We start from the raw sequence: 72,089 nt of genomic DNA, 5'->3' as shown, positions 1-72,089 counted from the left end.
AAATTAATGTCTAAACCTTTTTTTCTCATGTGCATCATTTCGATACGAGGATCAATAAGGGAGATATCATTAAAGGACCGTTTTTCTGTACAAGTCCCATCGGACTTAACTCACGAGCGGGTGCGTGTAAAGCGTATTCCTTACAACTTGAAAACTACTGAAGACATTCGAAACAAAATTTATATTTAGCATCCACCTGTCCAAAGGTAGGTTTTAAACGTAAATAACATTTCATGTTCCGGAATGGACTGGCGGTTTATAAGGAACCGAAATGGTGATTTTACTCTTCCACAATATATACAGAACAAGACCAACCTGACTGGAAATCGACCAAACCTGATGGAATTCCACCTCTAAACCTTTTTTTTCATGTGCATTTTTTCGTCAGGAGGATTAATAAGGGAGATATCATGAATGGTCACTTTTGCAGGTTAAGTCCAGCGGACATAGCCCAAAAGGTGTTTTACATGGAGCAGATTCCTTATCTATATAAATCAAATCGTAACGACTGTGTACCTCTACTCTGACTATTTTGGCGAAATTTTCGTACAGCTTTCCGTTTAAGGGGTAATAATAACAATCTCCATAATTTTTGATTTCCTGAAAGTCCTAATTTTTACCCGCCTCGCCCAAAATCCACATTGTGGCATAATCTGCCAGAAGAATAAGAAGATAATTGAAATTTGACAAAATTATACGTTTTAGCCTGTAACGAATGAAAAATCCTATATCATTAAATTTTTCATTTTTTATCCCCGAAGAATATCGAAATATGCAGGCAATTTTAATGATGGTGCAGACCTTCGGAAATTCCAATCACGTAACGGATTGCACAATCTCCGTTCAATTTGGAATGATCTACAACCTTGGTCTTATGACTTTATGCCGTATCTGTATCCCTTTTACGTTTGATTTTTCTCTATTAATCGATGTTAAGTCAATTTGGAATTTTCACATGCATTATTCATACTTTCAATTACTTATATGAAATACAGAATCATCAAACTCTTCACGAAAATTGGCCCACTCAGTAGCCATATGTGAGCCAAATGCTACGTATGTAGCTGTCACATTATTATCCGAAAAGTAATGTAATGTGAGATGATCTTACAAAACCTTTACCCTGTTCCACGTTTCTAAATGTGACCCAAGAATAGATGACATATCATTGGACCAGCCATTTAGGCCACTAAATCCGGCGTGTCTTATGGTATAATCCTTTGTCGATATGACGTACGTTTAGTAGCAGTTAATCTGTAAATGAAGGTCTTCAATATTGTAAACACGCATATACTTTCGTATGTCGATCTATATATATTCACTGATGTCGATTTAGCGATCGAGAAAGGGTCGGTCTGCTATTGTAATCAGTACTCCCCACACCGACTTTGACTGGCAGTATGAAAGGGTTCCTTCTCCAACTCCTGTGTAACTGTCATTAGTAAGGAAGGCCTACAATTGTAATGAATAGTTCCCTTCTCGATTTGACTTGCAGAAGGTAAGTGAGCATGCAGTTTTGTTTAAAACTCCCCTACCCGATTGTGTTTGGCAGTAGGCAAGGGTGCCCGCCATTATAAAGAAATGTACTCATCTAAAATGTGACTGGCATTAGGCATAGTGGCCTGCTATTTTGATGGAAACTCACCAACTTGGTGTGTCTGGCAGTACGCTGGCTGGCAGTAGGAAAAGGGGCCTGTCATTATAATGATAACTGCACAACTCAATTTCGAGTGATAGTAGGGTAATTGCCTGCCATTATAATAAAAACTGTAATCTGTCTGGAGGTAGGAAAGGGGGGCTGCCATTTTAACGAAAACTCCCCAAATCGATTCTGTCCGCATAGTAGGCAATGGGGCCTGCAATTATAATGTAAACTTCCCAACCTGATTGTGAATGCCAGTAGGCAAGTGAGCCTGCCGTTATATCACAAATCGGTAACAAACACTTTACATTGGAAACGTACGGGGACCTCCCCATGCTCTTTCTTGGATAACGCTAAGAGACATGCAATTTTAAAACTATCTTATTTACTGCATGTACACTATTTACTTCGATATTCGAATACAATGTAGAATACCGTAGCGAAGCACGGGTACATTCGCTAGTTTAACATAAACACTTCTCTAGGTGAGCAGAGGTATACTTGGGTGATGCATAACAGGGATACAGACCACTCGCAGTTGTTTAGTGTTCAATTAAGTCCTGTTTTCACGCGCAATATCATCAGCACGCCAATTTTCCTTGAAATGTTCAGATAATACCAAGGTTACTAAGGTAATCGAAGTTCGCATAATCACAATAAATTTTCAGAGGCACAACCTACACAAGAAGACAGGTCTTACAATGTTTTAAACATAGCAAAATTCTCATTTGAAATTAATTCCGGGGCTACAATTATAGGGGAAGACAAGACTTCCATATTATCACATAAATACCCAAAAAAAACACAAGAAGAAGAAGAAAGAAAATAGAAAAATTATTTGGAAAACATAAGCCTCTACGAGAAATAAGTCAGTGCAACAAACATTAGATAATTCTTTAAGTAACTTATCGCACCAATCGCTTTATCATCAGTTACTTCCAATCAGTACAGAATACAACTGCAAGAGGCATAAACAGAGTATCAAATCACTCACGATAAATTACCACATCAAGGTAATAGTAGCGAATAAATCAATACATGAATAAAGATAAAATTTTAACAGACATATCTGTGAAATCAAAACCCCCCAATCAATAGATGATAAACCTTTTTTTTAATGTTCAAATCATTTCTTGGCTTAAATTAATACTCCATTCACACAGCTTCAACTTCCATAGGCCTACTACACATATACTCATTCCAAGTAGAAGGTGAAAACAAGAAACAATAATAAATAGAAGGATACTGAATAACACGTTTAGAACAGGAAGCTAAGCAAGAGTAGAAGATATGAATGTTTAGAGCAATGGTAAAAGGTTAATTACAGTTGGAGACATATGTACAATTCAGATATAGGGTACGCGTAAGGTGGGTCATCAACAACCGAACTATCAGCAATTACCAGGCAATCAACACACAATATCAACACTTACACCGGGATAGAAAATGACCAGGAGAAACACCGGAGACAAACTAGCCTGAAATCACATAGTCCAACTACAAGCTCCCATATGCAAGTAGAGGATCGATGACTGCAATACCGACTGTACAAGGAGAATAATCCCATACTTATTCTTCTACATAACAGAACGATAAGTTGCGATACCAACGATACTAATCCAGGAAAGGCTCCATTAAAAAAAATGCGCTAGACAGGCAGGTTAATCGAAATGAAAATTAAGATCGTAGGATTAACAAGATGACTTCAGAAGAACGGGTTATGGCAGAGAATATAAGAAGTTGAACCAAGAACAAGACGACAGTCACCAAGGTACCAATTAGCTAATAATCATTCCCAAAAGAGTTGTAGATGCATAGATTAGTTCTATTTAAATCCCACTCGACACCAAGAAATCACATCAAAGGTCATGTCCAACCTTCTCTTGATGTCCATCGAAAACTCCCCCAAACTAGATTACCACAACAACAATCCAACACCACTCTAATGATTACCAGTGCCGATGTGTCAGCCACAAGGGTAAAGGACATACAAATCCTCGACAGCATCCCACAAATCACAGAGTGCCCACCCAATATCATTACAACAACCGCAATAACCACCATTATGACTTCAGAGGAACACAGTTACCTCTCAAACCATAATGCCACCCCAACATAATTCCCAAAATCAAACCCATAATTCCAAACTTCACCGATACACAAGGATCAGAAACCATACCATAAGGTCAAAAGGATGTACACTCCTTAGGTCATGAATCCTATATTACCCAAACCAAAATCTCACAATAACCCATGAAGCCGACGAATGCCAAACCTCTAACATGACTCTACAACTCTACACCAAATCAGTACAGCAAAATAGGTTTAAATTTCCCTAAAACCCTCAGCAGAAAGAAAACAGTGATGTACAGGCAGGATACTCGACTGCAATTCAAAATAAGGCCACCCGATTACAACTTGCATAGGCTCAGAAGTAACGCTTCAAGATTTAACGGACCACCTACCTTAGTAATTCACATGCCAAACCAAATTAAAGAACAGCAACAAGAGATTCATGAAATAAACGCGATGTATACTGAGAACGAAATTACTTCAAAGAAAAACGTGAAGTTCATTTACCCAAAAAAATCCATTTTTCCCCAGAAACCAAGAATTAAGATACAGTAAGAGCACAAGGCTCATGCACACAGCAACCAGTAACTCTTCTCCACCTCCGGGCGACAGGATTTCATCCAATTAACTTCACTCGGATAAAGGCAGAGTATCCAATATCCTCAACACCTTTCCTCAAGTTTTCATAACAAAACCTTTAAGACCCATAGCTCCAGAGAAACACATTTTTCTTATTATCACCGCAAGTAAGTACCCAGACAAGGAAAAATCTCGAGATTACAAGATACATCAGAAATTTTACTGTACTACGTTATGGAACACAAACACTCAACATAGGTAATTAAAATCATAGAATTTATCTAATAGACACTATATCAATACCAATATCACCAAAAAAAATTTTTTAACATGGAAGGTTCTCTTATAGACCTCCATCCTGCACACCGCTGTATCATACTACCAAGGCCACATTACCAAAACTGGGAACCACCTCAATTCTCAAATTTCAATCTCCCACCACAACAGGTTCCAATTAAATTCACACCGATCAGACTTAACAATGATAATAATATTATTTTAAACTTCCATCCATTGATCACTGAGTATTAATTTCACAGATATTCCCTACTTAAACATGATGAAACATCTAATACAGTCATTCTTACATTTGCCCACTTCAACAAGATTCATACTCACTAAGGATGAAAATTATCAAGATACACACGCCCCAATACATAACCTCCCAACCTCCATATGGACAGCACAATTTCCGCACTTCCATTACCCATTTTAATCAAACAATAACCCGATCCATTATTACCAACCACAAATAAGATTTTGAACTCAACCAACCCCCCACAATATATCAATTCGCTTTCACTTGGGATAAATGAACTCTCCGAATCCTTTCCGCCACAGGATCACTGACAAGCATAGATACAGGGCTCAAAAACTGCAATATCGTACAAGGTCCCTGAAATCTAGGAGCTAATTTTGAAGTAAATTTATTTATAGCCTTGCTGACAGGATAACATTTTACGAAGACTTGGTCGCCAACACTTAGCTTGGTGGGTTTTCGGCCTTTGTCATAGTTCTTTCGTACCTTTTCATACGACACAGCCAACCTCGTTTTGGCCTCATTCCACACCTTTCGCACATCGCGAGGAGTAGATACTTCAGGAAGCAGTTCCTCAATTCGAAGGAGATTTAATAGAGGAGAAAATGGAACAAAACTCAACATTAATTCCATAGGAGTTTTGCCATGAGACTCATGAACAGCAGTATTAAATGCATATTACAACCAATGAAGACAGGTGTCCCACTTGGTATGATTCGAGTGGTGGTAAGCTATGAGAGCAGATTTTAAATTTCTATTCATTCTCTCGGAATATGATGGATTGGGATAATATGGAGTAGTGGTCACATGGGAGATGCACAAATCAAACAAGTACTTCCTAAATAAATGACTAGTAAACCCAGCAGCATTGTCAGATACAAGAAACTTAGGAGTTCCAAAGGAGGCAAGAATAGAATTTAAACAAGAAATAGTGGACTGCGAATTGGTCGATCTAGTCGGGAAGATCCAGCAAAACCTGGTAAACCCATCAATGCACACAAATGCATGAGTATTTCCTCGACTGGAACGTGGAAAGGGTCCAACATGATCGATAAACAATCGCTCCATAGCTCTGGAAGCTTGAGTCGATGACAACAACCCCGCACGTTTGTTTAGATTAGGTTTACTAATGGCGCAACTTTTACAAGACTTAACCATGGATGTGATATCCCGATCCATGTTTTTCCAAATAAAGAACTCCCTTATTTTTGACCTAGTTTTGAAGTTTCCCAAGTGTCCACCAACAGGACTATCATGGTAATACTGAAATATGACAGGAATTAAAACCTTGGGGACAACAATCTTTATCCTTTTATCATAACGAGATTGACAACAGAGTACCCCTTTCACCAAGGAATAGGGTTTGATAATTTTACCAGAATTAATCTTTTCCAGAATTTCCTTTAACTGAGCATCATCGTTTTGATGCAGAGCAATATCTTGATACAACATTGGAAGATTAGTCAAGATAGAATTCACATTTACCGAACCAACTTGAGGTACATTCTTCGCTTCCAAGTTTTCAAAACCATCCTCCTCATCAAACATGCGACTAAGCCCATCAGCGATTACATTTTCCGTTCCACGAATGTGCCGAACATTAAATTTAAAAGCAGAAATTCTCAGCGCCCACCTAGTTAGTCTTCCAGTTCTTTTGGGTCTTTTCAGAACCCAGGAAAGAGCTTCATTGTCTGTCTCTAAATCAAAATTAACGTGCTCCACATAAACACGGAATTTCTCCAACGAAAATAGTACCGCTAAACACTCTAATTCATAGACAGAATATTTCCTTTCCAGAGGAGAGAGAGCTCTAGATGCATAAGCGATAGGACGTCTACCCATTTCCGACTCTTGCAATAAGACTCCTGCAATAGCCTTGCCTGAGGCATCAGTCTGGATAATGAACCTTTTATTAAAATCAGGAATAGCAAGTATAGGAGCATTACTGAGAGCTCTCTTCAAGGTTTCAAAGGCTCTTTGTTGAGGGTCTTCCCACACAAATTTGACATTCTTTCTACGTAAGGAATTCAAAGGGGCAGCAATTTCAGCATAATTCGGAACGAATTTTCTAAAGAAATTAGTCATACCAATGAATCTGGCAATCCCTTTCACATCTTTAGGTGGTTTAAAATCGTGAATAGCTTGAGTTCGGGCATGATCAATTGAAATACCCTGTGACGATACTATATGTCCCAAGAAGGAGATCTGAGATTTGGCAAAATTGGTCTTGGAAAGCTTGACAGTTAAACCTGCTTTCTTCAATCTTTCAACTACCTCCTGTACATGCTTGAGATTATCTTCAACATTTGCAGAATATACGACAAGATCATCAAGATAATGAATAACGTACTTAAATTTCACATCCCCAAACACAGAATCCAGTAATCGAGTTAACACAGCCGCTCCCGTCGAAAGCACAAAAGGTATAACCGTGTATTCATACCGATTGCAGTCAGTGGCAAAAGCAGTGAGAGGAATAGATTCCTCATCAAGAGGTATTTGGTTGTATGCCTGATTTAAATCAAAGGTCGAAAATTAATTAGCACCATGGAACCAAGAGAAGCAAGTATGCAAATCCGGTAGGGGCACAGACCGCATTACAATCTTACGGTTTAACTCTCTATAATCCGTCACTGGCCTGAAACCTCCAGATGACTTGGGCACCAGAAACATCGGAGACGAGTATGGAGAGATAGAAGGTCGAATAACACCATCCTGAAGCATCTTATCGATGATTTTCTTTAATTCAACCATCTTAGGTGGTGATAACCTATAGGGCGGAGATCTAACAGGAATCTTGTCCGTAATATCAATGTGGTATTTAAGCACATTAGTCAATCCCAATTTATCAGTGAAAACTTCAGGATACCTAGCACAAGGATCACGAATTTTACGAGCTTGATCGAGAGGCAGGTGATCAAGATCTAATTTATTACCTTCGCTTTCCTCAACATCCTCATCCAATGCACAAGCAGAATACCCTTGAAACACTACATCTTCATGAAATTTGAAAATTCTATTAGGACAAAAATTTGAAACTAAAGTTCCTATCTTGTAAATTCTAAATCATTCCAACCTTGCCCATAAAATCCGTCCCTAAAATTACTTGATAAGATAAATCAGAAACCACGAGACAATCTGTTTTCCAAGTAAACTCGGCAATTCTAATTTTGACAGATATACAACCTAGAATTCTTAATCTGCCTCCATTAGCAGTCACACAATTAAGTTTAGAAGTCCTAATTTCAGGTAATTTGCAACAAACCTTCATCCTCGAATACCAAGTCTCACTCATAAGTGACACAGCACTACCGGAATCATTCAATCCCAATGCAGGTTCGTTATTCACTTCAAGACAAATGGTCGAGGTTTTAGAAACAACATTACTAGAAATACCTAACATTCCCGGAAAAGAACACTCATTATTCACATGACCTTCAACCGACCAGCTCTCATTATCTGCATTGGGCATACCACACGGTCATTGAAAATTACTATTGTTTACCTTAGGGCACTGCCTTTTCATATGTGACTTAGATCCGCAAACATAACAACTACCATTTTGTCTACGACTCAATGTATCTTTTCTTCTCTCGGAAGGGCAATTATTCCTCAGGTGATCTCTAGATCCACAAGCGTAACATTTTTTGAAGGAAGAAGAAGGCACAGGATGAGCGGAGACATTGTTAGAGCGAAATGAAACACAGGGAGGGGGATACCTAGTGTGCCGGGATTCATCTCCATGTTTTACATCCTCGGCAAATGTACAAGCTTCCTCGAGTTCTGCAAAACTACTCGGGCACTTAGTCAAGGATAAAAAGGACCGATATTGAGGAGTAATGCCTTTGATTATACGAGCTACCATCTCTTCTTCCGGTACCATTATTTTAAAAACCTCGCAATAAAATTTCAAATCCAAGACATAGGCCAATAGATTTTCATGCAAGAACTGCGTCCTATAACAATGTTTTGGAACCAGACTTTGTAACGCAAGGGACGGAATAAACCTTGCCAAGATTAACTCGTGAAATTCATTTACACTTAAATTACTGCTAATAGCCTTAGAAATTTCTCTTTTAAGAACACCTTGACAGTTGGGAAATAACACTCTAAAAATCCCCAGAGCATCCATGCAATACACATTAGCCGACTCAGATAATTCTACCAGAAACCGCAGGAATCTAATGGTTTCGTCAATGGAATCTACAGAAAAGGTCATTACATTTTTGAAAAGATCCTTAATAGAATTGGGAGCTGAACATGACCTAATCAACAAATTCTCAATCGCAGGACTAAGTCCGCAGCAGTGAGATGAGGACGGATTAGTGACGGTCTGAGAAGTAATTAACTCATTAGTGGCACCAAGGTTGTTACCTTCATTAGTTTCAATCTCATCACCTAATGACAACTGACCAACCTTCTTCATATTAATCATAAAATCGAGTTCAACCGAAACATTAATTACTGAAGTCAACAACGAAGTGCATTGAGACATCAATTCACCTTCAGGTCAAGAGAAATCAAATCTTGCACCCTGTTAATAAAGTGATTGGTACGGGATTTTAATCTTCTCAATTGGTAATCTGATGGACTACACTCTTTTAACTGTTTTATAAACACTAATAATTCGTTAATAGAACTGGACATTGCATGCACTGACTTACCCACGTCGATGCTCATGTTACCTGGATTTACAGGAGAATCAAGGGAGGCCAGAAGCAAGTTAACATCGCCTTCCATAGAACCAGTGGACACCAAACCCCGAATATCGAGCTCGTACAACAGCTCACCCTCAGCATTCTTGGCAACAACACGGCACGTGCACTCATATTGATATGAAACAGAAAACGCCAAGGTTAGCACTCAACACAAGCCTGTCTTTCCCTTCACAAGTTTAATTTCCTAGTCTCAATCGACTTATTATTTCAGCCAAGGTGATATCAATGGTCTGACGAAATAGCCAACAGTCACAAAAAAACAAGAAAGAAAAATATGCTTTCACAAGATATCAGAACGTAGCTGTACAGAAAACCACGCAATCTGATACCAAACACACTCTCACAACATAAGGTAACGGTCAAGAGTGTTAGCACGACCAGGGATAAATAAGCAAATTTAAAGGAAATACTTACAAATTATCCCAACAAAAGGCCGTCGCTGATTGAGGAAGCACTGGACACAAGAGGCCAAGCGAATCAACTTAAAATAAGCTTAACTAATTGGCTGAAATAATAATTCCTTGATCAATTTAAAGAAAAACTTTAATAAGCCAAAATCATTTAAGAACATCTGACCTCCATAATAATAATTTAAATTTCCGAGCAATTAATGAAAGAAAAATCAATTCAAAATTATAATATTAAAATCAAGTTTTAAGAATGAGCTCTGAAAATCTTCCAGAACAATAAATCAATGTAGTTCAGTTCAAAATTAAAATGCTAAAACAATCCAAATCATTTAAGGTAAGTACCACCTTCCAATCTGTAATTCAAATTCTGATCCCTTAAGTAATGGGAGGTCAACTCAAAATAAGAAAACTTGAATCAAATATTTCAATATGCAGGCTGAAAACTTCTCCAATGGGTTATCTCGGTCACTCCAAATGGTATAAGAAACAGTCATAACCCACAACACTCATTACTTCAGAAATGAGCCAGAAATAATGCAATGACATGCAATAAATCCACAAGTAGCACCATAAGAAAATATCCCCAATGAACAGTAACTTCAATTAAATCAGTCACACAAGAGTGAAGAAAGGTAACCAACACGGGCAAACAATCCTTCCCAAAAATCAGATGACGGTCAAGACATAATAATTAGCCGACACTCATGTGTCAGACACAAAGAGCAACGCCCCCTTTACGTTTGCATTCTGTTACACGGTTGGTGTAACAGAGTGACAACCACCATGAACAAATCCCAACTCAAGTACCGAGTAATTCATCAGAAAAGCCTTCATCCTAAAACTTATTCTTTTCCTCTTACTTGCTCGGAAGAGCTTGAATATATTTAAATAATAACATAATTATTACGATTTAAAGGAGGAAATGAAGTTAACCACCATAAGCTTAAGCAGACACTTCGTATATAGTAGTTAGTTGGGAGCTCCGCAACGTAAATATACTTTTACTAACATGGAACCTTAAATAACAGCATTAAAGGAAACATTAATATCTTTCATACACTCGAATTGAAATCCCAAAGGTATGAGTATTACATAAAAGTATTACATAGATATGATGAAGTCCAGATTTTTTTTTAAATTCCTAAAAATTTTAAGCTCGAAAAGTCCGAAAGATCAGCTGTAGAAAATCTCACATATCGTAGCGTTTAGTAGTGTAGATGTCTCTTAACACAATAATTAGCAGCCTTCGATGGGGTAGGTTAACCATTATAGATATGCTTGAAGCTACTTACAAGGTCAGACGCAAGAAGAAATGAAATCTCTTTAAGATAACAAACCAGTTCTTCAGGCCCTTACGCCCTGATGGATAAATGGTTATCCGGGATCAAATCCCTCAATCATTTTCCTTCTCTTCACGGATAATTTATCCTCAAACCAGTACAGAAGCGTAGTTTTCAAGGCGTCTTCTTCCAATTCAGCAACAAGAATTAAAAAAAAAATCTGCTATCGATTTCATTAATGACAAGCCACGATCACCGGCCTAGTAGGGTTAACTACTCCCGGCTAGATAGCAGCACCGCTTGGTCACCTCGTACGACTGGTTCCAACTCGACCGCCAGATGGCTCACCATTACCAAATCAGAGAAAGTTCAAGGAATCTTGAGATTTGAATTCACCGTGAGGCTGACAGTAAGGGACGCATGAATAAAATGCTGAACAGATCGTACCATAGCGAGGAATAATTCTAAATCCATTACAATTTATATCACCTAACAATTTATTTTAAATATATTTTCCGGAAGATAATTTTAAATTTATTTTACTAGCATCAATAATTCAACGTTGCATTCTAGTTTTCCTATGACGTGTGAAAGAAAGTTCCACTCTATGCATACGTCATCTCACTGAACCCACTGTCACCCTCATCCAAGAAGTTCAACTCTTATTCTATTGTTATCCGCGTGACTTTCAATTTTAACCCTAGGAATGCCAACCCTATTTTTGATGTCATTGTATACCAACCGGGGTGTGCTTTGTGACCACCACTTAAAGTCAAGTCTCTGGGAATCTCTGATGTTTATTATTGGAGATATTTACCAACGTATTTTATATTCCTTACAATCAACTAAAGAGATCATTATTTCAACTTGGTAATATTATCAGCTGTCAACCCCATAAATAAACAGCTGACTGAGCTATTGTTAAAATAAAAATATTTTCAATGTTCTACTTTCAGTCTGTTGAATCATTTATATGCGTTTGGCGGATAACGGTTTTGGAACTCTGTTTCTCTGTGTATCTCTTGCATGATGGTAATCCAGCTCGTTTTCTTATGCATTCTTATACCGTACATATATTCTCAATTCCATCTTTGTTTTCACTAACTGCAATATCACTGTCGTCACCTTAGGAAGAATTAGCTATCTCGGAGAGTATTCCAGCATCCATCAGGTGCAATGCTCTTGGAGTACACATAGAACTATCCAGTTAGTAATGTCTAGTAGCAGTCAACAAAGAAACTATTTCAATTTTACTGTGAGTAGCCAACAACGTTATAAATCCGGCCAAAACTAAGTATATGGTGGGGGTGGGATTACTTCTTACTTACTGATGTTTGAATGACTGTGCCGCCTTCAGACGGTAAAAATTAGCAAACCTACTACACCATTCAGAGTCATTTTTGGTTGGTAACAATAAACACATCTTACAGCCTTTTAATATCAAGTTTAAAAAAGAACAGAGCAAGAAATAGCAGGTGGTGGGCACAAAGTACCCCCGTTAGTATTACAGGGGTTAACTATAAGAAACGACCACGAATCCAGACCTCACCGTTGCTAATGAGATGTAAATAATATACAGTAAGATAAAATAAACCCAGAAGAATAGAAAAGGTACAATTTCAACAATAGTATTGAATATATTTGTTATTTGCTTACGTACCACTAACTACTGTTCATTTACAGTTTTCGGAGATGCCGAGGTGCCGGAATTTAGTCCCTAAAGACCACTTTACTAGCCCGTAAATCAATCAGCATTGGTATGACGTATTTGAACACCTGCAAATGCCACCGGAGTGAGCCAGGATCGAACCTGCCAAGTTAGGGTCAGAAAATTCAATGGAAAATATACGCTCGAAGAACCATGTAACAAAGTCAAGAGTGTGGATTTAAATCGTTATTTGGGGTCCAAAACAGAGAGGGCATCCCACATGGTCCTGTGATTTACACTATCAAAGGCTTTCTGATGACCAACTCCTATGCTCTATTTATCATTCAAGGGCATATTATTAATGATATCTATCCTAAAGCCAGTTTGAGTTTTAGACAATTAAGGTTCTAATCTTCGTTGCATGATCTTTAGCAACACCTTACTAACATGTGACATTAGGACAAGCGTACGGTAGTTTGTGCAGTCCAATAGTTCGTCTTTTTTGGTATAGGAACGTAGATGATGGATCGTTTCCAGCCAGTGGGTATTAATGCAGTTTTCCAATCTGCTGACATAATACTCTTAAAACTTTGACCTAACCTTCTAGCATAGCTTCATTTTGATATTAGAGTGATCTCGAAACAAATGAATCAGATGTTCCCGTTACTGATTTGTGTGTATCTTGCGAAGGTATTGGGCACAATCACTTTATGATGTTTCATCAGTCATCAGCATTGACACCGGCAGAATACTTGATCTGCCCTTAGAAAGAATGTGATGGTGTAGAGGAAGAGAGGAAATGGCAAAGTGAACATAAAAATATCTGCTGTGCAAATTAATCCGGTTCCAGTTGTGGGATGGAGCAAGCTGGGATGAAACTTATTCTTCAAAGAAGTGTTGAAAAATATGGTGGCAGGTATGTGAAATATCTTGGTGTTGGTGAAACCAGTTCGTTCAAAACTGTCTAAGAATGTGAACCTTATTGCCCAGATTGTAAGATTGTCAAGTCAGAATTTGTTGGGCATATTCAGAAGAGAATGTGCGGTAGACTTTTAGAATCGAAGAAGGTACTCAGGAGTCAAACAATTAGGGATGATAAGTCTGTAGGAGGTGATAATAGGCGTACTGATAAAGAAATACTTACTTTGCAGGTATATTATGGGAGGGCTCTAAGAGAGAAGTATGGTAATGTGACGGATATGCAAAGAACAGTTTGGGCCATTTAACTTATCTTCACAAACTGTCAACTGACCAAAATCCTGTTCATAACCTATGTAATATTTCACGGTGTAAATTCAAACAAGCTGAGCAAGGTGGAACTCCTTATTCCCACAATCATAGTCTACCTGAAGCTGTCATGAATGTAGTAAAACCTACCTTTAGCGTTCTGGCCAATCCAATTCGTTACAGAACGGTTTGCGTGGCAGAACTCAGAATTGTAATGAAATATTCAACTCCCTTATATGGATGAGATGTCCCAAAACCTTATTTGTATCTTCAAATGTGATGAAAATAGCAGCATATGATGCTTGTTTAATGTTTAGCAATGGAACTGTCGGCAGGATAAAGACTTGAATAGACTAGGATTGCAGCCAGGAGCTTTCGCAGTGCCAATGCTAAAGGGCATAGATGACAGTCGAATTGCTACAGCTGACTCTACAATGATGATATTGTAAACTATTGCTCATCAAATGAGAAATTCAAATAGGAAACAGCTGGAGGAGGAATATGGATATGGTCTGCACTAATACATTAGATGAATCGTAAAACATTATAAACAATCTCAAATCCTTGATTCAAGTGTTCTCTAAATTATATTTTTGTTAGTTTAATGTACCTTTCCTCCCAACGTTTTTCGAGATACTGTGATGAAACTTGGTATATTTCTATAAAACTTTATTATAAATAACTTCATGGAAAGATAGATATCAAATATTCGTTCCACATATATCTTCAACTTATTCTTTAGATATTGTGTGCCAAATTTGGTAACTTAGAACTTGATGATTTTCTAAAGAGGGTACATTTGAAAGTTCAAATATTCCTAGCATAGGAACCATTTAAGTGATCACAAACATTAACACGCGTATGCTTAGAACACTGATAATCATGTATATCAAATTATATAATGTTATCTTTAAAACTCTCTGAGATGCAATAAATCTTTTAATGAAGTGCAATTTTGCATACGTCTCCCCTGAAATTACCAGTACATACCAGCTTTGTTTCAGATGTAAATGAAGATTTAGTGAAAACTTTTTAATAATCTGTATGTTTGTTTAAGATTTGCAAAATATGTTGAGGATTGAACAAGATGTTAAAATAAAATAAATAACTTTATCCTTTAACCTACAAATATTGGGGACCAATAATCAACCACCACCATACCTCTACGCAGACATGAAGCAGGCATATCTATGGACGAGGAGTTAAGGAAAGGCCATGTCGTTGTTAAATGAGGTATAATTGGAATCCGCCTTAGCCATTTGAAGATATATGTGGAACGAATATTTGATATCTTATTATATTTTGTTTTCAGAGCAATTCAAATTTGATGGATTAATTTTGGAAAAAATTATAGCGACTCGTTACCCCATAAAATACGAAATATACATTTTACATGTTTTTTTCATGAAGTTATTTATAATAATGTTTTATAGAAACATTCCAGGGTTCATCACAGTAGCTCGAAAAACGTAGGAGGAACTGTATATTAAACTAACAAAAATATAAGTTAGAGAACACTTGAATCAAAGATTTGAGATTGCGAAATCTGTCTGCAAACGAATTATGGTAGAAAATATCCAGGATGAGGAAATTAGGCAGAAGTACATTGATGTGATTAGTGAGAAGTTTCGAACATTAGGTAGTAAGCAGGTTCAGGATATCGAAAGAGAATGGGGCGCATACAGGGATATTGTAGTAGAAGCAGCAAGGGAATGCCTAGGAACAACTGTGTGTAAAATGGGAAAAGGTGAATAACGTGGTGGAATGATTAAGTGAGAGCAGCTTGTAAACGTAAAAAGAAGGCTTATCAGAAATGGCTCCAAACAAAGGCCGAAGCAGACAGGGATTTGTACGTTGATGACAGAAACAGAGCGAAAAAAATAGTTGTTGAATCCAAAAAGAAGTGAGAAGATTTTGGTAATAACCTGGAAAGGCTAGGTCAAGCAGCGGGGAAACCTTTCTGGAGAGTAATAAGGAATCTAGGAAAAAGGAAATGAACAGTGTTTTGAGTAATTCAGGGGAACTCATAATAGATCCCAGGGAATCACTGGAGAGGTACAGGGAATATTTTGAACAACTTCCCAATCTAAAAGGAAATCTTCCTGGTGGTGTTGTGGACAGCCAAGCTCATGGGGAAGAGGAAAATGATGTTGGGGAAATTACGCTTGAGGAAGTGGAAAGGATGGTAAATAAACTCCATTGTCTTAAAGCAGCAGGAATAGATGAAATTAGACCTGAAATGGTGAAGTATAGTGGGAAGGCAGGGATGAAATGGTAGTAAGTAGTAGGATTAGCATGGAGTGTTGGTAAGGTACCTTCAGATTGGACAATAGCAGTAATTGCACCTATCTATAAGCAAGTGAACAGGAAGTATTACAACAACTATCGAGGTATCTCATTGATTACTATACCAAGCAAAGTATTCACTGGCATCTTGGAAGGGAGGGTGTGTTTAATTGTTGAGAGGAAGTTGGATGAAAACCAGTGTGGTTTCAGACCACAGAGGAGCTGTCAGGATCCGAATTTCGGTATGCGCTTGGTCATTGAAAAATGTTACGATATGAATAGACAGTTATGTTTATGTTTCGTAGATCTAGAGAAAGCATTTCTTCTCTGGCTTGTTGAAATGCGGTTGAATTATGACCATTTATGGCGTCTGATCTTGTTACCGGTAGTGTATATTTACTGATTTACACATCATCACAAATTCTTGTAGCGAGGGAAGAGATGTTCGCCATGCTGGGGGACTATGGAATTAAAGGTAGAATATTGAAATCAATAAAAGGCACTTATGTTGTCAATTGGGCTTCAGTGGGAATTGATGGTAGAATGAGTTCTTGGTTCAGGGTACTTACAGGAGTTAGACAAGGCTGTAATCTTTCACCTTTACTGTTCGTAATTTACATGGATCATCTGCTGAAAGGTATAAATTGACAGGGAGGGATTCGGTTTATGTGGAAATGTAGTGAGCAGTCTGGCCTATGCTGACGACTTAGTCTTCGTGGCAGATTGTGCTGAAAGCCTGTAGTCTAATATCTTGGAACTTGAAAATAGGTGCTATGGGTATGGTATGAAAATTAGACTTTCGAAGACTAAATTGATGTCAGTAGGTAAGAAATTCAACAGAATTGAATGTCAGATTGGTGATGCAAGGCTAGAACAGATCGATAATTTCAAGTATTTAGGTTGTGTTTTCTTCCAGGATGGTAATGTAGTGAGAATGAATCAAGGTGTAGTGAAGCTAATGCAGTGAGCTCGCAGATGCGATCAACAGTATTCCGTAAGTAGGAAGTCAGCTCCCAGACGAAACTATCTTTACATCGGTCTGTTTTCAGACCAACTTTGCTTTACGGGAGTGAAAGCTGGGTGGACTCAGGATATCTTGTTCATATGAAAGTAGCGAGAATGTTTGCTGGTAAAAACAGGTGGGAGCAATGGCAGGATGGTACTCGGAATGAGGAAATAAAGGCTAATTTAGGAATGAACTCGATGGATGGAGCTGTACGCATAAACCGCCTTCGGTGGTGGGGTTATGTGAGGCGAACGGAGGAGGATAGGTTGCCTAGGAGAAAAATGGACTCTGTTGTGGAGGGTAAGAAAAGTAGAGGGAGACCAAGACGACGATGGTTAGACTCAGTTTCTAACGATTTAAAGACAAGAGGTATAGAACTAAATGAGGCCATAGCACTAGTTGCAAGTAGAGGATTGTGGCGACGTTTAGTAAATTCACAGAGAGTTGCAGATTGAACGCTGAAAGGAATAACAGTCTTTAATGATAATGCATGTATGTTATGAGGTGATAATTGAATAGCAGACAGTATAAAGAGGTGTGAGAATTACATACGTTTGTTGTTTTAAGGAAGAATCCGTGCACCCAAGCTGTGTTTAATACTAGCTTGGACGTGGTCATGGTCATATATTACTGATTTATTGTCGATCGACGGAGGTGACACAAGCCAGAACTGGTTTAAGACAGTCTGGGCGAGGGGAGAGGAAATTTTTCTCTGGCTTGTTGAAATGCGGGCGATTTATGGCCATTTCTGACGTCTGATCTTGTTACCGGTAGTGTATATTTACTGATTTACACATCATCACCAATTCTTGTGAAAACTCTGTTTATCAGCTCTCTCCTAAAGGCCAAGCCTCCTGGTTGCTCTACGGGTGGTGCAACAGGTACAGGCTCGTAATAGGGAACAGCCACATCCGGTTCTTCTTCTGGTAAGTCGTCATTTATTTCTAGGCTCAAATTGTGAAGCACTGCACAGGCAACAATGATATCTGGGATACTGTATTCTCCAGCTTGTTTCCCAGGTGAACCGCAGGGCAAGGAAGCTGGTTCTCCCATACCCCAAACATTCTCTCCACCGAATTTCTTGCTGTCTTTTGGGTCTTGTTGTACCTATAGAATGAAAAGCATTACGATGCAATCCAAACCTTGAGTGTAAACATTATTATCATAGAACACTACCTGTGTTCAGCAGGAGTGGCAGACTTCAATAAAGGTGTAGCAAAAATACTCTGGCAGGCATACCCTGAGTCTCCTTGCAGACAATCAGTGAATTCTCCTTTAACATAACGGGTATAGAGCCGCGAGTTCTGAAATATTCTTCTGTCACGCGCAGCAAAATCCAGAAATTAGCCTTTGGGTCAGGAAACAGCTTAAATAATAAATAAGCGAGAATGAATATTTATTGGTCATAGCTTTAAAGGTGATCGAATAACATGGTGTAGCTCAGAAGATACCTGTACGTTAAAGGAAAAGTATCCTTTTCGGTTTCCGAATGCTTCTGCATAGTCTCCGAATTTCGTGTGGCAAAGTTGGGCAAGGGTGCAGTCAGTAACACCCTCCACTCCAGGAATGAAAGAGTTGTTGGGATTGTGACCTTTGGCTATATCCTCAGAAAGTAAGTGGTTGGCTGCTTTCTCTAACCGTGTACTTGGTACTTTTATGTGGTGGCCTATGTGTAATGCAAGAATCCGTGATATTTTGGACACCACCCTCGGGACTGTAGGTTGTGACAGTGAGCACAGGTCTCGAAAAACAATCTATAAATACGGAGAAAAACATATACGTAGATTAGAAGAATATTCCTTCATTATGAAACTAAACTGTATTTCCTTCCAACAGCAGCAATAGGATTTTTTTAAAATTCATTTTAAATATTTGATCTGAATTAAATGTAAGCTACGAGAAATATATGCATGTGATACTTTCGTATCATCACATCCCATTATATTATATTAATCTGCAATATTTCATCGTATGGAACATACCTGAAAGCTTCCTGTGGCATAAAATCTCAGGCAAACAAGAAGATGCAGTGGTGGAGGAGGAGGCAAACCTCGTTGGTTTCTTTCAGTAGCGGCGACTAAGGGGGGCGAGGGGGGTCAGTCGCCTCCCCAACTTTGTAGAGAAAACATTACATTTTACTCCATTTTAACCGACTGAAACTAGGAATTATAGGAATTTAAAAAAAAGCCATTTGTACAAATTTGGAAGTCAGCTCCCAGACGAAACTATCTTTACATCGGTCTGTTTTCAGACCAACTTTGCTTTACGGGAGCGAAAGCTGGGTGGACTCAGGATATCTTATTCATAAGTTAGAAGTAACAGACATGAAAGTAGCAAGAATGATTGCTGGTACAAACAGGTGGGAACAATGGCAGGAGGGTACTCGAAATGAGGAGATAAAGGCTAATTTAGGAATGAACTCGATGGATGAAGCTGTACGCATAAACCGGCTTCGGTGGTGGGGTCATGTGAGACGAATGGAGGAGGATAGGTTACCTAGGAGAATAATGGACTCTGTTATGGAGGGTAAGAGAAGTAGAGGGAGACCAAGACGACGATGGTTAGACTCGGTTTCTAACGATTTAAAGATAAGAGGTATAGAACTAAATGAGGCCACAACACTAGTTGCAAATCGAGGATTGTGGCGACGTTTAGTAAATTCTGAGAGGCTTGCAGACTGAACGCTGAAAGGCATAACAGTCTATAATGATAATGTATGTATGTATGTATGTATGTATGTACGTATGTATGTATGTATGCATGTATCTATGTAACAAAATTAATATCGAAAATACGCATAAAATGTCGTTCGTCGCGGCTAACCGATTTGTATTGTACCACAGCAAGTAGTGGAGACTTCGCAAATGCTATGAGGAGGGGTATCAGGGGTATATTTTTTGCCAAGGTCATGGACACTGAGGTATGACTCACCTGCTTGCCGCTTGCATTAGTCACCCTTTAATATTGTGTGTTAGTTTCCTTGAGTGTACTCAAATACTAAATACTTTTTAATTTTATAATCACGCCGTACTTCTACTTAATTGCAATACATGTGTAATATTGTATCCTTGGTGAATGTTTTATTGTATAGTATTGAATCAAAATCTCAAAAAAGCTATTATTGCCGCTCTTAAGTTAGTAAACTGTCAACCTTTACCTCCCATTCGAAATTCGCTCAAAGAACATAAAAACCTACCATTTTGTAGATCGTTTGTTCAGTTTTGATGTATATAACCCCCCACCCCCTGCTATATCCCTCAACCAGGCTACTTTCTGTCTTCTGTATATGTTTTTGCCCCCCCCCCCCCGCACTTCTAATACTGGTTTCTTTTCACCAGAACTGGTTCTACCTTTGGGGGTATAACCTCCAAAACGATGCTTTTATGGTGGCGAAACCTCCTTTAGAAATCCACTTCACTGTAAAATTCAAATGGGTCCATAACATTTCGCAAGTATCACTTTGGAGCACGGATTTCTTCCAACATTTCCTCATTATCGTCTCGTCACCCGTTTTATAGGTTAAGATGCCAAGTAAGTCAAAGGTCTCCTTGATTTGACGAAGTTCAACTTATTTAATCACGTAAATGACTATGAATTCAATAAGTTCAGCTTCATGAAGTTAGTCTTTATTAAGTATATTGCTATTAAGTAGAACTTATTTGTGCCGGAATCTGGAATAAAGTCGAGATTAAATTTTGACTTGAAAACAAGTATTACTTATTGCGACAATGAATATCGGCCTACGAGTTAAATTCCAGTACTGACCATTCGCCGAGATAATCATTCTCTTCCCGTTGAGACTGGCTATCTTCAATCCCAAAGAATGATTGCATTTTTCCTACAACACTTTATAAAATGGCCTAGTTTTCCACAATAATGACATACAGCACTAGCAGAGGGCAAATCTTGTGACTGCTCTTATATTCACAATTAGGGCGCGTATTCCGCTTGGGAATGATAGACGAGGGTTGCCGTGACGAAGTTCTGGAGCAATTTATAGCAGCAACATGAGCAGAAGTTTCCATATCTCTAATAACTCGCTGCTGTTGCTTCAAGCTCTCAATTGTTCATCCTTACGTAGATCCAGAGTGTCGGTCATTTGCAGTTTTATTGAAACGTTCAGATCTCTCATTAAACTGTCTCTCAAATATTGAAACCTATAAAGATCAATAATGAACGAGACCATAGGTTCCCTCTTCTTTTGAGAAATTTTCCACTTAGATACACAATATTTGTCTTAAAACCTTGAAACTTACCAAACTCCTTCTTAACCTTGTCATATTTGCCACTATCCGTCCCATTCGAACTGAAGAACTTCAACAGATCTTCCCTCTCTTCTCCCAAACTATATAATAGCATACTCAGTTGCTCAATCCCGACAAAACTCTAAAACGTTCAAACCTTCCAATCTATCGAAACCAATCTGACGGCTCTTTAAAGATAAATGTCTGAGGGTAAGAGACATGCTAACAGCTGGCAGTTTCCGAGTAGCTCTATTCTCCATTTGTTGGAATAGGCCAGACAGGTCATCAAACACGTGAAGCCATGTAACGTTGAGCGGATCAGCCTTTTAACATAACATCAACATTACTAAGATATTTCCTGTAATCGATATCTCGATACAAAGAGGTTTCATAACGCAGCAGTGCACAGAGATTATGAACACGAAGAGACTGCAAGTGAACCTTTTAACAAGCGAAGATGTAAGACCGATGTATGATCGGCATATAATCGTATCACTGCTATTGAATTTCGTGATAAAATTGTGCAAATTATTGGAGTAATTTTCAATTTTATAGTCATCTGTGCTTGCCAAAGCTATTTCTTTTCAGCAATATTGAGCAGTATAGCGCGACGTTCCCTGAATATCACTTTTTAGCCACTCTTCAAACTTACCCTTCCCTTAATGAACACAAACTAAAAACAGAATTGCAAGTTCTATATTCAAGATCACATCTGCGAGTGGTTGCCGGTGCTAAAACGTTGTTAAGAATTCTTCATTCGTATTAACTTTCTCGGAATGCGTCAGTGCGTTGAATAAAACCGTCGCCATACACATGACAACTGTTGAAAGTGAACGTCGTTCTTCGACTCAAAATGGGGTTGACATTTTTCTGAGAAACACTATGAGAAAATGGCTCCGATGAACCTTAGGAAACATCCCAGAATGTAATAAGAAACAGAGCAGTACGCAACCGCTAAAGAGAGAAGGCTACAACTTTTATACAAACAATAAATAATCAGGCGTGGATATCATAATTATCTACATGTTAATTACATTGTAATATTCCTTATTTAGTTAGCTTAATTTAGTTCCGCTCTCGACAGCATTTTCTTCGTGCGGATGAAAGCATTCCGAATGATATAGATCTCTTTTATTCAGTGCTTACGTCAGCCAGAAAGACTAGGTTATATAGACCAAGGTCAGGAACTACTCTTTGTAGTGTGATTGCTGCCTGGGTGACTGATTACCCCGGATCGAGTAGGGGTATTTCAGTCGCCTTGACAAAGAATACTGTAATGTATTCGAAACTTCGGCAAACTGTACGTAATGTACAGAACACAACAACACGGTTCAACCCGGAAAATAAACCAGCTTAAACGTGTTCAGGCTAGACTCTTTCATTTCTATAATTATGTAGGGGATCTATTGCCTCTGAAAGTCAGATATGAACACTAAAATAAGGCAAACTCCTTGGCTCAACATATTTCTGAACTGTCTAATAAAGTGAATCAATTATTGTCTGGGTTGAGAGTGGAAAGGGTGACTATGCTGTCCCGTTAAAAGTCAGTACGGAAGAGGATCCTCAGACATTGCGGAATCAGTCGAGCAACAACAAGCTTCTGCCCCATCAGAACAAATTAGTGGGCAATCCACAAAATCTTCCGCCATTTTTTATTAGTAATGCAGCTTTGACCCTCCTCAAAACCCGGCCGCCCCTCCAATAATATTTACGGTATTTTTCAGCTTACCGCATCCTTTAGCCGTTTATTCAAAAGGTTATCTAGATTTTCAGTTAACTTAAATAATGTTGTAACAGCATTTTTAAGATTTCAAGTAGAATTTCAGGATCAAGCCTTAGTATTTTCCCTCTCACATTCACAAATATTATATTGTTGGAGTTCTATCAGATAATATTGTTAGGGCGATATCGGAAAGGAATTTCATCGAAAACTTCCATGCCCACTTGTTTGCAAACTTTATCCCTGCAAGAGCTTTGTCATCTCAAATTCAAAAATATTGCTTCAGAGTCCAGAGGCTAGATGAAAACCTAGCGGATTTTGTACGGTATGTTAAGTTTTATACTACATATTTTTGCACTGCACTATTCTGAAGGCCAACTTGTACAAACCATCGTCGAAGGGCTGTCGCCATCTTATAGATCATACTTGTGTTTCGATTTCCGTCCGCAAACGTTCCACAGTGGGTAATTTCTAGCATCCAGCCGGCCAAAAATAATATTTTCAACCCTTGTCTTTGGTGCAAATTTTCTGTGTGTCATGTTTATAAGACTCTTGGGTACAGTAATTCAGTAATGAAAAGTCGCGCTGTCTGATTATCTAATCTCACCGAAGGCCTAAAGTGGCTCTCCTCCGTTAGGGCATCATATTCTGGCGAAGCGAGCGCGCAGTTATTATTGTGTGAGGGCTCAGTAAAGACGTCAGAACTAAATATTTCTTTAGCTTGCAATGTGATTATATTAGATGAAGGTATGTATTTTTATACAGTATGTAACATTTTCTGAAAATTACTATATTGTTGTCCGAAATATGCACTTAAAAATTCAGGTATACGGTGTCCAAGCGCTATCTAATTATACAAATTTGAGCTGACTTTCAAAATGGATTGCCTTTGATTTCTGCAATGAAAGTTCTTTTGGATGAGTTATCTATACTTTCATGAATAGAAAACCGTGACTTTTTGCTGCGACCAGGCGCGACCATGAGAGTAATTATTTTTTTTCAGAAGCCATGTACTCTGTAACCCGGAGGTCGGTTTTCGAGCTGTTGAGGAACAGCAGGGAATATAAGCGGAACGATGATATTGCGAATGTTGTAATTGAACATTTAGGCTTTGAGGATTGTTTCGAGGATATATCTAAGTCAATAAGGAAATTTGTCAGTATTTTGTGTGCTAAAATTCGATCACGCAGGACAAAATATAGTAGAAAAAGGGACAAATATCTGAAGTAAAATAACAGTTGGTTCGAGCAGAGAATGAGCCTTGCAGAAGGACGTGCATCACAACAATGTCAGGATGAGCCTGCCAGTACTATAGCTCATTCCATGTTAAGAAAACAGTATTGCTCTTATGACAACAGGGTTGCCATATCGAACGGCTCCGCTAAACGCCATCACGAGAAAACGGCGGCACATAAATTTGTGATATTCAGTATGTAATTTCAAGACAAAAGGCTGATTAAACTAAGCTATAAATTACTTTTATGAATTGAAGGGGACGTGGGGTTTACAGGGGTCACTTTTGGTTTGTACAGAGTCAGAGGTAAACTACGGCACATACGAGGTAATAAACCTCAGCACTGAAATATAAGGCCAATTGCGAGAGAAAATAGACAAATAATTTTATGGACTTGAGGGGCGGGTGATGTATTTAATTGCATTTAATACATTTATTCAGACAATAAAAACTAGAAAACAGACGCAGTGAATAAATACTGCAGATGACTACAAAAGATCACAGTATTAATGTTAAAGAAATAAATCACACACGTAGGCTTATCCCATAACTCTCATTCAACACAATACATTTACACACTGATTTAAAGCCTAAAATACACACGCAATAAATAAATACTGTAGATGACTTCCCTACAGAAGTTCAGGGAGGAAACGCGTCTATTGGTTGATATCCGAACCAAAGTGCTGGCAATACCAATGATGGAAACCGCTAGAAGATTCTTCAGAGAGGCTTCCACTTCTGCGGATATTACTGGAGTAGATATAAATTTAATAAACTATCTACGTGCCATCGTAGAAACTCTTTCGTGTGGGTATGCCATTGATAAAGTGACATTTGGAATGTACGCAAAGGAAACTATACAATTGTACTTACAAAATACAAATCGTACTGCATGCCTGTAACTTTGCACAAACTCTTGATTCATGGCACTGTATTATACCTATTGGACACCTCTCCGAGGAAGCCACCGAGCTCGATAGCTGCAGTCGCTTAAGTGCGGCCAGTATCCAGTAATCGGGAGATAGTGGGTTCGAGCCCCACTGTCGGCAGCCCTGAAGATGGTTTCCCGTGGTTTCCCATTTTCACACCAGGCAAATGCCGGGGCTGTACCTTAATTAAGGCCACGGTCGCGTCCTTCCAATTCCTAGGCCTTTCCTATCCCATCGTCGCCATAAAACCTATCTCTCTCGGTGCGACGTAAAGCAAAAAAAAAAAAAAAAGGAAGCCCAGGAGACCAGGAATAAAGATAATAGGAAATCTCCCAGAAAGACACAAATACTGACCTTTTCCGTAGGTTGCTTATATCATCGGACCCTTATATTACCAGCTTAGGGAAATCAAGGAGGAGGTAGTTGATTCCGCTTTCACGAGAAGTGCTTAACTTACTGTCTGAGCCTCCTGTATCTGGTTCTGCCGAAGGAGATAATGAAAGTTACGATAGCGATTCTGATATAACTGCATTTAATGAATAAATTGTTTGGCAAATACATGTATTCCTGTATCTGTCTTTAAACATACTAAACAGCTTGTCCCACTATTAACATCTATTTAATTTCTTAAAGCTACAACGAAAAATGATTAAAATAATAAATATTACTAATTCTATTCCTTGCGTAGTAATTTGTTCTTTGTACTTGATTGACCACACACTTAATTATCTCCAATAATAACAGTTACATACTAAGTTTTATGTAAATCGGTCCATTAGTTTCCGAGATACGATTTTTGGCCGGCTAGATTCCTGAAATTACGCACTGTGAACGCGTGCAGGGAACTTGAGGCCATGTCAGTGTCGGCGGAAGGAGTGAAATATGCAGATACTCTGAGAGTCGCTCGAGATCCATCACCCTCCTCTGATATCTCTCGGTCACCACCTCGCCGAACTTCCTCTCCCCGTAAATGTTATGCGTGTGGGTCGGCGGACCATCTAAGAAATAACTGTCTCCTATTCAAAACTGTTTTTTTTTTTTTGCTATTTGCTTTACGTCGCACTGACACAGATAGGTCTTATGGCGACGATGGGAGAGGAAAGTCCTAGGAGTTGGAAGGAAGCGGCCGTGGCCTTAATTATGGCACAGCCCCGGCATTTGCCTGGTGTGAAAATGGGAAACCACGGAAAACCATCTTCAAGGCTGCCGACAGTGGGACTCGAACCCTCTATCTCCCGATTACTGGATACTGGCCGCACTTAAGCGACTGCAGCTATCGAGCTCGGTATTCAAAACTAATTGACCGAAAAAATGTAGCGTCGTGTTCTCAAAGATGTTTCAATTGCGGGCCATTCACACACCTAGCTAAGAACTGTATCTGGTTTTACCTCTGCCAACCACAGCAATAGAAAATGACCAGGGTGCCAGGCTGAGTCCTCGCCACTATCTGCATCTCAAGGCTCAGCCCAATTTGAGTCTGGAATCTTATCTTCTAAGGAGGGAACAGCACCTAGGACCATCTTTGAAGGTCCCAATGAGTGCCTCAAGATTGCCTCTGATACTTCAGACTTTGTTCCATTCCTAAAAATTGAAATAAATAATGAACATGTTAACTGTCCTCTTAGATTCCGGAAGTGTTGACTCTATTGTTTCGAAAGAATGGTATTCCAGATTACATTTTTGTTGTATACTTCCTGAATATATTTCTTCCTCTGTAAGATGAGTTTTGGCTAACTCTTCCCAACTAGAAATTTTAGGATTTATTCAGGCGAAAATTCATATTTCTAAATTTAGATCGAAGTTTAAGTTATTTTTTGCTAAAAATTTGTCATGCCCTGTGATATCAGGGGGAGATTTCATGTCACATTCCGGTACCGTGCTCGATCTTCAAAGTAAACCCTGCACATTCAAATTTAGGAGTAATTTCTGTATACCTAATTTAAAATGTAATTCAGTAACATCATCTGTAATTTCGTCTATCCGGAGTGAGATGTCGTTAGATCTTAGCCATGTACTTGGGGAACAGGCCATTTGAATTCGTCGTCGCCATAAGACCTATGTGTGTCGGGGCGACGTAAAGCAACTAGCAAAAAAAGATTGCATTCGTAAATTATGTCAGTCATTTTCCGACTTTTCCGTAAAATCTTGGTGTGACTGACTTAACTGAATACAAGATCGAGTTTCCGGATTCGGTCCCAGTAAGATTTCCTCCATACAGGCTATCTCCCTCCACCTGAAACAAAGGCCCTCAAGGAAATCATAGACCAAATGCTGAGATATGGTATCATTCGACCCTCCAAGAAGGCGTATTCATCACCCATTTTGCTAGTTCCAATACCTAAAGGCAGTTTCAGGCCAGTAGTTGATTAGAGGGCGTTCAATCCTAGGATAGTTCTATAATCAGTACCTCTTCCCGACTTACATTCTTTTTTTTTCTTGGTTTCGTGAGACTATGTTCATCAACATGTTTGATCATAACGAAACCTACAACCAGATACCTCTGGCGGAAGAATCGAAATATCTGACTGCTTTCGCTAGTGAATGGAACCTGTATCAATAAAACCGGGTGCCTTTCTGGCTCCCTACGGGCAGGACGGTTCTTACTAGGCTGCTAGTTAGGGTCTTCTCCGATATTAAATTTAATGATCTGTACCATTATCTGGATGATGTTATTTTCTCCGAGAACTTTGAAGAACACTTCGCTTGTCTAGATAAAGTTCTAAAACACCTGTGTAAAGCTGGATTGACAGTCAAGTTGTCAAAGGTACCTTTCGCTAAACAATCTATGTCCTTCATGGGCCATACTGTGTCACCTTTTGGAGTTTCGGTCGATCATTCCAGAACTCACGCAGTCCGTAACTTCGAGCCCCCTAAAAATGCTAAATGGGTTACCAGATTCATCAGCGTGGTGAATTCCCAAACTTCCCTAGTAGGATGGCACCCCTAAACCTTTTCCGCAGGAAAATTGTACAGTTGGAATTGCGTCCGTTGCAGCAAGCTGCGTTTGAGGATCTGAAATTAGCTCTGGGTAACGTTCCGGTTTTGGCAATGCCAGATTTCTCCTAGAAGTTCATTTTACAAACAGATGCATCTTCAACTGCGGTTGCGGCAGTTCTTAATCAGCAATATGAAATCGAAAGACGGCCAATTGCCTATGTGTCTAGAACCTTGTCACCTCAAGAGGCCAAGTACTGTATACACGAGTTAAAATGACTGGCCGCTTATTTGCCTTCGAAAAATTTCAACTTTACTTTGAGCACGTTATATTTTAATTGGAGACCCAAAATCAGGCTCTGAGTTGGGTTTTGTCTGTGTCCTGTTGTACCGGATGCATCACCCAATGGTCAACTGGAATTTCAGCTTTTCAGTTTAACGTGCGACACATGTGAGGGTCCGAGGACGTAGTCGCAGGTGGCTCAAGCCGAATATTTTCCAGCGATTCTAATTCTGTTGATCCGGAGGCAAAATTATTTTACTCTTAGCACTATTTTACTAAATCATTGCAAGTTTTGGCAGTATTTTACTGAATATTTATACTTTTAGCACTATTTTACTAAATTATTGTACATTTTATCAGTATTTTACTATTTTCAAACCACCTAGCGTAAGTGCAATTTCGACTGATGCCTCTTTGTTATTTCACGATATAACCAAATACCAACGTGGAGATCCGGTGCACGCTCCTCTTATGGAAACCCTTTCTTCTGGGGAACATATCGTCCGTTATGTTTCGTGGAATGGAGTTCTGTGTGCCCATTCGAGCCACGATCAGGAGACGAAAATTTTCATTTCAGCTGTGCTAGTACATATGATTTTCAAGTATTACCATGAAACCGCATTAGGGGGAAATCTAGGCATCTACAGAGGCAGAGAGAAGATAAGAGGGACGTTTATCTGGAAGAGTATGAATGGCGATAGTAGGGAACTGGTTTAAGCATGTACGGTAAGTCATGTATGATTAGCAATCCCACGTTGTCTACCAGTTAAGGACTATTGTACTCACACCAAGCATCTCGCCCTATGGAGCGATTGTACATGGATTACGTCGATTAATTCTCTCAATATAAAGGGAGTGGGAATTAATTCATTGTTGTGTTTTGTGGATGGTTTCACACATGGTTTCACACGGTTCTCATGGCTGTTTTTGACTAGCCTTGCCACTACTCGGTCCACTATTTCTTGTCTCAGTGCTGTTTTGTCATCTTTTGGGCCCGGTCACTATATTGTTTCTGATAACGCTAAGCCGTTCCCCTCTAATTGACGTCGATCTATCTTCCTTGTCACGACGTCTGCGTACCACCCACAACCATCTCTAGCTGAGTGGGTTAATCATAATCCTCGACCTGCCCTTATTACTTTCCACCACGAAGATCATTCCCAAAGGGACACTTCCTTACACTGGTTATCATTAGCCTTTAACTCGGCCGTTCATTAGTCGCACAAGTTTCTCCAATTTCTCTTATGTTTATGTTTGTCCCAAAAACTCTTTTGTCAAATTCGTAGTTGGTCAAGGAGCTTTTGCCACAGGCAATAGATCCAGATAATATCCGCGATTTATGGAGAAAAGCTAGAAATAATCTTAAGGCCTCTCATCAGAGAGTAAAAATGAGGTATGACTGTGGACAAAAACCCATCATTTAAAATAATTGGAGATCAGGTAATGCTCAAAAACTTTGTTCCCGCGGACAAGCTTGCCCCCAGATTTCATTGACCCTGCATTAGCCTTGATTTCCTTACTCCTGTCAACCTTTTCGGGAGTAACGCGGGAAATGATAGGATTTGAGGGCTACACCTGTGTCAAGTAGAACCTGTGTGAAGGCATTTGCTTCTTCATTATATGCCACCAAGTGATGATGTTGCTGATTTAAATACATTTCTTTCCTTAGCATCTTATTAGTTTAAGATTTATATAATCTAGTTAGAATAAGGAGACCTTCTGCCCCTGTTGGCTGTGCAATATTATATGAATTTAAGTTACATCCTAACTTAAATTTCATTTTTTTGTTTAAATCCTTTTTTGAAAACCTTCCCTTCAATGATTTCATTACCATTCTGCCATTAAGGATCCTGCCTCCAAACCTGTGTCGAAACTCCGTGCACTATCCCTCCAAAGTTGGCAACAGTACATGCACCACATGTAACACTGTCTGTGAGTAAGTTACAGTTGCCCCAAAAATCTATATTACAGTGCCATACTTCCACCTGAGGCCACGTCGTATCAATGAGCGAGAGATGCCGGCGCGGGGTATGGGCCCGCCTCGTTTCGGCCGAGACTCCGTCTAAACTGACTCCTTTGGGAGTATCATCCTAAGGAGTGGCTTGTATGCTAGACTCCAACCGCCCACTCTATCCTTGACCCGAACAATGCTACTTGGTACTTTATGACCATCGCCTTGGTTGGCTTCTCAAAATATACAGGAGGATGATATCTCAGGGTACCTTTGGATTCCGAGAGACCCCATCCTGACATCGTCACCGGCGGCCGTTCTTGCCATCGACTCTGGACGCAACACCCCGACCTTCTACTACTTCGCAAACACTGTCTAAACTACTTTACTTCAACAACTAAACATTAAAGGCCTCTCTATCAAGTGATACTCCAACTTATACTTTTATCAAAAATTATGTACGGCAAGATTCAAAATTTCGAAGCTGTTCATACCGTGGCAAAACCTTAGGGGTACCGGGGGTGAACCTTCTCCGTCCAGTCAGACTGCGTGCCTTCTATAAGGCCATCTGTGTAATTGAGCTTGAATTAATGTTATGCAATACACTTGGATTTTCAACTATTAGATGTCTCTACCATCGGCCTAAGTGTCCTCCCTGCCGGGATTAAAGATAATTTTTGTATATTTTCTCTAGCCAAATAAATTTTGTTTTGGGGTTTGTACAAGCATCCAGCTTATCTGTAAAGAGTTCTGGAACTTCCCTTACAGATACTTTAAAAGCTGAGCGCTCTAAGGCCGTATTGTCATTGTCATGGTTCCAGTTCATTGTGTGCAGCCTATACTAAAGTGGCAGATGTCGCAAATCGACGTTCAGAAGGCCCAGCAACTCAAGGTAATTGCAGAATTTTCTTAACATATGAAAGGATTCAAAACTCTTTTATTTCATGTGCATTACTAAACCTGGTTGTTTAAATGTAAAATTTTCGCAAGTCTAGGAATCTGTTTTATTCGCTACTGGGAAATATATATCATGTAATGGGACAAGCGTGATTACCCTCTGTTGACTACCACTCAACTTGGTATGAAGCCGGTATTTAATGTTTATCATTTATTCTCCTCGGCTTAGCCTCTGTATGTTGGGGCCATAAACCCACTTAGGGTTTTAAGAGTTTTCTACAAGGAGCGCAGGTTTTTCGCCTCCATGGACTTTGTTTTTCCCCGATCGTTATCAACCTTTTCCTTTTTACATCATAGCCATTTACTATGGACACTCGTTGCCCCTGTTTATGTTTCCGGAAACAAATGAAAATAATTGAGCACAAGTGACTGTAAATACCTCATTTGAAGATTGCCATTGTATAACCTTCTGCGCTATAAGAAAGTTATGCCTCTGAGTTTGGAGCTCATACTGTTAGGTTATGGAAGTTAATGGATCCCTAGTTCATTTTTGTATTGTTATTGTTTTTTCTCACATGTTAAATAAGAGAACAAGAAGGAAGGAATACAGTTTCAAAATTTAGGGCATTATATTATGCTCTTGTCAATTCCTTGTCCATACATTCAGCCCAACACCTTCCTACACCTCTGATGCACGGTATTTCCGGAATAATAATATTTGATGGTTCATGATGTAGGTTACTGCAGTCAAGTCCTAGTTCGTGAACCATGGGCAACAGCTGAGTGGCCTAGTAAGTGGTCCTGAGTGTCGGGATACCAGTTGGGATGGAACAGGTGTGGGTCCTCAGACATATTCTGTGTAATGGCCCTTCTTGCGCTCATGCGGCTAGGACTACACAATCCACCGTTGGTCCCTAACCCGTTAGAGGAAAGATCCTCACTTGGACTATGTGTAAGTAGGGTAACATTCTGCTTCATGGATTTACCAAGTTCGGTACGTTTTAAGCAAGCCTCGGACCGATAGGAGTAATGGAGCCCCACTCTCATTTGACAGGCGAGGTTCTCCTTGCAAACAACTTGACGAACGAAATGGAATTCGATGGGGAGCTATCAATATTTACGGGGCCTATGGAAGAAAGAAAGTAGAACTCGCTGAGTCAGAAAAGAGGATGCATCTGGATGTACTAGGGGTAAGTTATATTCGGGTAAGAAGAAATAACGATGAAGAGACAGGAGATTATAAAGCGTACTTGATTTGTGTTAAAAAGGGAAAGGCAGAGTATGGGGTAGGACTGTTTATCAGGAATACTATTGTACGCAATATAGTTTCTGTTAGGCACGTAAATGAGCAAACGATGTGGGTAGATTTGGCAGTTGGAGGAATAAGGATGAGAATTGCCAGAGGGTTTTCACCATGTGAGGGTGCATATGAGGATGAAGTTGACACGTTTTATGAAACATTGAGTGACATCGCAGTCAGGGTCAACAGCAAAGATAGGATAGTGCTAACGGGCGATACCAATGCGAGAGTTGGAAAGAGAACTGAAGTAATCGAAAGGGTGATTGCTAAATGTGGAGAAGACATGGACGCTAATGGGAAAGGGAAGCGTTTGCTGGACTTCTGTGCTAGTATGTGTTTGGGAGTTACGAATACATTCTTCAAGCATAAGACTATTAACCGCTACACGTGGGAGGCTAGGGGTACCAAATTCATAAAGTAGACTATATATTAGCCGACTTCAAATTCAGGAAGTATGTTAGGAATGTACGAGTTCTTCGGGGATTTGTCGGTGATACAGACCACTATCTGACCTCTAGTGAAGTAAGTAGGAGTATATCAATGTTCTAGGACAGAGAATGTGAAATCTGTCTCCAAACTAATAGGAGTAGAAAATCTCCAGGACGAAGAAATTAGACAGAAGTACATGGATAATATTAGTGAGAAGTTTCGAACAGTGGACTGTGAGCAGGTTCAGGATATAGAATGAGAATAGGTGGTATACAGGGATGTTGTAGTAGAAACAGCAAGGGAACGACTAGGAACAACTGTGTGTAAAGATGGGCAAAAGCGAACATCTTGGTGGAATGATGAAGTGACAGCAGCTTCTAAACGTAAAAAGAAGGCTTCTCAGAAATAGCTCCAAGAAAGGGCCGACGCAGACATTGAATTGTACGTAGAAGAATGAAACAGAGCGAAAGAAATTGTTGTTGAATCCAAAGAGAAGTCGTGGGAAGATTTTGGTAATAACCTGGAAAGGCTATTTAAAGCATTAGGGAAACCTTTCTGGGCAGTAATAAATAATCTAAGGAAAGGAAGGAAAAAAGAAATGAGCTGTGTTTTGGTTAATTCAGGTGAACTCATATTAGATCCCAGGGAACCACTGGACAGGTGGAGGGAATATTCTGAAAATCGTCTCAACGTAAAAGGAAATCTTCCTGGTGGTGTCGTGAACAACCAAGCTCATGGGGAGGAAGAAAATTATGTTGGTGAAATTACGCTTGAGGAAGTGGAAAGGGTGGTAAATAAACTTGATTGTCATAAAGCTGCAGGGATAGGTGAAATTAGACCTGATATAGTGAAGTATAGTGGCAAGGCAGGGATGAAATTGCTTCATAGAATAGTAAGATTAGAATGGAGTGTTGGTGAGGTACCTTCAGATTGGAGAATAGCAGTAATTGCACCTATCTATAAGCAAGGGAACAGGAAGGATTGCAACAACTATCGAGGTATCCCGTTGATTACTATACTAGGCAAACTATTCACTGGCATCTTGGAAGGAAGGGTGCGTTCATTGGTTGAGAGGAAGTTGGATGAAAACCAGTGTGGTTACAGACCACAGAGGGGCTGTCAGGATCCGACTTTCAGTATGCGCCTGGCAATTGAAGAATATTACGAGATGAATAGACAGTTGTGCTTACGTTTCGTAGATCTAGAGAAAGCATATGACAGGGTAACGAGGGAAAAGACACTCACCATACTGAGGGGCTATGGAGTGAAGGGTAGATTATTAAAATCAATCAAATGCATTTATGATTACAATTGGTCTGCTGTGAGAACTGATGGTAGAATGAGTTTTTGGTTCAGGATACTTACAGGGGTTAGACGAGGCTGTAAACCTTTTCATTTGCTCTTCGTAATTTATTTGGATCATCTGCTGAAAGGTGTTAATTGGCAGGGAGTGATTCAGGCAGGTGGAAATCTAGAAAGCAGTCTGGCCTCTGCTGTCGTCTTCGTCTTAACGGCAGATTGTGCCAAAAGCCTGCAGTCTAAAGTGTTGGAACTTGAAAATAGGTGCAATGAGTATGGTATGACAATTAGCGTCTCCAAACCTACATTGATGTCAGTAGGTAAGAAACTCAACAGAATTGAATGTCAGATTGGTGATACAAAACTGGAAGAGGTAGGTAATTTTATGTATTTTTGTTGTGTGTTCCCTCAGGATGGTAATATAGTAGGTAAGTGAGATTGAGTCAAGGTGTAGTAAAGCTAATGCAGTGTGCTGGCAGTTGCGATCAACAGTGTTCTGTGATAAGGAAGTCAGCTACCGGATGAATCTGTCTATACATCGGTGTGTTTCCAGACCATCTTTGCTTTACGAGAGCGAAAGCTTGATGGACTCGGGATATCGTATTCATTAGAAGTAAAATACATAAAAGTATCGAGAATTATTGCTTTTTCAAACCGGTGGGAACAATGGCAGGAGAGTTCACGGAACAAGCAGATAAAGGCTGATTTAGGAATGAACTCGATGGACGAAGCTGTACGAGTAAACCGTCTTTGGTGGTAGGGCATGTGCGAGGATAGGTTACCTAGGAGAATAATAGTCTCTATAACGTAGGGTAAGAGGAGTTGAGGGAGACCAAGATGATAATATTTTGACTCATTTTGTAACAACTTAAGGATAAGGGGTATGGAATTAAATGAGGCCACCTCACTAGTTGCAAATAGACGATTGTCGCGACGTGCCGTTTTGGTATTTTCACAGAGGCTTGCACACTGATCACTGAAGGGCATAACGGACTATAATGGTAATGCATGTATATATGTATTAAAAAAATCGTACGATTTTATTTCCCTTAGTGTACGAAGAATTGGATCGTCAAGTTCAGTCAGTCGATCCTCCTTCCATGGCTGCCCACATACGTTAATACTTATGGACCTGCTTTCGTATTCTTTTTTTTCACCCGGAGAGGTTCCTTCTCTCTTATACATCCTCTTTGAGCCATTGGGACATTGCAGCCAGTGTCGTATACTACAATTGTAGACATTACGGATATGTTAAACTACAACTCTCCCCACAGTTGTGTATTTTGGTATGAGTGTTACAGTGTGATGTATTACAAGTATTGGAACTGGGTGATATAACAAGCCCATTCACATTTCAAGCAGAAGCAGGAGAAGTGTCGCATACTCTTTAGTTGTCAATAGTAATACATCCTTTCCTAAATTCAGCCTGTTCTACTGACTGTTGCAAATCAAATTTGTTCTTCAAGAGTTTGTTTCAAATGATTAAACTACATTCAAAAACCCGGTTCTGTTTCGAAGTGGTTGGAATTTTGTTATACAAGGCGCGTAATAGGCTATTCACCAGCTTATTCCGTTCAGTGATTTACGGACTTTCTTCAGTGAGGAATTGTTATTTCTATCATTTTACACTGTCCACAACCTCTAACGTACTGTCGGTAATGTTCAAGTGCAATCATTTACTTTTGCTAAATATATAGATTTCAATAGAGAATATTATAAGTTAATAATAATCTTTCTCAGTTCCAGCATTCTACTAATTTTTACTATTTAATGTTATTAATTTTATTAAATTTTATTTTTAATTAAGCATTAAAAATGAGTACGCATATAACTAGCTTTCCTTTTGAAAACTGCCAGCCTATGCGTTGCAAGTGCCCGCAAGTTGTGTGTAGTAGCAATATATCGTATATCTACATATAGTGAAATGAGGATTTTTTCCTGAAGAGCTACGCAGATGAAGAAATGCGGATGGTAGTTTCAGAAAGAAATTACAATATATAGTGTGTAATTTTAACTATTGCTTTGCTGTGTTATTTACCTCTGTTTGCAATTTTATAGTGACGCTGTGAATGTTGAATTGTTCTTTACACTGTATGCTGCGACAAGTGGCATTAGGGTTCGAAATCTTGAGAGGTTTCCATTTAGGATATCTGCATCTTGTTGTATAACCTAGGTGTTGTTATGGAGATTCTTCTGTATCACATCATTATCCCACAGCTACACTGCTATCGGGTGAAATGAATGCTCTGAGGCACTACTCGAGGTATTCAACATAGACAATATTCGTACCACGTGGGGAATAATAAACCGTTGTTGTTTTCAAGGATACTGTCCAGATAGGGGGAGGAGACTAATGCCAAATAAGTATTAAAATTTACATATGAAAACAATGACATTTACAGTAAGATACAAAGTTGAAAACTAGAGAAGCGGCTGGAATTGATAATATTTCTGGGGATATACTAAAGACTATGGGTTGGGATTAGTACCATATCTGAAGTAATTTGATTATTGTTCGGTTGAAGGAGCTATACCAAATGAATGGAAAGTTGCTATAGTAGCCCCTGGGTATAAAGGAAAGGGTTGTAGACATAAAGCTGAAAATTACAGACCAGTAATTTTCACATGCATTGTTTATAAGCTATGAAAGGCATTCTTTCTGATTATATTAGATATGTTTGCGAAATTGATAACTGGTTCGATAGAAGGCAGTTCGGTTTTAGGTAAGATTATTCTACTGAAGCTCAACTTGTAGGATTCCAGCAACATATAGCAGATATTTTGGATTCAGAAGGTCAGATGGACTGTATCGTGATTGACCTGTCTAAAGCATTTGATAGGGTGGATCATGGGAGACTAGTGGCAAAAATGAGTGGAGTTCAACTAGACAAAACAGTGACTGAATTGGTTGCTATATTTCTAGTTAATAGATCTCAGAGAATTAGAGTAGGCAAAGCTTTATCTGACCCTGTAATAACTAAGAGGGGAATTCCTCAATTCAGTATTATTGGACCTTTATGTTTTCTTATATATATCCACGAACCTGCTACGCAGGCGTAGCAGGGGGAGAGGTGATACTCCCACGTGGCGCATCCCAGGTGGCGGATAGGGGGGTCCTCACCGGCTTGCCGGCGGACTTGAGGGAAATAAAATAACTCTCGCGGACCAAACACACCCCCCTGTGGGTGGGGGAGGCTGACGAATAATACACCCATGGTATCCCCTGCCTGTCGTGAGAGGCGACTAAAAGGGGCGACCAAGGGATGATTGAATTAGAACCATAAAACTATTTTTGATTCGTACCATCATGCGGGGAACACCACGGTTTGCCTGTACTTGCGAGTTGTACCACTATGTTCGGTACGAAATGGGTTTGTGTTTAGTAGTAGTCATGAGCGTGGCCTGGGGGTTTCCAGTACCCGTGCGTCGTACCCATGTGAGCACCACCGCGGGTCTGGGCGTAGCCTGTGAGTTGTACCACTATATGAGCGACACCGTGGTTCTGCGTTGCCTTTGATTAGTATCCACTCTATGAGGAACACCACGGGGCCGTGGGACCGGCATCCGTGCCTAGTACACCTAGGTGAGGAAACTCGTAGGTTTGCGTTGGCTATGAGTGGCGCCATTGTGTGAGAAACACCATAGGTCTGCGTTACCTGTACGAAGTACAATACTTGTGATTAGTACCGTCTTGTGTGGAACACCGTGAGTTTCGCTACTTTTGATTAGTACCCAAACATGCCAATACCATGGTTCTACTTTACTCGTGACATGTACCATTCTGTGGGGCCTTAGACATGGATTTTGCACCCCTTTCGACATCAAGCATCATCGTGCTTTATGAGTGGTCCCTTGGTCAGTAATCAATTATGTATGATCTTTGTTTGAGTCTGATCCACTGTATTTTGGTTGTTTGTTTCCTTTCTTTTTTTTTGTTGGGTCCATGTCCATCCATTCATTCTTCATGACGGCATTATTATTATTTTTTTGGTCAGTGGATGAATTTGACATTTTTGTTGTTTCATTTCGTACCATTAGGGGCCGATGACCTCGATGTTAGGCCCGTTTAAACAACAAGCATCATCATCATCATCTTATATATATAAATGATATGAGTAAACAAGTGGAATCATAGGTAAGGCTTTTTGCGGATGATACTATTCTGTACTAGTTAAGTTACAAGATTGTGAGCAACTGCAACGTGACCTCGATAATGTTGTGAGATGGACAGCAGGCTGATAAACGGGGTTGAAAGTCAGGTTGCGAGTTTCACAAATAGGAAAAGTCCTCTGAGTTTTAATTACTGCATTGATGGGGTGAAAGTTCCTTTTGGGCATCATTGTAAGTATCTGGGTGTTAATATTAGGAAAGATCTTAATTGGGTAATCACATAAATGGGATTGTAAATAAAGGGTACAGATCTCTGCACATGATTATGAGGGTGTTTAGGGGTTGTGGTAAGGATGTAAAGGAGAGGGCATACAAATCTCTGGTAAGACCCTAACTAGAGTATGGTTCGAGTGTATGGGACCCTCACCAGGATTACCTGATTCAAGAGCTGCAAAAAATCGAAGGAAAAGTAGCTCAATTTGTTCTGGTGATTTCCGACAATAGATTACCATTACAAAAGTGCTGCAAAGTTTGGGCTGGGGAGAATTGGGAGAATGAAGCCGAGCTCTTCTACTAAGTGGTATGTCACTTAGTTTACAAAAGGAGTCTATTTATTACCCCATCTATTCAGTACAATTAATACCACGCTTTGCAGTTAAATAAACATAGAAATTCTAAATTTTATGGGGACACGTTTCACCCCTTCCTTTATTGGGCATCATCAGCCTTATTTAATCTTAAAACAAACATTATTTAAAGGACATTGACATTTATGATTTATAAAAATTGAACTGTGATTTCCTAAGGTTAAAAAGACTAAGGAATAGTATGATGTTGAGACATGACATATACAACACTTGCTAAGATCATTGTAAACAATTTTAAAATCTTTGGCCAAAAGAATGTCATATAAAATTCTAAAACTAACTCTTGTCTGGAACTGAAGTGGATCTTCTTCGTAAGAAAATTCGAGCATATTTTAGCTTGAGGGAGTGGTCAATACAAGTCTTCAATAAACTAGATTGGTTGAAATGTTGAGGTTGGATTTTGTTTATTTTTGCGAACAGGAGGTAAAGAATATTGGCCAGGAGAGGAGGCGAATGTTTTAAATTACCTTATTAAGTTGGTTGATCCATAAATTATCGTAATATAACCAATGCAAAAAATATGTTGATATGCTGGTTGATGCTGCTTTTGAGACGATTATATCTGGTATTTGACAGGTATGTTTCACTGTCTCGTGAAAGTGTAGTCCCTGTAGAAGATGTAGAGCATCGTGGAAAAGGATGTGGTTATACTGTAATGAAACAAGAAAAAAGAGTGTTTAAATCGAATGTTAATATCTAAGAGTTATGTATTATGTAAAACGGGTACTTACTCATTTGCCGTAACTATGTATATCTTAATGTATTAGCAGCCTTGTTCTGTCTGGAATTCCTACTCCTCGTGTTGTATCGATGCGGTAGAGGAGGAGAGGAAGATTGAGGGGAAGGTTAAACACACACCGTGATACACACCTTTCTTTTTTTGTTTCATTACATTATAACCACATCCTTTTCCACGATGCTCTACATTTTCTAGAGGGACTACACTTTCACGAGACAGTCAAACATACCTGTCAAATACCAGATATACTCATATCAAAAGCAGCTTCAACCAGCACATTAGCATCTTTATTTGCATTTTTTATATTACGATAATTTATGGATCAACCAACTTAATAATATAATTCAAAACATCCGCGTTTTCTCATGGCCAATATTCTTTAGCTCCTCTTTACAAAAATAAACAAAATCCAACCTCATCGTTTCAACCAATCTAGTTCATTGAAGACTTGTATTGACAATTGCCTCAAGCTAACATATGCTCGAATTTTCTTACGAAGATGATCCACTTCAGTTCCAGTTGTTTTTAGAATTTTATATGACACAAATTTTCTTTTTGACAAAGATTTTAAAATTGTGTACAATGATTTTAACATGTGTTGTATATGTCATGTCTCGTTATGATGATGATGATGATGCTTGTTGTTTTAAGGGGCCTAACATCAAAGGTTATCGGCCCCATGTCATATCTCAACATCATATTCCTCAGTGTTTTTAACCTTAAGACATCACAGTTCAATTTTTGTAAATCATAAATATCAATGTCCTCTAAATAATGTTTGTTTTAAGATTAAATAAGGCTGATGATGCCCAATAAAAGAAGGGCAAAACATGTCCCCTTAAAATTTAGAACTTCTATGTTTATTTAACCACATAACGTGGTATTAATTGTATTGAATAGGTGGGGTAATGAATATACTCCTTTTGTAAACTAAGTGTTTTCAATATCGAACAAAAATGAGAGTGATGGTTTGTAACAAGTGGTATGTTCCTAGCTGTTAGCGGGGAGATGGCATGAAATGACATTAGTAGACGAATACGTTTGAGTGGCGTCTTTAAAGGTATGAAAGATCACAATGTGAAGATAAAGTTGGAAAAGAGGACAAACGGGCAAATATTCATTTCTAGGAAGGGGAGTTTTGGATTGGAATAAGTTACCAAGGGAGATGTTCAATACATTTCCAGTTTCTTTGAAATCATTTAAGAAAATATTAGTAAAACAACAGATAGGGAATCTGCCACCTGGGCGACTGCCCTAAATGCAGATCAGTATTGATTGATTGAAACTGCTAAACATTTAAACCAATTGTTTGACATGGAACTCCCTACAAGGGCGCTCTGGTAAACACCACTCGGTTGTGTCATTAGACATGACATGGACACTTAAGTAATTGTTGATGGCATTGCTCAATGCAATGAGCTGATAGGACAATTGTATAAATTTTTGTCTTCATATCAGTAGAATTTTCTTCATTTTCCATTTCCAGTCTTTTGCATTGAAATGTGAATCAAGTACCTCCTCAGTTTTTCTCCACCACTCCCTTCCTTCCTCGAATATTTTTTCTACATTTACTCCATTCTTCTCTGTACTCTCCTTACTATATCCATTCACCCCTTTCTGGGCATTCCACAATGTCTTTCTCCTATGAATTTCTCTGTAAATACTTAATTTGGTACTCTATCCTCTTCCATTCTCATCATGTGTCCATACCATTTTAGCTTACGGGACTCTATCTTGCCTTTCAGTTCAGGGAATCCAATCCTCTCCCTGTTGTCTATGTTTCTGACTTTATCCCTTCATGCCCATCCTATTATTTCTCTTAAGTAATTTCATCTTGGCCTCTTGCATTCTGCTTTCATCATGTTTTATTGTTGTCCATGTGCCTGATGCATATGTCAAAATTGTTGTGTAATACATTGGGTGTAGAATTTTCTGACATACTTTTCGGACGTCCCAGTTACAGACTATACATCTCACACATTAGTAAAACTCATTGGCTTGTTCAATTCTCTTTCTAATTTCTTAGTTTATTTTCCCATCTTCTGCAATTATTCTCCCCAAATACTTGAAGCTTTTTCCACAACTTCTAATGGTCTTCCATTTACTTCAATATTCCCACTTCCTTCTCTATTACCTCTCGACACAACTACTATCATACACTTTTCCACATTTATTTTCATTTCATATTCCTCTATCTCCTGATTCCATACGGTATCTTGTTCTTGTGCTTCCATTTCATCTTTCTCTGCATATTATTGTGTCATCTGTAAAGATGCCTTCTTGGTTCCCATTTTTTTTATACTTTTGTGGATTTCATCCATGACTGAAATGAAGATTGGAGGGGATAAAAAACATCTTTCTGAAGTCCTGTTTCTACTTTCAACCAGTTAGATTGTTCCATCGTAGTATTCATAATACTTACTCACTTATCGTTCATGGCTTTTATAATTGGTTCTCTCCTCTCCCTGCCTTCTTTTTTATCAATGCATCCGAGACCACTTGCCATGGTGTACTGACATATGCCTTCTAAATATTGGAAAATATCATCACTGAATCCAGCCTAAATTCCCATCTGTTCTCCATCACATTGTTTAGGTTCACAGATTGAAAAATTTAAAAATTATGTCTACACTGAGTATGGAGTACGACGCCATATGGAAGTGAAACATAGATAATAACTGGTGCCGAAAAAACTGAGTTGAGGCCTTTGAATGGCCATGATATCATAAGTTCTTGATGATCAGATGGATAGAACATGTCTCAAATAAAGAGATAGTGAATCAGCTAGATGAGAGGAGAATGTTTTGAGAGAATTTGATCCTGAGAATGAAAATTTTTATAGAACAAATCTCAAAGAGCTGTGATCTTGTTCAGTTAGTTTTGAAGCTAATTGCAAAGAATATAAAGTGTAGGAAGGGAGCCTCCTTGGCTCAGACGGCAGCGCGACGGCCTCTCACCACTGGATACCGTGGTTCATATCCCGGTCACTCCATGTGAGATTTGTGCCGGACAAAGCAGTGGCACGACAGGTTTTCCTCTGGGTACTCCTGTCTTCCCTGTCATCTTTCATTCCAGAAACACTCTCCATTCTCATTTCATAGCATCTATCAGTCATTAATAAATCACTTTGGGAGTGGCGACCCCATCATACTAATAGCCTATATCTTCTTCATTCATTCCATCCCTGATCCGGTCAATGACTGGAAAAGAGGTTATAGGTTTTCATAAATTGTAGGAAGATTCCAAGATATGGACCCAGGTGATCAGAGTGATATGCAAACGGAATAGTCACTGAATTTGCAAGAAGTTTTGTGCATTTCGATCACAAGCGATGCACGTTGGATTTTTAATAAGAAAGGTCATCTTGTTGCGGTTTCAGTTCCATATAAAACTGTATGTTATATACCTATTGATACGATATATGGTGTCATATAATACTAGGGGTCCTTTGAATATGTTCCTGATATTGACAGATATGTTAACATATATTTCCTATGGAAGTGGTCACTGTTTTAGAAGTCACATAAAACTAGACGTCCTTAGCTATGATGAAAGTATCAGGCATAGAAAATTTGAGGTCCTTAGCTATGATCACAATATCAACAGTCATGTCAAATTTTGAGTTCTTCAGTATGATCATAATATTGATGGTCATGTAAAATTACAAGTTTGTTGCTTAGTCTATTGACAAACAACATAAGTAGCAATGACATCAATAAGGTAATATATTTTTCTGGCTTATGTTTCAGTTTAAGGTCATTGGAACTAATCAACGATCCCAGTACCTTCTAACTACTTCAGTTGTAGTACAAAATGAACCTGGAAGTAAAGATCAAAGAGGAACCTCCCGGGATTGAAGGAACAACAAATCCATCACTTGTAAGTCTCATTCCAAAACTTGTAAGTCTCATTCCAGATAACATTATAGGGATCAGAATTTTACCCTTAGCAGTTCAATAAGTTTGGCAGGGGCATAATTTACTATGTGCTTCCCCGATATTAACACCAGCAGTCACCATTTGCTGCATGAGCATCTAAGCATAGTACAACTCTGTTTTGTTTCTTTGTCTGGGAATACACCACAATGTGCTGCACAAAGCTGCCAACTCTAGGAACTTAAGGTTGGGGTTGGATTAGTCTGTACTTTTTACTGTCATTATCGAAATTACTTTTGTTTAGGGGATGCACTTCTTCTATTTTCCCCCACCGATTATAATAGAGGATGGTTGGCCCATTGTAATGATTTTAAAACTAATATTCTCCAACATTACTGCACCACCATTAATACCACGTGTTAAAAATTATTACTCCTGCCATAATTAATGCAGAAGAAGTTAAATCACAAATCATTTGTTAGTGTTTTTGAGATGATATGCCAGTATGCTAAACCAAATATCAATACAGGTGTGATTATTCTGGCTTACCCTCACATCCACAATGTGCTGGAAGATATTATGTGTGTTGAAGAAAGAACAGATTTGCCTATGACATGTGAGGGACAAAATAGCTCAAAATCTGAATATACATTATCTCAAATTAAGTATTTTGCTCAGACTTTGAATTCGTTTAGAAAGGCAGAGTAGTGATTAGCTCATTTTTTTCCTCAAATGCAGGTCAGCCTATGCTATATAGAGAACCATGTCTAAGGGCTCTAGAATGCAGAATTTCTGAGAATGATTTCTTAAGGCACTTAAGGCACATTAAACAGAGTTTTTCTTTCCTCTTTTTCATTATTTCCCTGTCCTTTTTGTGCATCCTTTTCATCCATTCCTTGTTCAGCTACTGTTCTCTTCTATATTGAATGCGTTAAGTTGGTATATTGTAGAACTTGATACTTTAATTCACTTTTAGTAGTAGGTTAACTTATATTAAAACAAGCTTTTATTCACAGTACCTTCCCCTCTTTAATGCTAACAAGGTTTTATGAATCCTAGTGAAAAATTTAAATGTTTTGTCGTAGATCATAAAGGAACTTCTGAAACTGAAGATGTACACTCCAACACTGCTGACTCTGCACTGACAGTGTTCTCATCCCGACAGTTCTTCACAGAACACTACATGACATGCTTGTGTAGTAAAATATTTCATTTCTAGTTGCTTTTACTTTGCGCTACATCACATCTTTTGCTGTTATATGACTGTGATATGTCTGCTTCTTCCATATTTATGTTTCTTCATTTTACACTTGGAAGCATTGAAATATGCTGTTTGAAACAGAATTGCCTTAATGGTTTATGTAGCCCCTGTGATCTGAGCAAAACCAGAGTAGAAAATATGATTCCATTATTTCAAGTTATTTTAATCTGTCTATAATCAAACTCTATGCTGAGAACAAAAAAAATTATTTAGAACAGTTGTAACGTTTCTAATTGGTTCACACAACTTTTAAGATTTGATTGATATGATTGTACATAAGAAAACAGTTCATGCAATTTAGTGTTTATGCCTATGGCTGCTTCCTTCCAAATTCTGTGTGAGATGGCCCCAATTCCATCCCTGGTATTATATCTTCTGATATGGCTAGAAAATATTTCACATTTTATATTTTGTTCTCAGTCTCATCCTTTCTCTGACATAAGGAGTGGGCAAGATTAGTAACACAATTCTCAGTACAGCCTTTGGTTATAACAGTTCTCTGCTGGTAGAAATCTTTCATAAACATTAGTGAAAATCTGAAAGTAACTGTAATACTAGAAATCAATTAATAACATGCTCATTTGTTAGTGACTGTATTTGTAGATTTGTGTTATGAGCATACCTAATATATCTTATTTTCCACAGGAAAATTTTGAACACGTATCAGAAGTGCTAGCTCTGAAAGAAGAAGTTAAATCGGAGTTAACAGAGCCAGGGTCATCGCAGGAAAACCCTATTGAGGTAATGTACATAATTTGATAAGCCATCATCAGGAAATGGAAATGGGTCGAAAATTGCTCAACAGATACCAGGGTTTGATCCTTCATTTCAGGGCACATTATTGATAGTCCTACATAAAATATACTTTTTTATAAGATTGACTGTTTACTTACCTAGTTTTCACTTTTCCTTCAAGTTGTTCCACAATCTTGCGTTATGATTTGTGCAGCAGTTAGGATTGTTCCAAAAACCTCTATTCTATTCTATTCTATGTTATTTGGGATCTGGTATCATTCCTACTAATACTTTTGAATTCGTAAATAGTTTTGAACACAAAGCAGCTAAAAGATACATTGTTTTGTTACTGTTACAGGATATTTTACTAGTTGTTTCCAAATGAAACACCTTTGTTATCTTATTGATTATATTAATTATTGATTTCTAGATAGTACAGTAATTTGTTCATACAAGTTGCAGGTGATATGCTTGTTTACTGTGAGCATTCACTAGTATACTACACACAGTGCAGCCATCTCTTGGGAAGTGAAAAATATTCTTATTCTTCCTAATGTGGTCTGTGGTGTTACTAGTCCATTTTGACCAGGAGGTACACCTCAACCCCGCGCATTTAATAGAAGTGCCTTAAGGAACACTATCTATCGAACAAAACTTGAAACCGCTAATGCATAAAGTTGGGACATTGATCAGAAGATATCACTACCGAATAGCTGCGTAATATTTTATTTTAAAGTTACCTAAAGTGACTGGATTTCTTTGTTTTGTTTTTGTGTACATCAAGAAGATTGAACTTTTCTCCATAGGTGTCCCTGCAAAAAACTGAGGTCATGCACCCTGGTGCAAGGTGTAATAATTAATGATTTAAAGAAGTCTTGTGTTTATAAGTTTTCTCAACTAAATTGACTTGCATGTATTTTGATAGTTCACGGTTTGCAACACTTCCTTCTCATCCTGTCAGCTTTGGAGTCTAGCCAATCACAAATTTTCTGTATTTACTTTTCAGCCAATCATAAGCTTCTTGTATCGTCTTGAGGATCCAATAAATTGAGAGGGTGTGGTCGTATTTAGTCCGATGCCTTCTCGAACCCTCCCCTCGGGTATAAAAGCCGTGGCTTTTTCTAGTTACCTCATCTAAACTCGTCAAATTTCTGAGTGTGTGTGTTAATAGACAAGGCAGTGTTCCTAATTGTTTGGCAGGAAGTACATCAGCCCAGGTAAAAGCCACCAGTTTTCTATCTCTGTATCTATCTCCGCAAACTCACCCGAGGGGTGGGTTCTTATATTTAACTATGTAACCATGTGTTTTCTATAACATAAACTTTCTTTCTGCTAATGTAAAATTTCATAGACTTAAACTGTAAATCAGTGAATAGAGAGTTCTTTACCGTCTCGACTACGATTTTGTAACTTTTCCTTCTCCTGTAAATCACTCATTAACTTCTCTTTCGAGTCACATCAGTAGTGTGGGATTCCCTAGCCTCTGCATCATTGGGCCACAAGCCCAAGTAAGGTTTTAAATCTTGGTTTTAAAGGAGCGCAAGTGTACGCCTCCATACATTTTGAGTTTGGGCCAGTATTTTATCCTTTTCTTCTTTTCCACAAGGGCCCAGTAGTATGGGTAATAGATACCCCTGTGTAAAGGAATTGTAAATTGTAGGTTGTGCATAGAGAGGCAAGAAATTGTAGGATTTGTGTAATGTTGCCTTGAGTAGGCTAAAAGGAATTGGGAGCACAGCCTCCTTGGTTGAATTTAAAGAGCATGTAAACACTTTTGTGATATTGGTGTAATATTGAGTGGGGCCTTCGGAATGCTGTACGTGTAACCTTTGGAGCAAGGTGCTCTTGAACAGTGTCTTGGGAGATATCTCTCGTTAACTAAACAAGCACAACATTTGTGAAGTTGTAAACTTGTAAATTGGAGCTGGAAGCTCAAAACTTGTAATTTCCAACCCTTGGCTTTCTATTTTTGATTGCTGTTTTGTATCTGACATTTTGTTCCTTCACCTAGTGAAAATTTTTGTTAAGTTTGAATTCTGAAAAGAAATATAATTAATCTTTGATATCATAGATAGACCCATTCAAGCCGACACCTTTTTTCACCTCTCTGCGTTCCACAGATAATCCCAGAACAATATTACTTCAGCATGCAATGAATAGATAAGCGATTCAAGAGTTATCTTGCCTTTCTCTTTCGTACTTTGTAAGGGATAGTGTTTGTGAATAGGGCTAGTAAGTTCACCGTTACTCACCGGAACTTTCGTTACGTGAATGAATTCATTACCAGGATACACATTTGATCACTGTCATCACCTACTTCATAGCATGCGTGTCATCTTCCTTCAGTTTGACTATGTTGCTATGGGATATTTCATTGCCCATTTATTGAGATATTCATTTCACCACCTCTTCCGGGAGTTCTGGGTTAGCTGCTGAAAATATAGCCTTGTGGGCAAGGTTGTGATGGGAGAGGAAGTATAATCATGATCAGAGAGAGTAGTAATTGGCTCTCCTATAAGGAAATGGGATGTTGTTCGGTAAGAAGTGTCAAAAGGGTCATCATTTGGCTTTGGTGAAGGGATGTGAGTATATGTTGTAATAATGGTCCCTTCTTTGTTGGTGAAGCGATAAGAATCCATCATTCGTCTGAGCTGATACATCAGACTCTTGACAGCTGCTTCCCAGATTCCACTAAAGTGTGGTGCTGCAGAAGGGATGAAATGCCACATGAGTCCAATGCCTGCAGTTGTGTGAAAAGTAGGTTTTCTGAGGGTTGTTTTGTAGAAAGGCCTTGATTTCTGTAGCTCCTTCAAAGAAGTTTTTTCCGTTATTCCTGTAAATATTCAGGAGTTGACCTGTATGAGAACTGAGTCGATAAAGTGCGGAGAGAAATGTTGTTGTGGTGAGATCAGGTATCATGTCTATGTAGACAGCCTTGGTAGCTAGGCTGTCTGGTCTTGTTCAATTTTACACAATTTTTTACTAGAATTGGGCAAGCATAGTGTATGCTAGTATTAACAAATGGGTATGTCAGGGTTAGAGGCACCATTTGTGTATTTCGCATTAATTGTTCTGAGTTATCTGCATTCCACTTAGAACACTTGATATGTGTATGAGTGTGGCTTCTTTCAGTCCCCCTTGCTGATGAGATCCTAAACTTGTCTCTCAGAGTGTTGAGTGCCAGTATGAAGTAGTTGAAGGTGTTCTGCCATCATAATTATATTTGTGAGATGAAGCAGTATTTCTAATGCTTCCCCTCCACTAGTATTGGTGTATTGTGCAGTCTTCCACCAACAAGAAGATGGCTTTCTTGATGTATGATTGGATGTATAGTCTTTATATGAGTTGATAGTTTCCTACACAATATTAGAGTAACATTTGTATATAGGGTTCATCTCCGGTACAAACAGTGGACTTTAATTTCACTCCATGGGTTGTTTACAACAATGTCAGGTAATTATATGTTACAAATCTCATGACTGATCCGTATTAAAATGTACATTAATTCAACAATGTTACAAAAGTTTATTGAAATCCATGTATTCAGTACACATTGGGTTCTTAATATTAAGATTTTGATCTTGTCATACTAATTTAAGGGGACATGTTTTGCCCATTGCATGGGCATCATCAGCCGTGATCTCATTCCTAAGGGATAAAAATCATGATCCTGATTACTCTAGTCAAAGTGTTACATAGAGGAACGTGTGTTATAAATATGAGGAGACTTGTTGTATGTTCACAAATGACAATTTGCACAATTAAGACATGTCTAAATTCATAAATTCCAATTTACACAATTAAGGCACATCTAAAAGATGTTTGGTGAAAGGATGTGAGTATGTGTTATGAGAGTGGTCCATTCTTTGTTGGTGAAGCGATAAGAATCCATCACTCTTCTGAGGTGATATATCAGACTCTTGACAGCTGCTTCCCAGATTCCACCAAAGTGTGTTACTGCAGGATGGATGAAATGCCATGTCAGTCTCATGCCTGCAGTTGTGTGAAGAGTAGGTTTTCTGAGGGTTGTTTTGCAGGAAGGCCTTGATTTCTTTAGCTGCTCCGAAGGAGTTTTGCCATTATTGGTGTAAATTTTCAGCCTACAGCCAACAGTGCACAAGCTCCATGCTCCTCCCATCTCCTCTCCTCCGCCACACCCCCTTCCCTAAATGCCACACAGATACAATACAAGATGTGCAAGTGTAATTTGTTCTGATGCTGCAAAGGCAACTAGTTCACACCGGAAAGTTCGAGGGGGTAAGTAAATGTATACACAGTGTTTCTCGTCAAATTTAACCCTTATTTCCTAATCTTGAATATCTTTCTACCTTCATCTCGTTACAGATTCTTTACCACACATCCCTCAATAGCAGATTTCAACATTGAAGCTGTAGCCAACTTCAAGCACGAGCGTCCCCATTTGACTAATAAGACAGGAGGAGGTTATCACATCAGCTAGTAAAGACATACACGGCAACACACAGTCATGAACATCTTTTGACTTCTACAAAAAAAAAAAAGAAGACTCTGGCCTCACCATCCAAATACAGGTTTAACAGAGTGTCGCCCATACGAGAAACCAGGGAATTATATAGATGTTGATTCCCATAGGGAATCTGAAATATTTGTCCTGAATGAGTAAATTTATAATACCAATATAAATGGTTCGTTATTGGACATTATAAATTTTCTAGCTAACTCATTCTTGGTTGCCAGCGTTTCGCCCTTGTGTGCTAGGTACCAACTGATGAGCCAGGTGGCACTGCCGGTGGCTCCAGTTAGCCTACGCAGTGGCCTCCACGGTATGCACTAGCCAGCGTATTGGTAGGTGTGCTAGGTACCAACTGATGAGCCCACCCTAGCACACAAGGGCGAAACGCTGGCAACCAAGAATGAGTTAGCTGGAAAATTTATAATGTCCAATAACGGACCATTTATATTGGTATTATAAACCAGGGAATGTCGGGGAATTCGATAAATAGCAAGAAATCCAGGAAATAACATGGAATTCAGAAAAAAAATCTCAAAATTCGTTCTTCTGCCAGATGAAATGGTCATACCATATTTATCCGTTAATAGAACCACGTTTCAATTTTTATAACATGAATCATGGGCATATCTTTTATGCCAGGAATAAATTGTAAGTTAATCAGAATAAACATTAAAGAAAACAAGTGTGATCTTGTATGTGGAGTAACCAATAGCATTAGTAGCTATATGGATAGGCTATAGCAAGCAGTAGCGACTATAATCGATCGATTGATTGATCGAATTTTCGATGTTTTGATCTGCTTACTATTGTATATTCTGTGTTGTTGGGGAATGGCGAGGCCTACATTGCATTCTCAATTTTCTAATCGCTTAAATATATTGCTTCCACAACAAAATTTGCATATAGACAAAATGCCACAACCCAACGGATGACTGTTTGTTTACTTTGAAATGACATGTGTGATAGTTACTACCTCGTAAAATGTATATACCGACAAAAAAACACTGACTGAATGCAGGAAAGTGTGAAATTTGCTGAAACTTAATACTCATTTGAGTGCTCATTATTATTATTATTATTATTATTATTATTATTATTATTAAACGTACTGATATAGGTAAACCTTGTGTAAATGTATAATGCATTGGGACACCGTTCGGGCCGTGAGTTTCTTATCTCTCTGTCGAAATGTCTTCGACCGACCTGAGTGAATGAGGCTCCACATTAATCAAGTGATTTGAAGGTGTTATACAGCAGTGCAAGTGATAAAAAGTTGCGGAAGTGTTACACTTGTGTATACCCACACGTTTTGTTGCTATTGATCTTCTTTTTCTTCCAAATTTTCATTGTAAAGAAAATGGCCTACCGAAAATCGGAGTTGGAAGCCCAGCCACTACCAGTGCTACCAACATACGCCGCCTTGTGAAGTGCATTCTGGACGACTTCATTAACTCGGACAGCTTCCTTGAAAAAATTGTGCAGGCCATTGTGACCTGCATAACAGAAGTGGTCATAAAAAAAATTGAAAAAAATTTAAAATTTAATATCAGAACATTTTCAGAGTTACCTAAAAAACTTTATAAGAAGGAGGCAGAAATCCGCAAACTGAAGGAGGATATGGATGCCAAGTGTGATTTATTGGAGCAATACAGCAGGAGAAGTAATGTAAGAATTTTCGGCATCCCTGAATGTTCGAGCAAAAGCTGTGATGAACCAGTGCTGAATGTGTGCAAAGCAGTAGGTGGCATTGATAGGTGTCACGGAGCCATTATGGCTATCGAATGTCCATCTTGAAGATGGCAATCCAGCATTTTGGTCGTACAAACACTTCGACTTACTCAGGAGACATCGTAATCAAAAATGCCGATGAGATGAAATTAAGGGTGTGCCAGTTAAAGGAACTTCCTATGGCATAAGCTTCTGTTGCAGTGCTGCCTTATCACTTGGCAATGTGAGTCCACTCCTATAGTTTATCGTAAGTCACAGCTGAGAACCTAGTTTTTTTTCTCAAGTAGCTTTATCTATGTATCTAGCTATCTACCTATCTATCCACTTACTATATTTATTTATCTATTTATCTAAATATCTATTCGCTTATCTCCCTTCTGATCCTACCACCTGTCCATCTACTTACCCTTTTTATTAATATTCATAACTGGTTCTAACTTAAGTCAGGCCTCCGTATTATTTCCACATAGATCTCACATCAATACTACATACAATAAGCTCCTACTTGTGTATTCTGTATGCCTAATCTGCTGTTGCACATTATCATTATTATTATAAATATTAATATTATGATTATGATTATTATTACTACAACGGACAATTTCACTATCTAAAATACGTTAATTGCTGACCATTCATAGGATGTAGTCGCATGCTGTGTTCTAGTTAATTTCAATTTAGTAATTGGCAATGCATACCACAAACAGCCGTATTCCATATGACCATAGCAATACTTTCCCTTGTCACACTTCCCCTTCCCAACCCTTCCCTTCAACCTGTCTACCTGCTGGTCCATTGACCCAATTCCCACTCCTTGAAGCTGCAACACACATTCTCCGGTCAGCCCTAAATAGACATAAAAGCGCACTTCACATATGTCACCTTCATGCCCAGAGTTTAGTTTCTCAAGCTCGTATACATAAACTAAAAGCGATTTTTCATACTACTGTCCTTTGATATAATCTTATGCAGTGAAAGATGGTTCAAAGTCAAACATCAGGCTAAGAATTTAGAATTACCTGGCTACTGCCTTCTGAGGAATGAGAGACTTGGCAAAGGGGGAGGTGGGGTCTGTGCTTTGTCTCTTCGTGCTTGAAACCTCAAATTATCTTTCAGTCGCCTCAACAGTATGAGCGAAAACCTGAGTACATGTTCATAGAGATACAGGTCTCTACTGTGAAGTGCTTAGTAGGTGCTGTATACAAGCCGCCTAAAGCTCGCCGTCTGAACGACTTAGAGACACATCTTAACAGAACCTATGTACAAACATGTTATAATGATGGGAGACTTCAATACAAACCTTCTATATTCACATTCTTCCAAAGCCACCCATCTATTGAATATGTTTCTGGCATGCGGTATGGCGATCCTCCTACTTTCTCCCACTCACCACACTAAAACTTCACACACACTACTGAACCTAATAGTACTCGGCTCCCTGCACGATCCCCATTTTGAAATGTTTTTCGTCGACAATAAAAACACGAAAACTGTAACATTTGTTAGTGGGTTGGATTCGCCAAATTATTATTATTATCATCATTATTAGTGTGTGTTTTTATGGTATTTAATAGTTGAATAGCCGAGCTGAGTAGCTCAGACGGTTAAGGCGCTAGCCTTCTAACCCCAACTTGGCATGTTTTATTCTAGCTCAGCCCAATGGTATTTGAAAGTGTTCAAATACGTCCGCCTTGTTTCGTTAGATTAGCTGGCACATGAAAGAAAGCTTGCAGGACTAAATTCTGGCACATTGGCATCTCGAAAAATTGTTTGAAGCGGGGATTGAAATTTCTGCACTTAGCAAATTCATTGCGGAGCTGAGTAGCTCAAGCGGTTAAAGTGCTGGCCTTATGTTTCTTATTGTGCGTGAACGTTGACTATTCAGCATGAAAGCAGTTTTGTTCTTCAAAATTATTATTGCAAACTTTTCAAAATTTTGAGTGTAGTTAGTAAGACGTAAAGAGAATATTATTATTGCACACCCCCCCCCCCCCCCCGTGAAAGGAACTCGAATTTGATGTGTTTCAATTAAACAAGCAAGCTTTTAATGTACAGTCCTTTAGTTAGCATTCTTGTTTCTTGCCAATGTAAAGAAGCCACTGGTTCGATTCTTAGTCTGGTCGGTGATTTTTAATTGATTTTAGCTCGATGGTTGTGTGTATTGAATCCTTTAGCTATTATGATAGTCAACAGTCCAAGGGAAAGTGTGCTGAATTTGATTACCAGGTGGCCTGGGGATTTTTTAATTGCTCCCTGCTCTAATGTTAGGTGCCATGTGATGTAAACATTTCAGTAGGTTTCAAATCTGCAGCCCACAGTTCGATGCGCGAACAATAAACTTTGTATTCCCTGTCTTAGCAGTTAAGTTACTTCCAAGTCTAGTCAACTTGCTCGTACCGCCAATGTTCTTTTTCTAAGATGTGCATACTTGGCTAATTGCAAAAACAATGAACTTTGTATTTCATGTCACAGCAAATATTTCCAAGTCTAATCAGAATGTTCCTGCAATCAATTTCATTTTTGCTGAGACGTACATGTGTCACGACCTTACTTAATACAAAATTTGTTGCATTCTCTTTCCACATTCAGTTAACATAGTTTGTGCCAATCGTTCACACTTAGTCTTCAGTGAAAGAAAAGCTTGTCATCGACTCCGGGTCAGGTTGAGGACTTTCAACATTTTTTCTTCTTATGAACTTAAGACCTTTCGTTCTGAGTCGAAGTTAGCTCCAGGTTTGAGAACCCAAATCAGCGATTGTTTTCTTTGCTCAGAATTAGAAGTTTGAATTTTTGGAGTTAGATATTTGAATAGCACTTCAGCTTTGGGTCCAAGCGTGCTCCATGTTCAAATCCTAGTATTGCTAGTGATTTTTCCTTTGAATCTTGTAGAATAATTCTAAAATTCAAATTTCTGAGCTCGAATTGTTACAATAAACTTTTAGAGTTCCAAACACTAAAAACCAGCAGTACATTACGCAACAACATCTGTGACTCTGCAGCCGCTCAGTTTGAGGACCTTGAAATAGCTTTATAGAGGTATGTCCCTATGAATAGTGCACATGTGTTAAACCTTTCACCATCTCCACAGTCCCATACCATCATCTTGTTCCACATTCAGATCTGAGCCCTAGACCATACCTCATTCCCTTTTGCCCTTTAGTTTGTAGCCCTTTTGGCCTTTTGCAGTCACTCAGCTCCATGACGTGATGTCACCTTTCCGCGATATGCCCCCATGAATAAAGCACATGTATTAAGCTTTACACCATCTCCCTTGTCTTATTAAAATAATGTGAATGGCCGCCATGCACTACGAAGCTCAGCTCCTAAAGACCATGCACAATGTCTCATCTTGTCTAGTTAGGTAAGAATCTGTAAGAACACAAAATAATAGAAGATATTTCAAGAATGAAGTCCTTCTGAAAAGGAAATTAATATTAACAAGGTTCTCTACCTTTTATGATGGAAGTTGATTAAGTCCTGGCTGGCAACGTCTTACGATTGGTCCCTTTATCACCCTTTAGGGTGTTGTGGGATCTCCCCTTTTAGTGGCACATTCCGGAAGGAATATACCTTGCAAGGTGCACCATGATGAAAGTAGAGATTCCTCTTGCAAGCAGCATGATGATTCTTCTTGTTCATTGTCTTGCAGGCTTCTTGTAACAGTAGGCTTCCACTCACACATATACACACATACTGAAACTAAAATGGCACATTAATATGTGTTCCAACCATGCCTATTTAAATGTCAGTCGACACGTAACTTGCGGGTTCAGATGATTTGCACACCACACGTGTTCTGGAATTAATATTGTAGTGGTTATGTCGTGCAGAAGACGAAATAATGTGTTCCCTTTATAAGACATCACGGCTAATAAACGACATTTGGCATTGAATATCTTGTCGAATTATAGTGGGAAAGCGAAGTGAAGTTGTGCTTTAAAGTAGAGCAGTATGAAAACAGTAGAGTAAAATCTGAGTAAGTTGAGCGTCGATTACACACTGATTTTATCAGTCCTCAGTCTAGAAGGTTTGATTAGTAGGAAACCAATCATACATTTCTTCACGTCTTCTTATAGTATCATGGTTCAAAACTGGTCTTAGAAGAATTCTGAAAACTTGCCGGGCGGTGTTAGACTTGAAAATTTTAACTGTTCATATCTGTCGCATGGTAACCTCCTGACCAATAAGAAAATAGGGATGGATCGCCACACGACCATGCAGCTATGAGCTTAAAGGCGAATTTCTCCAAGGTTATCAGATCTTGGCCTTCACTAGAGCTGTTATAAATGACCCATTGACCGAATTAAATTATGCCTCTGCGGTAATCTCAATTTTAACTCCAATTATGCTATTTTTGGGTGCAGTGTGTTGTAGATGAAAGATTTATTTCCACAGTATATACTGCTGTATTAATTATACTGAAGTATTAAAAGTGCACTATTTTGATTTATTGATGCCTTGTTGAATTAGTAAAATTGGTTTGCAGAAATCCTGTGTGTGGTGTGAAAATCGCATTTTCGGTATAGATTGTTGTGTAGAACTTTAAGGTGAAATTATCTGTAGACTTGTACAGTGCTTACGCAGTGTCATTCTACATTATTAACAGTTAACTTCTCTGAGATACCCAGCTATCATTTAGCTGTTAATGTTAATACTATAATTGGTTTTACAGTAAAATAATGATAATCAATACATTTACTATTTCTTAATTGATATTTCACCCATGTGTCATTGAAATGTGTTTGATCCAACCCAGTCTCCTCATTTTGGAGATAAATTGACCCGTGAGTATTTTTCTATGCCCAGATACCTTTGATGCATGATTCCCATTTACAGCATATACCCTGCAATTTACTAGTATTTTCGTACACTTCTCTGAGTATTAGCTTCCAAATATTCCATGCGATAATTCTGGACGTCGGTTTATCTTCACATAAATTTGTACCTTGTTTCTTAATATGGATAGATCTGTGTTGATGTATTACAGTCAAAGTTCATAGAACTATTGTGATAAACCTTTTTCTTGATTGTTGTCTCTTTTCCTTTGTCCCTCAGTGAGAGACTTTGCTTGTTGTATCGTGTGGTACCGAATGTTCTCATTGTCAAGAAATGTTAGTTGAAGTGAATTGTTCTACTCTAACTGAAGTTCTGTTAGGTTCAACTTGCATTAGCTTGATCACCTCAAGAATCATGTCTTTGGCTGTTCTTCTGAGCAGGGGATCTTTCATGGGGTTACTTCGGAATGTGTTGCAAGAATATAAGCATAAATTTGGAAGCATTGTCTATCGTAATTACAATGCCGATCAGCTTGATAAGTCTCTTAAAGGGATTCTTGGTGAAGGGCATACAGAGAAGCTGCGAAGAAGTAAGGGCCACCTCGATCCTAGATCCGAAGAGCATACGTAGGCAGCCCATCTTGACTTCAAGGGAGGAAAGCATGCTGTGCATAGAATTTTGGGATTCAACTTTATTCTTTACTTTTCCAAAGTAACCCCATGTATCGTAAAATTTGGGACATGTATATGAAAACTTATGTCCAAATGTGGATGTACATCTGGGGAACTGTGAAAGCTGAATTTTTAAAATAAAAACTGACTTTTTTACGTATTGTTTGAAATTACATATTAAGATACTCTCACAATAAGTATTGGAAGAGAAGGAATTCAAGCAATTGCTTCCTTGTTGTACTGAATAACTGGCCATATAGCTCTAGGTCTGCATTTATAAGATGCTGGGCTCGAACCTGCTGTCGACAGCCCTTAAGTGCATGTTTCACATTTTCACAGCAAACAAATGGTGCGAATGTACCTTAATTAAGGCCACAATTGCTTCCTTCTCATTCCTAGCCATTTTTAGCTCATCATCGCCATATGACCTATCTGTGTCGGTGTGAAAGAGAAATGGTAGAAACCATCAAATAAACAATACGCCGTAGGTTATATTCAATTAACTTTCATTAATATGGCTTAAATTTATGATTATAACTGGCCACTGTTCTTTGACTGATAATTACATTCAAACTATTCACCTTTTCGTCTCTTTGATAAATCAAGGAAACTAAATTTTATGTACATAGTCAATGAATATTTACATTCTCATAAGTTCCATAGATTCATACTTTAGGAATATTTGTTGCTTCAGTTAAACTATTGTAGTTAGTATACATCTAAATGTGGCATAGAATTATTGTGGAATAGTTATTTTATTAGTAAATATCATTCTTGCTTTATTATTACTTAATCTTTTCATTCTATTGTTCCTGTTAACCTGTTGCAATTTGGATAATGTAAGTCCGGTTTAGAATTGAAGTGTAGCTATGTAATTAGATTTTAAGTTGCTCGCTTTGGAAAGGCCAGAAATCTCATGACATCATAGATGTCTGTGAACATATCTGCCAGGTTACATCCAGCAGGAATGGTGTTGATTTCATTGTGTGCGCAAGTCTGCAAGATTGAGTTGCTGAGGTTCAGCGCTATTCCGACAGCCTTATGTGAATTACATTCGACGTTGCATCCTCTCGAACTTGTGTTTTCTATGTCACAATCTGGCTGTGATGACGTGGATAAGGAAGAGCATTGGCAGGAGCTACGAGGTCATGTTGCAGTGTATCCTGAAGATGAGTTTCCACTTCTCTGTGATGACCTTAATGCGCGTGATGGTCACTAAGAATTTTTATAGCTGCCATGGTGGTAATACTTTCGGTACCTGAGATGATGATGGAGCTCATATTTGAGGTTTCACTTGTGGTGACTGCAGCAAGCAAATTGACCTTATCGTTGTTCAGCACCGTGATCTACGACGAAGAAAGGATGTGAATGTCATATCATCTGACTGTATTCCACCTGTGCATAAGGTAGGCATAGCGGATTTTAGGACCTCTATGCCCCCGAGAACATCAAGTGGTGGAAGCTTAAAGACTAGAAGGAGACCCTAGCAACAACAGAAATTTTCCTCTTGTTGATCTTAATGCATTTGACAACATGTAGACACATTCTACAGATCTTTCACTGCAACCGTCACAGTAAACTTGGGTACGATATATCCTAGTTCCTCTTGTATTCAATATCTAACGTTCCTATGGATGATTGCAGTCCAAGAAGAGTTGTAGGATAAGACGAAGGCATACTGTATATAAATTGGCTTTCACAAAAGACTCCAGAACACAGGGAAAGAATTGTCTTTGAGGAACCTGTGGCTAAGAAATCTGTCGCTGAATCGAGACGCACTCACCGTAATGACCTGTGTACAAGGTGTCTCATAACTATACTGACAGAGAAATCAGGGATGCTCTTCGTGTAATGTTGAGAATGATGGTGAAGTCAGATTCTCGGGGAAATGTTTTCTTTTGAGGAAATTAAAGTGACCTTGTTACTTCCGGTCATGCAGTTCAGATTGATGAACTTGCTCTATTTGCTATGTCAGAGAGTCAGCCGTTGTGCGTCAGAAAAGAGAAGGGAGGGGAAGTAAAATTTGGAGAAATAGGTAATTCTCGATGCGAATGCACAAGTTTCTCGTTCTTTTCGCATAGTCGCTTCCAAACTCCTGTAGGCACTGTACAGTTTGTTCTACACGAATTGACTACTATCTGAACCCTGTAGAAAGAGAAGACATCTTGTAACAAGAATACAGGCAGCTTTCCAAACCGTTCGCCACACACTACACATCCTGGACATAGTCCATAGTCACTCACTACTACGCCATAGTGAACTATACACCAAAGTAGGAGGGGGCCTTATTGAACATACACTGTAATCAAACCATTGGGCGTGTTGATTCCTTCGTTCAGTATTTCATTGAGTTTACAATATTATGAAGGAAGGAATACACAATCTTCGAGCATGGTTATTAATATAGAATATTACTGCGACAAACAGACGAGAGGAGAAACAATCTGGTGCTTTCCTTGACTAACATGCGTGTCTTAAATACAGTGTGTTCTTTAACTGTGTGTGCAGTTACGGCTATTAGATAAATGGACTGTGGATATTGCCTGTTAGAGACAATCCTTTCGAAGTCGTATGAGGAAGCATTATCTCTGTCTGCTCATACACTCCACAACACCTCCCTACCCTTATCTTCCCTGAAAGGCGGCAGCAGCTCTTCAATTTCAATCGCGCACCAGGAAGTAACAATTTAACCTCATTTTCTCAAAAATATTATTTTTCCCGCCAGTCTGATTGAACCATTATTCTTAACATAATACGAAGAGCATTCTTGAATTTTTGTCGGTGTAATTCTGATAAACACTGTACACCACTGAGCTCAAGGGAAGAAGAAGAGAACTGTTTTCCATCTGACGAAAATTGACACAAGTATTGAGCACACTGTCTGCATTAGAGACAAAGATGACCAGTGATTAGAGGACAAACAAGAAATCCTCAATCATTGGCAACAAAATTTGTAGATATTTCCTGCATTGAATTACCACATCACCCTATTCCTGATGGTGAGTCCCATCTTATGCATCACATCAAAGGAAGTGGAGAGTGCCATTAGGAGAATGAAGGACCCAAAAGCGTCAGGACCGGATGACCATCCAGCAAACTTCTAGGAGATGAGGCAGTTTAAAGAACTCATTATCAACTGGCTGACAAGCTTATTCAGTGCCAGAGTTGACTCTGGCTCTGTTCCCAGTCATTGGGCTGTAAACATCCTTGTGCCTACTTTTGAGCAAAATGACGATTCAGCAGAATGTGCAAATTACCATCCAAATTGCACCCAATTGTACATGAGAAGGTCTTTTAGAGTAGCCTTTATTATTGACTGGGTGAAATCGCCGGCATTATTGCTATACAATGCATCTTCATTAAGGGTGTTGGAACAACTCATGCACTTTTCACTGCCAGAATGCTAATTGAAAAGCACTGAGAGCACCAGCCGGCAGTGTACATAGTCTTCCTTGATACTGGAATTACTTTCAGCCGTGTTACTACGGCTTGTTGCTGTGTACGGTGTTGAATTTTGACAGATTTAGAAAGGTATGAAGTAGCAATTACACAACATGAGAATGTGTATACTTCATTAGTCGATGGGCATCGCAGCCGTCACTCGTGACGCATAGGATATGTCACCAATGGTTTGGTCATGTCCTTTTGCAGTACCTGACGCCGTTGACAATTTCACCTAATCCTTTGAAATGACTTTACAATATCCACTATAAGGAACATTGAATGTAATATACAAAAATTTTAAACTAGAAATGCTGCTGGGATGGGTAAAATTTCTGGGCATATACGAAAGTCAGTTCTTTGAGATAGTAATTAGAGTATGTATGAAGCAGCTATACCAGATGAATGAATACTTAGTGTAGTAGCACTCTGTGTATAGAGAAAATTTGCTAAACTTAAGGCTAGTAATTTCACAATAGTCGTCTTGACTTGTGTTGCATGCAAGCTCTTGGAATGCATTCTTTCTGATTATGTTAAACACATTTAAGAAATTACCAACTGGCTCGATAGAAGGTAGTTCAGATTTAGGAAACATTATTCCACTGAAGCTCATCTTGTGGATTCCAGCAGGATATAGCAGATAAATTAGATTTAGGAAGTCAAATGTATCACGATTGACATATCCAAGGATTTTCTTAGGGTAGATCTCGGGAAACTACTGACAAAAAATTAGTGCGTTTGGGATAGATAAAACAGTGGCTAAATGGGTGACTATAAAGATATGGCCAAATTATTAAACATTAAAAATTCGAGAATTGAACAGATAAGATGTTACCAACTTTTAAGTTGATGACATTAGTACTTGGTATGCACCCCCTTAGCTTTCATGAGCGACTTGATTAGACTGGGCATACCCTCAAACAGTATTTTACACTGACTTTTTAAATCGTCATCATGACACCAGATCTGACCGAGCTTCTCAATCAAGCCAATTTTTGTCGTTATAATTTTTTGGACCTTTCTTTGCTATTTTCTAAGGATATTCTATGGGGTTCATGTCTGGACTGTTTCTAGGCTTTGTTCTTGCATAAAAATCTTATCTTGCATGAAAATAAATTCACTTTGGCCGAATTACTCTTGCACCTGAGCTACCAAACGGGTTCTTAATACTATACTGTTCACGTCTCATAGTTCCTTCTACAATATATAATCGTCCACAGCCATACCTAGAAAACACACTGCAGACCATCACTGAAGTTGGATGCTTCACTCAATCTGGATGGAATGCTTCTCCTTATCTTCTGACATATTGACTTGTCTCTTCTTCGACAGAAAATACCGATTCGTCACTAAAGCAAACCTGAAATAAATAAAACAAATAAGCCTAGCATTAAATGCAATAAGCTGTATGGTTTAAAAGAAGAATTTCATACATTTACTGTGCTGTACGGTTACATCACTTACATTGGGTTATAATGGAATAATGAATGATAATTTAGGAATTACAGTAATTGTCATGGACTTGCCTGTTTCCATTCATCAGATGACCAATTCTGGAGAGACTTGGCACACTGGAACCTCTTTACAGCCATAGCAGGAGTAAACTTCGCTTTGCCTTGAGGTCATCGTGCTTTCATTCCAGCATTAAACAGCTCTCGCCACAGAGTCCTGGCTAATACAAATGACCCATACTCTTCTAATTTCTTACGTAAATCCAAACTAGTAACCTTGCGGTTGTTTACTGACAAATTAATCAGTTTCGCTTCCTCCTTGGGGTTGGTTTCTTCTTCTGCCCACAGTTTCGAACACGTTGTTGACATTTTGTCTTGGGCCGATGACCCTTAAAACAACAAGCATCATCATCATCACATTTTGTCTTCCCGTTATCTTCACATTTTAAAATTCTACTTACAGATTGCTGTGGTATTTGCAATCTAGAATCTATTTCTTGTTGTGAATGACGTTTCTCAAGAAGTAGCTCTCTGACAATGCCTTTCTTGGCGAAAGGTCTCTTCGTCTCCCCATAACCTCAAAATTTGACAGTTCTCTGGAACCACTCTTAAGAACTCTTCTGAACTCCTGAATAGTATCAATAATACATGTAATTTACAGAATGCACAGTCTTAACAATAGGTCACATTATTTACTTCCAAACAGCAACAATATGCAGGTAATAAAGATAAACAACAGAATATGCTCACTAACAAAAATGACACAAAACCACGTGAATAATGAAATTACATTGTGGTTCTCACTGTAGCCACTGTATGAAAAATTACAATAGTGTGGACCAGGATATCCCAAGTGGAAACTTTGCCTCCAAACAAGTTCTAGGATTAGGCTATAAAGGTCGATGGTTTACATAAAGGTAGAAATATACCTTTTACCATTAAAATTTGGCCACGTCTGGTGTATGTATACAAAATAGGACTCAGAGCATTAGAGTAGGTGAAGCTTTATTTTATCCTGTAACAATTATGGGATTGGGTCCCACAGGGCAGTATTATGAGAATTTTATTTTCTGGTATATATATAAATAATATGAATAATGAACTGAAATATGTGATGAGGCTCTTTGTAATAAATAAGTTTCAGGATTACGAGAAACTGAAAAAGACCTTGACAGTATTGTAAGATGAACATCGGGCAATGCTATATTTGTAAACGTGTTGAAAAGTCAGTTTCTTTGTTTCACAAATAGAAAGAGTCCTCTCCGGTTTTATTATTGTATTGATGGGTGAAATTTCTTCATGGGCATCTCTGTAAGTACCTAGCTATTCATAATAAGGATATAGCTTCATTATGGTATTTAAACATATTGAAAATAAAATTTACAGATCTCTTAATATGATTATGAGGTTATTTAGGGGTTGTAAAGGAGAGGGCATATAAATCTCCAGCAAAGCCACAATGAGAGTGTGAGACCATCGCCAGTATTACTTGAGTAGAGAACAGGAAATTATCCACAGAAATACTCCATTTCTTGCAGGTGATTTCTAACAAAAGAATTGTGTTACAGAGATGTTGCAAAGTTTCAGCTGGGGAGACTTGGAGAAAGGAGACAAGTTGTTTGATTAAGCAGTATATTCTGAGATGTCATTGGAGAGATGACTTGGAATGACATTAGTTGATGAATAAATTTAAGTCATGTTCTTTAAGTGTAGGAAAGGTCACAACATGAAGATAAGTTTGAATTCAAGGGGACAAATTTTGGCAAATGTTCACATATAGGAAAATGATTTAGTGATTGAAATAATATGTTTCATATATTTCCACAATCTTTTTTCTATATAAACAACCAACAGCCCTAATTGCTGTGGTATGATTGATTCATTCATTGATTGGGACATTAACTGATTTATGCTTTTGGTCTTAATGTGATGTACAGAGGGGGGATAATGGATATTTCTATGCTTATGATATAAGCATTGTCCACTTGTTGGGAAAGTGGTGGGAGTACTGTGGGATTATTTGATATTACAGTGAAGTGTGAGCCACACCCTCCCTAACTAAAGGACACACATAGTGAATCACGACCATCTTAGGGAAACAAATTTGCCGTGGATCCCCGATCAGGAAGGGCGAAAGACATAGCCCTGAGCTGAAAACGTTATTCTCCTCAAACAATTAAAGCAGCAACTAACACTACTACGAGTAAAAATCCGTATAAATGATAGATGAGAATTTATTGTAATGTAACGTAAATCAAAGGGATTAATTAGATTAAATAACCAGTAATAATAACAAGGTAATACATACATATTCGGCGTCAGCCCAAAAGATAATCGTACCAAGGTCTCGTGACCTCATCTTTTCTTACATGCATAGGGCACAGTTACTCTTGAGATGATAACATTTATTCCACACTGACCTCGCTACTAAAAACTGCGAGCTGAATATCATTAACACAATCTTTATTCAATCTTTCCTTCGGCGAGGAATAGAAACGCAATTACAAGCCTGGGAGTCATTTTCAATATCCACCCTTTTTTTTAACAATACCCCTCTCATATCGATTCCCACACACCAAGGAGCAGATAAAATAATAAAGTGATTAAATCAGAAAACTGCCTGACCAAGGAAATAATCCACGAGGGGCAAAGACAACGCTCCATGGAGCAATGAACGCAAAGCAAAACAATAACAGAAAACATGGACCTGCACACGGCCATGAAAGAAATAAACTAACATGGCGAGCTCCAGGTCGTAAACAACTAGGATGCACACCATACAAAATAAAGACTTCGCACCCAGGAGAAAAGAGGCGCTAAGGGAACAAATAGGCATAAATTCAACAGACCGATACGTCATCTTGCCACTCAGCTCATTCATCTACGCATTCATTCAATCACGCGATCCTTTTGCCCCCAAAGGCAAATAATTCCGGCAGATTGGTGCGAGTAAATAAAACTAAGGCAACTCGTAGAGTGCAGTTCAACATTTCATCAATAAGGCCTCACGTCAGTAGTAGATATATAGCCCACCTAGGGCAAATGACAGTAGGACGTATGTGACCCCACGGTCACGCGTAGATCCATCACCTACATACTGCGTACGGCTAGAATAGACCTTCTGGCCGACACACAGACCATACCTCCAAATAATGGCAAAATGTTTCATCGAGAAATTCATTTAAAATAATCAGAGACCAGATTTTGACGCACCACTATCACCTACACAACTCATACACATGCCATTCTCGCCTCGAGTACCGAGATGGACTTCGGTCGGCCATAATAAAAAGAAAGATAATACATCAAATAAATTTAAAACGTTACATTACCGTCAATATCATTCATCGAAGCATGCAAATGATGCAGCAGTTTTGCATAGTTTTAAACTTATAAAACCACCATAAGAAAAGCAAAAACGCCGCTCCTGTGTGTGTGTGACACATCTCTCCATTCCCCAGCATAAACAGCCCAACATTACTTCCAGGAGAAGTTGTTAAAAAGATCTCGCCGAGAAAAGATCCTTCACGCTCGCGACAGAGGGAGCTGCCCTCTGTCGACAGAAGGTTGAAATACAATAACTATAGGAACAGCCAGATACCTACTCTTGGAGACATCGGTATAATCACATTAAAAACCAAGCTAACTTAGCATGTTTCATCATCACAACGCTCTGCCTTTAAAATGCGTCCGATATTGATGATCAGTCAAGGAGACACATTTTAAAGTGAAGTCCCAACGCTAAATATGGTTACTTATGTATATAGTGCGCACTATATAACTATAATTAACTGACCTAATTACTAACCTAATTAATCAGAGTAACAACAAATAACATTGATCATCACCAACAGCCACAAGGGAGCATAGATTGGCGGAATACACATTGCTTAAAGTTCAGTACTTTAAAAGGAAGGATAGGCGTTGAGTTAAATCAGTCTTTTTCCTATCATTAATACGACACTTTCACGAATCGGTTGCAGGCAGGTAAAGGAGAACAGTAGTAATGCAATGTTCGTGTTCTATCAATAGGTCTGTGGTTTATTTTATATTATCCTTGTCCTTCGATACTGAAATATCCTTTGATTCTTCTTTACTTTCCCTCTCTTTCCTATTTTTCCTGAAAAGAAAAAGACTTTAGAACGATTCTAAGAGTGATAAATTAATCAAATCACGTTACCACTAGGTACTAATAGCTAGAAGAACAATTATTTCTGGCCCCGTGAATGGTAGGGCTTCAACAAACTCACGTGAGCTCTGGATTCCCTCTTATTTATTTCATCCTCCAACAACACGGTAACAGGTCCCAAGAATTTAACAATACGGTTGGGACAAGACCATTTTAGGCAGAGTTTCGCTCCAATTTGGTCTGCTGCCGAGCTTGTCGGGAACCTTTTAATCATTACTAAGTCTCCAACCTTTAGGGCGAGTTCTTTCCTTCCCTGGTTGAACCTTTTGGCTACACGATCTCTGGCTTTGATCAGTTGCTCGACCGCTTCCTTCCATTTTTCTTCGACGTTCTTGGTCCTTAACGGTTCGGACAAATATCCAAAATTCCATTTTAATTGTAATGGGTCAGTAACATTCCTGCCCAAGAACAACTCAGCCGGTGTGTGCCGATGCGATTCATGTAGAGCACTGTTGAAAGCTAGAACAAAGAAATTTAAGTTTTCGTCCCAACTGCGCTGATCAGGCCTTAAGATTATGATGAAACCTCTAACATGAGACGGTTTACGGTAGTGAGGGCTGAGAAATATCTGGTTCACTCCCCACTCAAAACACAATTGACGAAAGTTACTACCTCTGAAAGTGGATGCATTGTCAGTTACCAACTTTTTTGGGGGGCCATAAATTGCAAAGATGTGACGAGACAAGAAGTGAACGGCGTTATTAGAGTTGATTTTTTGCACCGGGAACAACCAGACGAATTTTGAGAAACCATCAATGACAGATAGGATTCCAACGTTGCCTTTACGGGACTTGACGAGAGGGCCGAAATAATCTACGAATAACCTTTCTCCGGGGTACGTTGCCACATCAGCGGAATGCAACCCAACTTGAGATGATTTGGCAGGTTCAGACCGTTGACACACGTCGCAGCTTTTCACGTAGTTGAGCACTTCTTTTTTCATATTTGGCCAGTAGAAGTCACGAGAAACGCGATGTAATGTCTTGTACTGACCCAAATGTGCCCCTAAATAAGAGTCATGGTAATAATGTAATACCATGCGTCTTATGTTAACTGTAATGTAAATCTTGTCCTTTCCCCTTTTACCACAACGACGAACTAACAATCCACGTTTAATACAAAATGATTTATCATGAAGTGACCCATCGGCGACACCTTTCATCAGTTTTTGACACTCGTCATCAGTATTCTGGTTCTCTGAAATATCAGAAAATGACCAAGGATATTTCTGCAAAATATTAACACGTCCAGCACTATCAGATCTATGCTATTTCTCCGCGTCCTCGACTTCACTCATGTTTATTCCGTCAAACATACGTGACAGACAGTCAGCCACGACATTTTCCTTTCCGCGAACATGTACAATGGTGAACTTATACGCAGACAGTCGAAGAATCCACCTGGCTGTTCTTCCAAGTCGTTTGACGTTTGCACTCATCCACGACAGGGCCTGATTATCAGCGTGGACAAAGAAGTGACGGTGTTCGAGGTAAGTTCTAAATTTTTCTACACCCAACACGACGGCCAAACATTCTTTTTCGTAAATGGAGTAACGTAACTCGGCCCCGTGTAGTAGCTTGCTAAAATATGCGATCGGGGCTAGTTTTCCGTCCTCATCGGTTTGGTTTAGCACAGCGGAAATCGCAATTTCACTGGAATCGCATTGGAGAACGAAATCGCAGGAGAAATTGGGACTGTGGAGAACAGGGGCATCTTTCAGCTGATTGAAGGCAAGGGTTTGGGCTTCACCCCAGACGAAACGACAATTCTTCCTTTTTAGAAGATTCAAAGGGGCCGAAATTTGAGAAAAATTCTCGATGAACCGACTGTAAAAACCCACCATACCCAAGAACCTTCTTACGCCGCGGACGTTCTTGGGCTGAGGAAACTCTTTAATACATTTAACCCTCTCAGGGTTTACAGCTATACCGGAATCCGAGATGACATGCCCCAAGAAATTCAATCGTTTGGAACAGAGAGAGACCTTTTTGGGGTTGATAGTGAACCCGTGTTTGCGCAGACGACTAAGTACCTCACGTAGGTGAGCCGGGTGTTCGTCAAAGCTTGCAGAGTATATGAGGAGATCATCCAGAAAATTAAATACATAGGAGAACTTTAGATCGCCAAAGATCGAATCCATGACCCGGCTAAGCGCTTGTCCCCCGATCGAGATGCCCATGGGTACTTTATTGAAATGAAAGAGACCAAAAGGGGTGACAAAGGCTGTACAAGGGCGACTTTTTGGGTCCAAAGGAATCTGGTAATACGCCGAGTTAAAGTCGAAGACAGTGAAAAACCTAGCACCATGAAAATGCTGAAAGGTACTTTCGATATTGGGCAGTGGGAAGCTGTCAAACACAATGTTCCTATTTACCTTGCAGTAATCAACAATGAAACGAAAACTCCCGTCTTTTTTAGGGATTAGGAAGGCGGGGCTACCATAAGGTGACTTGGATGGACTGATGACCTTCTTTTCTGAAAGTTCGTCTACACATTCTCTTGGCGGACAACTTCGGAGGCGAACATCCGAAAGGAGGGGACCTAACGGGGGTTTTATCTTTGAGCTCAATTGAATAAGAAAAGTTTTTCGCACAACCCAACTCAGGCGTCAAAACATCAGAAAATTCCTCCATTAAACTGTTTAGCATCAAATTCTGCCCGTCGGTTAGGTCACACGACCCACTTGGAGTCACAAAAGTAGAAAGAGGGCACACAATATTACTCAGAAAGGGGGTTTCGAAAGGATAATTTACGTCAGACCGGAAACGGAAGGCGAAACTTCGAGTAATGAAATCAATGGATAGACCCGTCGCTTGCATAAAGTCAGTCCCTAAAATGATCGGGACAGACAGATCAGTAACAACATAAAATTTTCAATTCCACGAAAGATTATTAATTTTGATGTGGCATACGACGCGGCCCACCGGACACACTTGACGGCCTTCAGCAGACATAAACTTATCTACCTTCCCGCAATCCGAGAGATACTTTAAATGCATGGAAGACACAAGGCTCAGATTCAAGAAGGAAACGCTGGAACCGGTATCCAGCAGGGCGTATAGCGTGCGGGACCCCATACAAACTTTGGCCCAGGGTGTCAATGAAGGAAGGCCCCAGATCCTTTTGTTAACACCGACATTTTGCGCCAACGAAGGGCCATTTTGCCGGCGCGCGTTCAGTTTCTCTGCCCGGAACTACATCTAGGACATACACGCGCAGTGACACCAACGAGGCCACATTTAAAACACTTCAGTCGCGATCTTGACCAACAATTTTTAGAAATATGTCCCGCCTTACCGCAATTCCAGCACTTTCTTGTAGCGGAACCACGTTCAACAGGCGACTCGGAGGGTTGGATGGCGTTAATACAGCGTCGAGCCGGAGACACAACGCTGGTCCTTCGCTTGGGACTACTCGAGGGGCGCGACAGCGAAGGGGGGGCATCAAAGGATACTGACTTGACGGACGTGCGGCAGGCGACGTCGGGGAAAGAGCATTCGGACGGAGTCGGAGGGGGACGATATTGTTTATTTTGACATAAGATCGATTCAAACTCGCGACCCAAGTTAATAAGATCATCGACGCTCTGAACCTCGGATCTCTTAATGAATAATTTGTATTGAGGGGACAGGTTTCGGTAAAACTGATCGAATATTTCACACTCAGGAACCTTCGCACCCAATCGGTTATACAGGGTCAAAATACCAGTTGCATAGTCGTCAACACCTTCCCCAACGCCTTGGGTTCTTCTAAAGATCTCTTGTTTCAGGCGATAATCCATATCGGACAACCCGAAACGTTTTTAATGCGATCAGCGAAATCCTCCCACGACCGGACATTTGCTTTAACCAACCTAAACCACATTAACGCCGGCCCTTCGAGCATCCCCAGAATTACAGGAACAAAATGGTTAAGGGGTATCGAGCTGCATTCAGCGATGTCCTCGACCCTCTCAAGAAATTCAACCACATTAGAATTTTCCCCTTCCACGGAGAAATTAAGCTTCCATTTCCTAACTATATCGAAAACGGGGTTAATATGAGGACTACGTTCACTACTGGGTCCATAACAGGGGGAAACCAAATCGACACGATTCTCATCGAGGGCACAATTTCTATCAACAACAGCATTGTTATTTCCTAAGCACATATTACTCTCACTACCTGATAGGGCAGAAGCACTATCCCGATTAATACGTTCACGCCTTTCTCTTTCGACATCGGAGACCTCTCCAGCAAATACATCACTCTCACCACTCATGTCAACAACTTTCTCACTTTCCATATTTCAGCCATGGTTTTGTCAGCAATGAAAAACCCACACATACACAATGGTCATCGAAGGAGTTAATTAATAAACGACACACAAGATCAGAATAACTATAGCAATTTTCAATAGGTTAAATCGAAAAGAAACAACGATTTTTTTTTAACGCATCCGAAACAGAATACCATTCCCAGTTCTATCTCACCCGTGCACTTTTCCAGATGAGATATCCTGATCAACCACGTCTCTGCTACCATTTCTGAGCCCACCCTCCCTAACTAAAGGACACACATAGTGAATCACGACCATCGTAGGGAAACAAATTTCCCGTGAATCCTCGATCAGGAAGGGCGAAAGACATAGCCCTGAAATGAAAACGTTATTCTCCTCAAACAATAAAAGCAGCAACTAACACTACTACGAGTAAAAATCCGTATAAGTGATAGATGAGAATTTATTGTAATGTAACGTAAATCAAAGGGATTAATTAGATTAAATAACCAGTAATAATAACAAGGTAATACATACATATTCGGCGTCAGCCCAAAAGATAATCGTACCAAGGTCTCGTGACCTCATCTTTTCTTACATGCATAGGGCACAGTTACTCTTGAGATGATAACATTTATTCCCACCCTGACCTCGCTACTAAGAACTGCGAGCTGAATATCATTAACAAAATCTTTATTCAATCTTTCCTTCGGCGAGGAATAGAAACGCAATTACAAACCTGGGAGTCATTTTCAATATCCACCCTTTTTTTTAACAATACCCCTCTCATATCGATTCCCACACACCAAGGAGCAGATAAAATAATAAAATGATTAAATCAGAAAACTGTCTGACCAAGGAAATAATCCACGAGGGGCAAAGACAACGCTCCATGGAGCAATGAACGCAAAGCAAAACAATAACAGAAAACATGGACCTGCACACGGCCATGAAAGAAATAAACTAACATGGCGAGCTCCAGGTCGTAAACAACTAGGATGTACACCATACAAAATAAAGACTTCGCACCCAGGAGAAAAGAGGCGCGATAGGGAACAAATAGGCATAAATTCAACAGACCGATACG

The sequence above is a fragment of the Anabrus simplex genome, chromosome X (genome assembly GCF_040414725.1).
Source record: "Anabrus simplex isolate iqAnaSimp1 chromosome X, ASM4041472v1, whole genome shotgun sequence".
Classification (NCBI taxonomy): Eukaryota; Metazoa; Arthropoda; class Insecta; order Orthoptera; family Tettigoniidae; genus Anabrus; species Anabrus simplex.
The sequence above is the reverse complement of the archived record's forward strand: the minus strand, read 5'-3'. Positions refer to the sequence as shown.